The 72,089-nt window shown below is 30.6% G+C and overlaps 4 protein-coding genes across 4 annotated transcripts; 2 read left to right on the forward strand and 2 right to left on the reverse strand.

The window, feature by feature from the left end:
* Nucleotides 1-8,255: 8,255 nt before the first annotated feature.
* LOC124924342 (aspartic proteinase CDR1-like) lies at nt 8,256-9,551 on the reverse strand. Its single transcript, XM_047464398.1, has one exon. It carries the CDS (start codon nt 9,549-9,551, stop codon nt 8,256-8,258), a length of 1,296 nt encoding a protein of 431 aa, XP_047320354.1.
* A 12,334-nt stretch (nt 9,552-21,885) lies between these two features.
* Nucleotides 21,886-23,524, forward strand: LOC124924351. The gene is made up of 5 exons (XM_047464405.1): nt 21,886-22,047; nt 22,507-22,643; nt 22,734-22,874; nt 23,089-23,333; nt 23,445-23,524. Exons 1-5 carry the CDS (start codon nt 21,886-21,888, stop codon nt 23,522-23,524), a joined length of 765 nt encoding a protein of 254 aa, XP_047320361.1.
* A 16,413-nt stretch (nt 23,525-39,937) lies between these two features.
* Nucleotides 39,938-42,668, reverse strand: LOC124924356 (LRR receptor-like serine/threonine-protein kinase FLS2). Its single transcript, XM_047464411.1, has one exon. The coding sequence runs from the start codon at nt 42,635-42,637 to the stop codon at nt 40,019-40,021; it is 2,619 nt and encodes an 872-aa protein (XP_047320367.1). The 5' UTR covers nt 42,638-42,668; the 3' UTR covers nt 39,938-40,018.
* Nucleotides 42,669-51,467: 8,799 nt separating this feature from the next.
* Nucleotides 51,468-52,241, forward strand: LOC124924367 (ATPase WRNIP1-like). Its single transcript, XM_047464416.1, has one exon. The coding sequence runs from the start codon at nt 51,468-51,470 to the stop codon at nt 52,239-52,241; it is 774 nt and encodes a 257-aa protein (XP_047320372.1).
* Nucleotides 52,242-72,089: the final 19,848 nt, after the last annotated feature.

Here is a 72,089-nt window from a genome sequence, read left to right on the forward strand (position 1 = left end):
CGACCCCCGGAATAATGCGCAGCCTTGTGACAAAAGACTTTAACCAAATTCCCTGATGTGATGCTTCAAAACATGCCACAAATTCAGCCTCCATAGTAGAGCTAGTAACAAGTGTTTGTTTGGCACTACGCCAAGAAATGGCTCCTCCAGGAAATGTATAAACGCAACCAGATGTAGATCTCCTATTATCTGGGCAACCCGCAAAATCGGAGTCAGAATACCCAACGATCTCCAAATGGTGGTCTGACCTCCTATATGTGAGCATATATTCCTTTGTTTTCTTTAGGTATCTCATCACCCTTTTAGATGCTTTCCAGTGATCCATTCCAGGATTATTGAGATATCTGCCTAACACACCAAGTATGAACGCAATATCCGGACGCGTACATACTTGTGCATACATAAGACTTCCAACTGCAGAAGCATATAAATTTTTTTGCATTTCCTGGATGTCTAAACTTGATTTTGGACATTGATTTAAACTGAATTTGTCTCCTTTGGCAACTGGGGTATTTCCTAGTTTGCAATTCTGCATGCCAAATCGTTCAAGCACTTTATCGATATAGCTCCTTTAAGATAACCCAAGAATATACTAAGATCTTTCACGGTATATTTGGATCCCTAATACAAAAGATGCTTCACCAAGATCTTACATTTCAAAGTTATTCGAAAGAAATTTCTTAGTTTTGTGCAAGAAGCTCATATCGTTTGTGGCAAGCAGAATGTCATCCACATACAAAACCAAAAAAATAAATTTACTCCCACTAAACTTTTGATAAACACAATCATCAACTACGTTCATTTCAAAACCGTATGAAAGAATTATTTGATGAAATTTGTGATACCACTGGCGAGACGCTTATTTTAGTCCATAGATAGATTTTCTTAATTTACAAACCATTTGTTTCGGGTCATCGACCTCAAAACTTTTAGGTTGTATCATATAGATTGTTTCATCAATGTCACCATTCAGAAACGCTGTCTTTACATCCATCTGATGAAGCTCCAAATCAAAATGTGCCACTAGAGCCATGCATGTCCTAAAAGAGTCTTTCGAAGAAACCGGAAAGAAAGTCTCTTTATAGTCAATTCCCTTTTTTTGAGTATAACCTTTAGCTACAAGACGTGCTTTATACCTCTCCACATTTCCCGCTTGGTTTTAAAAATCCATTTACAACCTATGGGTTTTGCACCTTCTAGCAATAGGACAAGTTCCCAAACCTTATTGTCTTGCATTGATTTATACTCATCACGCATTGCTTCGATTCATTTATCCAAATTAGGACCCTTCATGGCATGAAAAAAGTTGATAGGATCATCCTCAGTCATGCCACCATTGTCCTCATTTTCTTGAAGAAATGTCACATAATCATTCGGAATGGCATTTCTCCGTTCTTTAGTGGATCTACGTAATAACGTTGGCTCTTGAACAATATGTTCTTGAGTTTCTTGAGTTTCTTGAGTTTGTTCTTCAGCTACAACTTGGTGTTCCCGTTCAATTTGAATGGGTTCCTCAATTGTATCTTGAAACTATATGGGAGTCGGAATGACTAATCCTTCTTGAGGTGTTAGGTCAATCACTTTGGTGATTTCTTGATCCTCTAAAGAAAAGTCTAAAACTGTATTTCTCCCCCCAAACTCAACATTCTCAAAGAATGTGGCAGTACCCGTCTCAAAAATGTTTCTTGATGTGGGATCATAAAACTTATACCCCTTTGATCGTTCCGAGTAACCAATAAAGTGACTACTCACCATACGAGATGCTAGCTTTGGTTCATTTGGCATATAACGCCTTGCCTCAGTTGGACATCCCCACACCCTAAAATGATGTAAGATAGGTAACGCCTAGTCCAAAGTTCATAAGGTGTTTTGATTGTCGCCTTAATTGGTACTCGATTAAGAATGTAGACTGCAGTTTTCAATGCTTCCCCCCAAAAATATTTTGGCAAAGTAGTTTGACATATCATACTTCGAACCATATCTTTTAATGTGCGATTACGTCTCTCTGCAACACCATTCATGCTAGGAGAATCTAGCATGGTGTATTGAGGGAATATTCCACACTCTTTAAGGAAGTCAGCAAAAAAGGCCTGGACGTTGTTCACCCGATCTATCATTTCTACCGTAATATTCACCTCCACGGTCAGATCTGATGATCTTAATGCGTTTGTTGAGTTGATTTTCATCTTCAACCTTAAATTCTTTGAACATGTCCACTGCCTCAGATTTTTCCCTTATGAGGTAAAGATATCCATATCGAGAATAATCATCCGTGAATGATACAAAGTATTGTTGACCATTCCACGAAGGTGTGGAAAATGGCCCACAAATGTCTGTATGTATCAACTTTAAGATTTCTGTAGCTCGATAAGCACCTGTCCTCTTCACTTTGGTCTGTTTACCTTTAATGCAGTTAACACAAACCTCAATATCTGAAAAAACTATGGAATCAAGGATTCCATCCTTAATGAGTCTTTTAACTCGATTTTTCGAAATATGACCTAAACGTTTGTGCCATAATAAACTTGAATTATTTAATTTTCGCTTAGTACCTCTCGTTTGCACATTTAGGGTTTCATGATATGAAGTTAAAGTGTCAACCATATATAAATTGTCATTCAACATAAAAGTACCAAAACCAACCAAATTTGAATTCAAAGACAATGTAACTTCATTGTTTCCAAACGAACAATAATAACCGAATTTGTCCAAATAAGAAATATAAACCAAATTCCGTCTAAATGACGGTATAATAAAAGTGTCATTTAATTCAAGAAAATTCCCAGTACTTACCAATTCCCCATTTTCAAAGTAAATGCGTCTTTCAGCATCAATTGGGTTTTGGTGGCTTAGACAACCATGCATTGAAACACTGATGTTAGTAGTTGAACCAGAGTCTAACCACCAAGTGTTTCGAGGCACTGGAGTTAGATTAACTTCAGAACAAACCAAAGTAAGAACAGTACCTTCCTTCACACACCAATTATGATAGCTGGCATAATCCTTCTTTTCATGTCCAGTCTTCTTGCAAAAGAAGCAAGATTTCTCCATAGGACGAGCCTGAGGAGCTGAGACTAGAGCCTTAGCAGTCTTAATCTTCACGGCCTTAAACTTTCATTTATTGCCGCCAACATATTTCGAGGTTTCAATCATATGTACCTCCTCAGTCCTTTTGTGCTTCATTCTTTCTTCCTCTTCAACATAGTGAGAAATGAGTTCATTAAGAGTCCATTTCTCCTTTTGACAGTTATAACTAACTTTGAACTGATCGTATTGAGCAGGAAGTGAGAGCAGAACCAATAGGACTAACATGTGCTTTGAAAGGTCTAACTTGAGTGCTTTTAGTTTTGAAGCGACATTAGACATATTAAGGATGTATTCCCATATGTTCCCCTTCCCGAGATACCTCATGGTAATGAGTGACTTAAGAAAAGTACTTATTTCTGCCTTATCGCTTTTAGTAAAGCATTTTTCTATCTCGATGAGAAATTCTTCAGCCTTGGTGATATCATCAGATATCGTACCCCGAAATATTTCTGGAATGCTTTTCTTTATGATCATCAGACTTAAACGATTAGACCTTTCTCACTTCTCAAACATCTGCCTTTGATCAGCAGTGCTTACATCCGTAAGAGGAGCGGGTTGGTCTATCCTTAATGCTAAGTCCAGATCCATACAGCCCAAATGAATCAAAATGGATTCTTTCCAGTTCTTAAAGTTGTCCCCCGATAAAATGAGGACTAGATAGTTAACAGATATCAAAGAACCAGATCCCGAAGTTAAAAAAAATATAAACACTCACATTATTACAAATATTTAAATAATAAACAAATTATGGTTAACCCCATCGCAAGATACCAAACACAGCATTAAAACAAAATCTTTGGATAATAATTTTAATTGTAAGCGGTACTCTTGTTGCAATAATAAAATCTTGAAAATAAATACTGTAAAACTAATAAATTTATCTTTAGATAAAAGTATAATCCACATGAAAACTTTATAACTGTCACAGATTTATTACCACGAATATGTTTATATTTCTGTCAAGTATTGATCAACCTTTGGGTTAATCAATAAACGCATAAAATAAAAAAAATATACAACCATCCTTAAGAATTTAAATAAAACAATTACGAAATAGAGGTCACTTTGGTGACATCTGAAGATGAAATTATTTTATTTAAATTGGAATAAATATTAAATTATTAATATTATTATCTAATTTAATAAAACAGATTCTAATAATTCATTTCTTAGTTGTTAATATTATTTAATATAATATAATTTTTTTTTATTAATATGATAATAAATAAATATTATATTATCAATTCCTTATTTATTTAATTTATCTTGTAATTTAATAGTAATGATAATAAAAATAAAATAATATATTTTATTTATTATTAATTAAAAAAATAAATAAATAAATAAATAAATAAATAAATCAATCCAGATTCAAATACGATCATTATAAAATTATCGATTCATAAATAGGATAGCTCTGATACCAACTGATAGAATGTTTATCATTATTCTAATCATGAATATAAATTATAATTATAACGCAGCGGAAGCGTACCTGAAGATGATTCCATTGTAGATCCGGATTGATCTGTTCTTGAAAGGAACGACTAGGTCTTCCAAGACTAAGTATTATCCGTTCTCCTCTGATATTGACAGGGGAAATCAAAGGACAAGAAAACAGAGGAGAGTTGAGAGAGAGAACCCTCTCCTGTTTCTTAAATAATACTTGTCTCAGGTACTTAACCCTAGTTTAAGCCCACAATATAAGAAGGCCCACCATATTATTAATACTTGTTTTGTCACGTCACCAAATAAACAAATACTAAACGAGTATCTACAATTATTCATTTCATAATCATTAAGCCCATGACTTTAATCTAATAATATGTTCTACATATATATTTAAATCCAAAATCCAACAAACACATCCATCAACCATAATTATTGGTCTATAACAGTTTATCTAACCACTCTTACATGCCTCAAAACACAGATACATTTATGAAATTTTGTTTCAGCTGTTGTTTCATCTTTGATGGTTTTAAGAATAAAAGAACCACTATTCCTTGATCGTAGTTTTTCCAAATAGTTCCATAACTCCCTAAAGTCTTTCTCGATGTTACATTCAACTTCGGCCAAAAACTATTTTTTGGCTTTATTCATCAAAGACAACTCACATCACAATTTAAATCCTCCCTATAAAATTGTTGAAGAGTTTTTGCAGAAATGTTTCTCTTGGTTAAAATTCTATTGCGAAATTTCATCGCAACATACTTTGCAGAAATCTTTTGTAGAAGCAAATGTTTATTGGAGGTGACGATTGCATGAGCTTAAGTTTGATAGGGTTTCATAGATGAAGTACTTAAGGCCTCCATTTCTTGAGACATTGTTTAGTCATGGTTGCTTAATTACTTGAGTCCAACAATGTCCTCAAGCTAGGATTGTGTTTGAAGGATCCTGACGACAGGTAGAAAGAAAATCCGATGATTTCGACAATCTTAATAGGAGTCTTTTCATTGTGTGGTTTAAAAGATATTTTTCTAGTAAAAAATAAGATGGTCATGAATCGATTGTTGCTTTGGATGTCTCATCTTTCATGAATGAGTGGTGAATCTTGTTTTTAGTATGGATGGCACTCTGAAACAATGTCAGATTTTGGGAAAAATAAAAATGAAGAATTTGAACAACTTAGATGCGAGAATGAAAGCAAGAAACTTTATTTATCACAATATATTGGAGATAAAAAGAAATTAGATAGAGGAAATTTTCTATCAAATATTAATTCGAACCTGCTCTTACCTTATGAAAAAAAGACTTTCCTTCTCTACTCTCTATTTTTTTCTTATTAATTATTTATCTCTCTTTTAGACTTATTATATTTTTAATATATATTTTTAATTTATTTAGTTTTTTTATAGATTAATAATAGAGAGGGTGAATAAATCAAAATAAAATATATAAATATATATGTTTTAAAATATATATTATATTTAATAAATAAATATATAATAAATAAAAAATAAAATATAAAAGAGAAAACAATTGAAGAAATTTTGAATAAATTAATTACAAATGTTAGAAAAAAAAGTATAATTTATTATGTTTTAGGCAATTATTTTGAATATAAAATTATATTATATTTTGTTTATAATTTGTTTTATATATATAAAGTTTGAGATGTTAATATGATTTCAAGCGAAAAAAAAACAATATTGAGGGATGATTAAGGATAATTTATATGACAAATTATTTAGGAGGTCCTCTAATTACTTTGATCGTTCATTTTTAGCTTTTAAATTATTTTTTAAAATAAATTGTTTTTTCAACTTTTCAAAAGATGTCATTCCGTGAACTTTTTAATTAAATATATCCGTGTAAGTCTAAAATATTATTTTTTTTATATATTATTTTTAATCATGTTTTTTATATTTATATATAATTATTAAATCACTTATATATATATATATATTTTATTAATTTTTATATTTATATATTTATATAGTTATTAAATCTCTTATATATATATATTATTTATTTATATATATTTATATATCTATACAACAAAGTTTAAAAATAATTTATATATATTATCTTTAATTATTATATATATATATATATATATTTATATAATATATATTTTAAAAAATAATATAAAGGTCAAAAATAATGGTAACCGTCTAATTATATACTCAATTACTTTTAAACCTTAAATTATTTTTAAAATATATATTATATATAAATTAATGAGTAAAGATAATGTATATAAATTATATATATATATATATTATATAAATTATTTTAAATTTTATTTTATATAGATATAAATAAAAACAAATAATATATATAATATATAAAAGATTTAATAATTATAAAAATTAATAATATATATATATATATATAATATTATATATAAGCGATTTAATTATTATATATATAAATATAAAAAATAAGATTAAAGATAATATATAAAAAAAATAATATTTTAAGCTTAAGCTATTATGTTTAACAAAAAAAAAAAAAAAAAAGTTGACAGAATGACTATTTGTGACCTTTATACAAGTTGAAAGGGTGTTTTGTTTTAAAAATTAGTTTGAGGGCTAAAAATGAGTGATTGAAGTAATTGGAGAGCCGCCCATATAATTTAACCTCATTTGTTTATATTATGTGGTTTCGATTTTCTAAAATTAATTAGATGGTTAGATGGTACATTTTAAACAATTATTAAATTTAAGGGTGCCATGTATGATAAAGTTGAAATGGAGCTGAAATTTAACAAATAAATGTTATTAAATTATTTATATATATATAATTAAAATATATTGTATATAATTATTTCATTTAAATTAACACCCTAATAAAATATTTTAGTTTTTAAGTAAATTAAAAAAAATATTGCTCAAACCCAAGTTAGGCGTTTCCAAACAGGACTTAAATTTATATTTCATTTGTATCTATATTTTATTGGTATTTTTTAATTTTTAATTACATACTAAATGAATGAATGAGCGATTGTTTTTAATTAAGGACAATACAATTAACTATTATATATTTTATTTTAAATTATAATTATTGTTGAAAATTTTTGAATTTTATAATAAGTAAAAATTAATAAATTATTGAGTGGAATAAGAAAAAAGTAATTTAAAAAATTTGCATTTAATTTTTTTCACTTTAATTATATATATTTTAAATTAAAACAAATGTATATATTCTTTTAAAATTATAAAATATTTATATATATATATATATATATATATATTAACAAATTTAATATATATAATAATAAATTTATATATGAAACATATATATATAATTTAAAAAATATATTAATAATTATAAAAACTATATATATTAATTTAATAATAAAATTTTAAAGAGATAAATTATGAAATGTAATTTTTAAAAATAAAGTTGAAGTGATAATAAATTTTAAATGTGTTTTTTAAGATATAATTCAAAGTTGAAGAGAAAAATTGTTTGTATAATGAATTTTTTCCTTATCATTACTCATGAAAAAAATAAAAAAAAATGACATGGGAATATAATGAGATCAATGTGTCTTGGATCATATATATTGAGATTTGAGACCAAAAATAAATTTCAACACACAATTTTATACTTAATTTCATAGAAATACATTATTAATAATAAAATCTCTATCTTCTTCAAGGATTGAAAATCTTATTATATGTGGATCATCTCAAATCATTTAATGAGTCTTAATTACTTTAAGAATTCTTTAAGCAATTCTCAGGATAGAAAAGTAGTTCATTATGATTCCTATCATACACAAATCGATGATTGAGTTGTTGATACAGGCCAATGATAGTAGTACTAGGATCGGGGACCAGAGCCAAACAAAAATACATATCGATCATAGGTCCAATTCGAAAGGAACTAAAGGCAGTCTCCTCGCTTAGGACCAAGTTGGCTTGTTTCCCACTGAAATGGAATGTAATGGTTGGAAATTTGATTTTGTCAAATGGTGTAAGGAAATTATTACTACTGTAACACAATTGATCTTGTTCAAATGGAAATGGTAATGTCAATTTGTTCACTCTAAATATTCCTGGGATTTTGGAGAAATATTGAATAACAGCATATTTCAATTTTTCATAGGCAGGCTGAATAATATGCGATACTGGTACCTTAAAATTTATAATGCATCCACCACCACCACCTTTATTCTTTACTAGAAACAAGTCATTGCTAATATTTAGCCGATGATTGTTAAGGCTGATCCCAACCATTTCCAAATGATACCCTAGATCTTTTTCGATTCTTTTTAATGGCGTTGAGTTGATTATATTTCCTTTATTTAATGGTATATCATTTCCAAATCTCAAATAAGTTTTGACCTCGGTATATTGACTTAAAATGGTTGGAAGGCAATAAGAAAATCTTCCTTTACTGACAGAATTAGTCTGTTCCACAAAAGATAGAGGACCCCAACCAAGACCCATGACTCCAGATAGAGATAAAGATACAGATGGTGAACCGTCAATTGCACGAATAATCATCTTTGGGCGCATCTTATTTTGAATACCACAGCCAAACAAGATGTTGTTTATGGTAAATGTTTGTTTTTTAAACAAAAAAGATTTAGAAGAACTGGAATTGAAACTAAAAGTTTCTCTTGCTGGATAGCCTATACTATATGTACCATCGTCATAGTTAATTGAATAGGTCGGTCCATCGTCAACATTATGACTTCCCGAGCTAGAATTACTGAATGGAAAAGGAATCACATTCAATATAGGGGGCTTAAAACACCTTGTGCAACCTTCACATTCCAACCAAAGAAGGTCACTACTGAGGTCCACCTTCAAATTGTACATCATGTATTTAGGTTTAGGATCATTAGGTAATTTGAAAGTGCCAATTGCAATCTTCACTTTATATGAATAACCATAGTTGGTGAACATACGAAGACTCATCCCATCTGCTGCTTTATTCCCAATACTTGCAACAAAAACCACCAATAAATGGAGACAGAGCAACCAAGGAACAATTATGCTCACCATGACAATTAGTAATTAGTGTTCTTGGAGGACTAATTGTATCTTATTATATTTCTTCCACTCCTAAAACATATATATTTGCCAATCCAACAACTCCCTTAAAGTGATAAATAATCACGTAATTTTTTTTTTTAATAATTTCAATAGTTACATATATCAAATTAATTTGTAAAATAAAATTAAACAAAATGAAAACAGAATCTAAATGTTAAATATTATAATAAATTTGTAAAATTATAATTGTAATAAAGAAAATTCAAGAATGTTTAAGCGTTGGAAAATAAAATTTAAAAATTTTCTAGTTATTCCAAATATATATCATTATGAGTGATAAATTAGAACAAATTAAACAAACAGCATAAATATTTAAGTGCAAATGATAACTAAAAATTTACATATAGAATAAAAAATGAAAAAATCAGTAAAAATAATGAAAAAATACATGTGAGAGTTTCCAACTAAATTATCAATTTTAATTATTTTTTTGTTAGAAAAAAATAATAACTTTAAAAAAACAACAAGTTACAAAATAATGAACAACAAAACAATTCAGAAATAACTCAGAGTATTATTCACATTATAAAAATGTAGAACTGAAATTTTGATAATTTTGACCAAGAGAACAAAAACATAATAAAATTTAAAGTGGTTAAAAAAAACTCTCCAATGTTAAAAAAATACATTAAAAAAAAGAAACATTTCTCTGAGTATTATTGGTTTTAAATTTGGTTCATTTATTCTCTCATTCTTTTTTATTTTTATTTTTTAATATAAATAATATTTAATCGGTCAACTAAAAACATTTAATATTTTATTTATACATTATTTAAATGATTTATTTTTTATAGAGGTCAATCTCAATCTTTTATACCGACTATTATTTTAATTTTTTATTCTCAAATATTTTTATATTTAAACAAATAATATTTTATGGTACAAATTTAAATATATCTAGATATATAAATTTAAAAAATTGTACGTAAATTAAATATGATAAACTAACAAATTTGTTCATGATTAATTTTAAATTATATATATATATATATATATATATATATTTTAAATTAAAATTTTATATAAATGAAAATAAAATAAAAATAAGTCTTCTCTAACTTATGATTTAACTAAAGTTTAAAAATAAAAAAAAACAAGTCAAAAGTTGGTGAATTTATTTCTCCTCAATCTACACTAGATTGTTAAGATCCGATTTTACATTAAATAGAAAAGATATTCCTATTTCTTTTGAATCAATTTATTTGTTTTTTATATGAGAAATTATTTAAAGGTGGAAACAAAATTATTAGCTAAATCAGCTAAGCTTATGAAATCCCTAATAATAAATTTATGTCTCATTAAGTTAAATCCATAAAATGACAATATCATTTTAAATTATTTCAATTGAAATTCTAAAAAATAAGTGAAAATAAGTTTTAAATATATACAAAATTTAAAATATTTAATATATTTCTTGACACTAATTTTTTCCATCCCAATTTATAAGTTTCTTACCTCCATTTGATGCCAATTGGAGTAACTTCGACTTGAAGTGACAATTATGGATGTTATACTATACGTTGTGTGTTAAAATAATTAGTCTAAATCTTTATCATTAGTTACGAAAATATACTTAAATTTGTAATGAAGAATTGTTCATTAAGTCGTTATTTTGATAGTCTATCTTTTGGATCTCCTAGTTTTGATTTGAATCTAAATCTGGATCGAAATGTTTGACATGGGTGAATTTTATGTCTTACAACCCTCTATCTATTGATAGCTCTTAGTGTTCTTGAGAGTGAAAAAAGATTACCTTTAGTTTGATGAGAGTAACATAATATAATATGTAGACTATTTATATGAGTATGAGACATAACCATAATATACCCATTTATTATTCGGTCTATGAACAAAATAGTAAATGATATTTCTCATTTTACACAAATATGTCCCCTTGTTTCTGCTTTGGAGTGCGACTAATCCACACAGGTTAAACACATAGCCCGCAAACACACTTAACCATTTAACTAAGAACAAAACTTGCCACATGATGGGCTCGAACCCAAGACCTCAAGGAGGTTGGAGATATACATCTCTTGTTGCCGCTAGACTAGAAGAGAGGATGTCCCAATATTTATTACATATGTCTAAATAAGCCTATAACCTTTATACTTTAATAGTTCACTTTAATTGTGTTTTAATCTTTATATGATAACAACTAATATACAATTACTAAATAATATATCACAAAATGTTGGAATTAATTACAACAATCTCTTATTTTGGTCATATAAATATTTTCTATAATCGTATATTATAACTTTAAGAGTTCAAAATATTATTATCATCTCCAAATACATCTATATTAATCTCGTTCATCAATTATATGAACATAGGATTAAAGCAATTTGTGTTACATTAATTCGTAACTAAACTCTCAATAGTCATATATGTCAATAAAGTCAAATGACATAGATCAAATATGAGTGTGTAGTGTTGATTAATATGTAGCACGATATTTAACATGTCTAATATCAACTAAACTTTTATGCTCGCTATGACATATGAGGCTCGATTTCCTTTTTTCATTTTACACCTGAACACCTCCTCCTTTATTCTTTACATAGATCAATCTGAATAAATTATAATCTTAATTTCTTTAAGACTAAATCTTTAATTTTTAACGTCCATATGAATTTCAAATTATATTTATACGAGCATCACAATAAAAACTCCCACTAAAACTATATATAATCTAAACATATAATACCCATATGAATAATATGTTTATAAAAGATCCTGGGTAACAAATATTTAAAAAAGGGATCCATAATTTAGAGTTTTTCCAAATATGCTTAATAAATAACTAAATATTCTAAATACTTTATTCTCCAAATAGTTTGACTTGGTCAAACTCATATTACTAAAGTAAAAGACTATAGATTATTATCACCTAATAACTTTAATGGTGTTTCTTCTATCCATAATTTGTAACACTGTGACAAAATTTTACAGTCATATTCTTTAATTGGATATCACAAAATACCTAATAAATTATACCATCATATTGAAATAATTTGAGTGTTTACTTAACCGTCTTACAAGAATTAATTTATTAAACTAGTAATTAAACTAAAATTACGTGGCACAAAGTTCTAACTATTTTGTTATCCACAAAATTTGATTCAAAACATTAAATGATCCATATCTGATTCGATTTTATATGATTTTATATGAGTATGTAATATTTTGCTATCACTCATTTGGTTGTTTTCTAGTGATCTAAACTAGGATCTTTTAAGTATTTGTCCAACATCGTAAATATATTTAATATCTTGATGCATACAATCTTTAGCATACATTAGACTCTCACTAAATAAATTTTTTGTATTTCTTTATTTTCAAGGCTAATCTTGAAATACTTATGAGGCTAAATTTGTCTTCAAATCTTTTAGAATATCCAACAGTTAACATCTAACAATTTTTTTTGTCTAATTTATTTTCTTTGGACCTTTAAGGCCAAACCTTAACTGGACAACCCTAAAAGAATTTACTAGTTATTTTAGTTGAAACTTTATTTCATATATATGTTATAGTTCTTAATACTTTTCTACAAATAAATTCATTATATGGTGAAACAAGATTTGAGAAATCAAATCAAATTCAACTTATTTTCAGTAGGAAAAAGTCGTTGTCTTAAATGTTTGTTATCAATTAAAGAGTATCCGAAATAGTTCCTTATTTCCTTATCATTAATTTGAATTTTCATTGTCCATGACAATATTTCTTTCACCATCAATTAATTTTTGAAAACTAACTCCACATTCAAATTAAGAGTATCTCAAATATTTCTTTATTTTCTCATCTTTAATTTGAATTGTTAATGTGTACGTCGATTTTTCTTTCACCATCAATTGACTTTTGACAACTATAACTCTATCGTACATCAACACACTTACTTTAGATAATACATAAGAGTTTAATATCAAATGTATATAAGTACCAAAGTTAAATTATTCTTAGAACAAAAAAAAATTGTATTATTTTATGCAACACTTTCTTTAGTAATTTTCTTTTAGGTGCAACATTTGTAATTTCTACAACTTATTATTTCCTATCTTACTAAGTGATCGCCATTTATGTTATTTTTGTTTTAATATTTTATTTCTTACAAACAATATAATGTGTGTTTATATAGAGACTAAGTCTTCCTTTACACAACTGTAATTCACAACAAATTAACTTAGGTGTGAATATGAAAATTTAAATTAGATGCATGAGAATACATTAGTGTAACTCTAATTTTAATGCATTTACTTTTGAAACAAAATAAACATATATTATGGTGTATTTATTATGATACCTTTATTCAAATAATATTCTTAGCAATTTTAACCCCTTTTAGACATAGTTCTTAAAAATAAACAAAATCTAAATGTGTCTTAATATTTTATCATATAAAATGAACTTAAGATGTTGACAAAATATCATATAAGTAGAATTGTTAACTTAATTATATAATAAAACAAATTAACAAACATACTCACATAAATTAAATAATCACATAAACTCAAAATAATGGTACACCTCATCATAAGATATAAAACACAACATTAATATTTAGTCTTTGGACATGAAATACTACCTTACAAATGATACTTATTCGTAGTAATCAAATATTAACAATAAGTCCTATCGAACAATTAACTACCTTTGGATAGTCAAATTATTCAAATGGCACACCGAATAATTGTTACACATTTATTACTACATGAGTATAATGTTATTTTGACCAATTATTTATCTTTCTTTGGAACGATTGAATAACCACGTTAATTACATACACATTACATTCTTAATTTATATAACATATTAATATACACAAGAGAGCCTACTTTGCTATAATATTGTTTCAATTATCTGATTTCATAAATTAATAACTTTTATACAAAATTTTAAATGTGTAACTCGACCAATATTATTAAACTTTCTTTGGGTCAATTAATAACCGCATTATTACAAATATAACCGTCTTAATCTTATAAAATAAATAGATTAGATAACTTAAATCAATATTTTTTTATGAATTAATATTTTTTTTGGGGAATTAAAGGAGAACTAGCATGACACCCCACAATCATTTTTTGGGAATTAAACGAGAATTAACATGACACCCCACAACCATTCTCCCTCGCTTGAACTGAAAACGCTTCTAGATGGAATCAAACCCGTGACATTTTGGTCATTTAATCTGACTCTTACCACTGAGCTACCTTAGTGGGGTAAATTAATAATTTTTATATTATTTAAATTTGTAATTCGACCAATTATTAACCTTCTTTTGAGCCGATTAACAACTATGTAATTATAAATTTAAATGGATCTAAAATTATACCAAATTTTGAAATGTTTTATTTACACTGAAAATCTAAATGTTGTTTAATTTATCAAAATCACGTGATTGAGATTTTAATAATCATTTCACAATTTTTTAATATCAATTAACACAATATATATACCTAAAACAAAATTATATATATATATATATATATATATATATATATATATATATATATATATATATATTACACACTTAATAATCTATCCAAATATAGTATATAAAATATTATATAATATATAAAATATTATATCTAATTAATTAATTAATTAGATATGAATATGAAAAACAAATTCTTAATTCTCAAAATGAGAAGCATATCAATTATAAGATTAATTAAAAATATAATATAAAATTATTGAGATTCTTTATTTATTTTTTAATTATAAATTAATAATAATAAAAGAAAAGAATTTTTTTAATTCAAGACTTTCTTTAATTTCTCAATTTAAAATTTTTATTTTATATATAATTGTTGAAATTCGAAATTTGAAATCCTAATTCTTAATTTTTTTTATTGCATATATATTAATTATTAATATAAATAATTAATACTTTAATTAAGTTATAAAAAAACTCAATGATTTTTTGTCCCCAATTAAATATGTATAATGATTTTTTTTCTTAACCATAAATACTTATGAATATCTATTATTCCATAATTATTATTCTGAAATAAGAATTCATATTATGAAAATTTTTTTCTTCACATCATCCTATATTCCTTAATTATATATTAATATATTAATTCCTTAATTATATATATATTTATATAATTAATGTCAAATAAGTAATTAATTGTCATTAAATTAAAATAAGAGTTACATATTAATAAATAATATAAGATAACGTCCACAAAATTAAAATCAATATGATCTAGATATTAAATTGCATAAACAATTTACAAAAATAAAACTTTTATTAGAATTGATCAAACAATTATGCGATTCATTGAACTCATTTGAATTCTTTAACGATTACTATTATAGAATATAGCAAGTAACCAATGAAACAGTATCTATAAATATCTACAAAATATTATGAACGATATTTAAAATTATTCTTTACCGATGATTGATAAGTAACGCCGGAAAAAGTCCTACAAAATAAATATGGACCAACTACATGTATAACCGAAATAGCGAGAAATTCATACAAATCACGAGAGGATACATGTAGAAGATCTCCATATGAAAAATCAAATCAAATCAAGTAATTTTGTATTGTAAAATAATTACAGTTATTTAAGTTTAATAAATATAAATATATATATAACATGCATTTATATATGAAATGAATGTTTTAGTTCCTTTATAATCCTTCATTTTTTATATATATACATATTGTCTGGTTGAGAGGTGTGATTAGTTTGAATATACATGTGAGAGTAAATAGTTAAAAATAAAATAAAAAATGCTATCATATATTTATTGTAATTTTTTTTCTTGATTTTTATATAATTAAAAAGGCTACATGCTAGTTTATATAAATATGAAAACATATATACTTCTTAATTAATTCTGAATAATATATACTCACATTTATAAACATAAAATATGGGGTAGCTTAGCAAGTTCACCAGTTAGGGTAACCCATTCCATCCTAAGGACAGGTTATTTAGTAAAAAATAATTAATTTTTTTAGTTAGACGTATTAATTTTTTTAACATATAAAAGTGTGTAACATAATACTTTAGAATAAAAAAATAATTTTTTTTATTTAGTTATGTTCAATATTCATCCAAACTATTTTTTTTTAGTTTTGTAAGTGTGTTTGTTATCACCCAATTCTCGGGAGGGCACTGATTATATATAACATAAATTTTTTATTTTCTATAAAAACTTTATACAATCTATTTTTTAGTCATTAATGTTTATCTCTTTAAAATAAACTATAAATTTCTTTAATTATAATTGTATATTAATATATTAATCTATTATTTTAGAAAAATAATCCTAATTAATAGTGAAATTATCCATTTCTTCGTCCATATATATATATTTAAATATATAATATAATAAATTCTTTACAAAATGTGTTCAATTTTCTTAATACTCATTAACTCTAAATATAGAAAATCAGAATTCATATTATTTAAGAATTTATATTCATATTCCTTTATATATATATATATATATAATATATATACATATATATATATAATATATATATATATTATTATTATTAAAATAATAATATAACATATTTCCTTAAAAAAATTTAATAGTACATCTTCCTTATACATCAACAAAACCTTAGTTAGATTTTCTCATGGGAGATTTCTTTCTTTAATTCTTTAACATTCCTTTATAATCTTATAAATTAAATTTTAATTACATAATTAAATTTTATCATAAGTTTCTTTTGAGTTAAAAAAAAGAGGGTATATAAACCACATTTGATCCTATTCTTAAAAATTTTCATAAACTTAATTCTTAATAGATCGATATTAAGAAGGCTCTGATACAATTGTTAGAATATTTATTATAACTCTTTAGTTCTATAATATTAATATTCAATGTTGATAAATTGAGATAAACTTTAGTTGCAGAAATATACTTGAATCTGCAATGATGAACCGTTCATTAAGTTGTCTTCTAATCTTCTATCTCTTGGATCTCTCAGTTCCAAATCTGGATCAAAATATTTGATATGGATGAGATTTAGATCTTCCAATCCTTTATTGATAGTCTTTAAGTGTTCTTGAGAGTGCATAAACATCTATCTTTAGTCTCTGATGAGAGTAATATAATAGGTATGCTATCTATATGGATTGAAGACCTAACCTTAATATACCCATTTACTATTTGACCCATTAACAAAATAGTAAATGGTATTTCTACTTCTACACAAATATTTCCCTATATTAATTATAGATATCTAAATAAGTTTATACTCTTTATACTTTAATAAATCACCTTAATTATATTTTAATCATATACAATTACTAAATAATATATTACTCAAATGCTGAAATTAATTCAAACATTGCGAGGTATCAAAAGAAATTTATTTGAGAGGGCTACAATGTTCAACGTGAATGAATTGTGTCAGTTAATTTAATGTGCATTGACTAAACTTGGATAGGACAATTAATAGAGATAATATAATACAATATTTTTAGGAGTGGGAATGTTTTGCTAGAAGCTAACTGCGATTAATGGGTTTAAACCTATAACTATTATAATTGGGTCATATGAGGTTACACACTTAGAGTTGACGAAATATATTAAGTAGGAATGATTTATAATTATTAGTATATATTATATATTATTAATAATTATAAATATTGTTTAATGTTTTATTGTTTTATTTATGAAATAAAACATAGTAAAATTAATTTCAGAAACCGCTAATTAGAAACATTGTTTTATTTATGAAATAAAACCATTATTAATGGTAATGTTAATTAAGGAAACGGATGACAGAATATCAAATATTGTCTTTTTGATATTCTGAACACTTATAATTTGCAAATCAGATGATTCCTTTGATTAAGTTAATCTCTCTTTTTAATCAACTAAAGAGAGAAATATTTCACCGTGATATTATACATTTTTCCCAAGAGACAATAAGATTGTTTTTACTGTTCTCTCGTTCTAGCAATCGAAGCTCATTTTAGCAATCGAAGACAATAAGATCTAAACAGACTCGTGTGGACCGACTAGAAGAGTAACACGTGGGGCTCTCATTTTTTCCATATTGCACGATCTACTGAGTTTATGCATGAATAACCTAATTAGATATTTAGATTATATTTTTTCCACAACATATATCTAATAGATAATCTACAATGGTATTAGAGCTAAGTTCCTTAAAATTATTGTATATATTAATTGTTAATTTTGATACAATAATTGATAATAAAGATATTGTGAAACTTATGGTTTGTTTGACAATCTTACATGACTAAATGTAAAAAATAAAATAATATATATATATATATATATATATATATATATATATATATTTGAGATTAAATCATGCGAACTTGTTTTGATAAAATAAATATGCTTTATTTTAATTTTCTTCTAAGAGTTAGGAAAAATAAAAGATTTTATATCTTTAAAATTAAAAAAAAAAATTGGTCTCATTATTTTATAATTCATAATTTTTTTATTGAATTATATATTATAATGATTTTAATAAAATTAAGTACCATTAAGGAGATCCATGAAATATTATTATTTGGTTTAAATTATTCAAAATGATAGTTCTTAATGAAATTTGGGGCAATGCCTTTCTGCATCATAACTCATGCAGTTTATGATTTTTTGATTTGATGGGTTTTGCAAAAGCGATGGTGTCCTTCCTCAACCTTATACTCATGAGGACGAATCTATACCCAACAAGAGACCAAAAGAAAGTTTTGGATCTTGAGGCATGGAGACGATTTTACATTGGATGTGGATCATCAACCAAGAATTATAAATGAATGTTTATAATTAGTAAATTATTACTTACCTTAAACACACAAGACCTAAGTTAGTGAAAAAGTACATTGGGTTTCTGTTTGTAATTGGATATTGGAATCATTTTATTCGTAAGTGACTATAATAATTTGAATAAAATGCGCAATCATATATGTTAAATTGTTTAATCATAAGTATTTGTATCTTCAAACATTGACGAATTTTCATATATTTTAGATAATAGAAAACGATAATTTTAAATTCTCTCTACGCTCAATTGTTGAGAAAAATAAGCTCAATGGAACGGACTTTCTTTATTGGGAAAAAATCTGAGAATCATTCTTACCTGAGGACGTCCTTTCTACCCCTATCCCGATAGTGATAGAAATCTCATTAGATGAGAAGAAGACAACGATATTGCGGTTAAAAATCGAAGCATTTCCTGTCACTTGCCTAATGATCGCTGCGATGGAGCCTGGATTGTAAAAGAGGTCTTTGAACTCTGATGTCCATACCATCATAACTAAACTTAAAACATTGTTTCAAAATCAAGAAAGGATAGAACGATATGAAACTCATAAGGCTATACTTGATAGTAAGCTTGTGAAGGGAAAATATGTGAGTCCTCATGTGATTAGTCTAACTAGGCTATTCAAGAGGATGGAAAATCTAAGGACCCAATATGACTAAGAGTTGACTATTGATATTGTTCTTAGATTCTTACATGATGATTTTGCACCATTCAGAATACAATATCATATAAATGGACTAAAACATGATCTGAATGAGCTCCATAATATACTGAAAAATATTGAAGGCAATATGATTGATGACAAGGGGAAGGAAATTCTGAATATCAACAATGGGAAGGGTTTTAAGAAAGTGTCTAAGAAAAAAAACAATTATCAAGGAAAAGAAAAAAAGTTGTCATACCCAAGGGTGTTGAGAAGCCAATAGTAGCTTCTAATCATGATTGTTTTTAATGCAAGGCCAAAGGACACTAGAAAAGAAAATGTCCCAAGTACCTGGATGATAAAAAGAATGGGACTATCCCCTGTTCTAGCTTAGAGGCAAAAAGAATAGTGTTCACATTATTTAAAATGTGCAGGGAATAAGAAATATAGAATAAGTGCAGAAAGGGGATATATACCTATATATTGCAAATGTAGTAAATGTTGTTGCGCTTACTATAGGAATTTATAGTCTATCTTTACCTTATGGATTAGTATTTGAACTGAATAATTGTTATTATGTCCCTTGTATTACTAAGAACCTTATTTCGGTTACTAGATAACATTATGATGGTTTTGAATTTTGCATTAAAAATGTGAGTATTTCTATTTTTAATAATGATATTTTCTATGCAAGTGCTCAGATAAATAATGAGATTTTCATTTTGGATCTCAAATCAGAATTATATAACACAAATAACAAAAGACAAAAATTAAGTAACTTGAGTGAAGCCTACCTATGGCATTGTCGATTGGGACAAATTAATGTGAATTGCATGAAGAAGCTCCACAAAGATGGACTTTTAAGAGATATAGATTATGAATCCATTGTTGCATGTAATCATGTTTGATGGAAAAAATAAAAAGGTCACCTTTCAAAAGATTGTTTGAAAGGGCTACTGTACTATTGGACGTTATACATACTAATGTATGTGGGCCAACGATCATAAAAGTTAGAGGTGGATATAAATACTTCATCATATTTATTGATGACATGAGTATATATGTGTACATTTATCTTATGTCACATAAATCGGAAAATTCAAAGAATTTTAAAATGAAGTAGAGACTCAATGTGGAAAGAAAATAAAAACACTTCAATCTGATCGTGGTGGTGAGTATTTGATCATTATTTGAAATATTGTGGTATTGTAACATAATTGTCAACCCCAGGAACACCACAATTGAATGGTGTGTCTGAAAGAAGAAATAAAACTTAGTTAGACATGTTTCGATCAATGTTGAGTTTTGTTAATCTTTCGATATCTTTTTAGGGATATGCCCTCACTACCGTTGTATTAACACTAAACATGAATCCATAAAACTATAGACAAAACTCCATATGAGATATGGACTGAAAGGTTCCAAATCTATCATTTTTGAAAATATGAGGATGTGAATCCTATGTAAAAAGCTTACAAACAGATAAACTTGCCTCAAAATCAAATAAATATTTCTTTATAGGATATCTAAAAGGATGTTTTGTATATTACTTCTACAATCCAACTTAACAAAAGGTTTTTGTTGCTAGGGATAATGTCCTTTTAGAAAGAGAGTTTCTTTCCAACAAGTCAAGTGAGATAAATAACCGTCTTGAAGTAGTTCAAGATGATGAAGAGCAACAAACTCAACAACAAGATGACTATGATAATATCAATGATGATATGATTACTTTTGATGGCCTAGGGCCTCAGGTCGTCCAAGAATGATAACAAGAGGAACCACAAATAAGAGTGGATCATATTTCGGATTCAGTTATTGAACAAATTGAACCCACTCGTAGATCGAAAAGGCCAAGAATTATGCCAAGAAGTTACTATGATTTTATCTTAAATGAAAGTCTTGATGTTCTTATACTAGAACATAATGAGCCTTCTACCTATAATCAAGCGATGATGGGTCCAGACTCCATAAAATGGCTTGAGGCCATGAGGTCTGAAATGGATTCGATGGTTGAAAATCAAGTATGTGACTTGATAGATTTACCAAATGGGGTAAAACCCATTGGGAGCAAATGGATCTTCAAACTAAAAAATGACCAAGATGGAAATATATCTATTCACAAGGCAAGATTAGTTGTCAAAGATTGTAGATAAATTCATGGTATAGGCTATGATTTGATATTTTCACTAGTTATAATTAGATCCATTAGGATAATCCTAGCTATTGGTGCATATTATGAATATGAGATATGGAAAATGGATGTTAAAACATCATTATTAATGTTTTTTTTGGAAGAAGATGTTTATATGACACAACCTAAAGGCTTTGAAGATTTGAATCATGTTGGGAATGTATGCAAGCTCAAGAAGTCTATTCATGGACTTAAGAAAGCATCTAGGAGTTGGAACTTTCGATTTGATGAATATATCAAAGAGTTTGAATTCATTACATGTGAAGGGGGTCCTTGTGTTTACAAGTAGTTCAGTGGGAGTAAAGTAACATTTTTAGTCTTGTATGTGGATGACATACTACTTATTGGGAATGAAAATCCGATGCTAAAGTCTGTCACAGAATGGTTGGAGAAACGCTTCTCAATGAAAGACTTAGGAAATGCCGAGTACATACATGAAATCAAGATCTATAGAGATATATATAAAAGACTACTTGGATTAAGTCAAAAATCTTATATTAATATGATTCTTAAAAGATTCAAGATGCAAGATTCTAAAAGGGGATTTTTATCCATTCAACATGGCATATATCATAGCAAGACACAATGTCCTAAAACACCTATTGAGCTTGATAAAATGACCAAAATCACATATGCTTCTGCTATTGGATCTATCATGTATGTCATGATATGTACTTGTTCAGATGTTGCATATGCTTTAAAGCATATGTAGAAGATACTAGTCAAGTCTTGGAAAAGCACACTAGAGTGAAGCTAAGAATATTCTAAAATACTTTAGAAGGATCAATGATGATTTCTTAGTGTATGGGGGAAATAAAAAATTAATCGTACAAGACTATACTGATGCAAACTTTCAGACATATTGGTATAGCTTTAAGTCTCAATTGGGTTATGTCTTCATCCTTAATGGAGGAGTTATTAGCTGTAAGAGATCCAAGAAGGATATAGTAGCAGATTCTACAATAGAGGTTGAGTACATTGCTGCTAGTGAAGTAACGAAGGAGGCCGTTTGGATAAGGAAGTTCCTAAATGAACTAAGCGTTGTTCATAACATTTTAAAGCCTATTGACATCTATTGTGACAATAATGGTGCCATAACCCAGACAAAGGAACCAAGTTCGAGCTCCAGATCTAGACACGTTATGAGAAAATATCACCTTATTTGACACATCATCAATATGGGTGATATTAGGATGTGTAAGGTACATACTGATAACAATATTGTAGATCCATTGAGAAATCATATGCCTAGGCCCAAACATGAAAGTCACACTAGGGCTAAGGGTCTCAAGCACATTGGAGAGTGACTTTAATTTTACTTTTGTATTACATTATGAATTTATGAGTGTTTGACTCTAATTTTATGCTTGACTACATGATTTTATGATATTTCATCCTTATTTATATATTATTCTTATCAATATTGAATAATATGTATAAATAATTCTTTATTAATAAATGAGATCACCTTAAGTGTTCTGGTGAATGAAACCTCATTAAGTGAAATGAAGTTTTTGAATTATTAAAAAGTCTATAGTTTGAAATCATCAAATGGGCATGGATGATTTTATATATTACTATATTGTAAGTTGAGTGATAGTGTTAGGTTTCATGGGCTATAGGGACATGGAGATGTCTAGTTATTTATATATATATATATATGTATGAATGATACATGTAAGACTAACCATCTTAAGACTTTTCAAAAGTTGTAGAGTTTTAAGTTAAATCATGATTAATAGATTTCTCATACATATGAGAATGTTGTGGTATTGCTTGATAATTGACATTCTTTGACAATATTAAACGCTTTCCGTAAAAGAAAGTTATAAAAGTCATAGTTGAGAGTGTCAAAAGTTGAGTGGGAGCCATAGTCATACAAGATTGGAGAAGTCCTGCTACTTCGTGTATACTATGATACATTGAACATGAATTAATTGAATCATTCGTTTAATTGACACTTTAAACTCAAAGCTCAATAAACATATTTAATAAAATATATGAATTTCACCGTATCATCAAATAAGACATTAAGAGACAAATGTATCTTATATTACACACTTGTTTAAGGACAAGTGAGAGATTAAAGAAATTGTGTCTTTTAATTAAATTTGCAATGACTAATTTGGATAGAATATTAACGGAAATAATTTAATCCAATTATTTTAGGAGTTGTAATATTTTGCTAAAAGTCAATTGCGATTAATGAGTTTAAACCTATAACAATTATAATTGCGTCTTATGAGGTCACACACTTGTAGTTGACGAAATAGATTAAGTGTGAATGATTTCTAATTATTAATAAATATTTGATATTATTAATAATTAGAAATATTATGTTATTTATGAAATAAAACAATCATTAAATTAATGGTAATGTTAATTACGGAAACAGAAGACAGAATATCAAATATTGTCAAAAAGGAAAAGCTTATAATTAGCAAATTAGATAATTCCTTTGAGTAAGCTAATCTTCCATTTCTCTTTTTCAACTAGAGAGAGAAATATTTCACATATCATACATTTTTCCAAGAGACTATAAGATTGTATTTGTTGTTCTCTCGTTCTAGCAATCAAAGACAACAAGATCTAAACGGACTCGTGTGGACCGACTAGAGGAGTAACACGCGGGGCTCTCAATTTTTTCATATTGTAAGATCTACCAAGTTCACGCATCAAAAGTATAATTATATCTTTAATCGATCGATTATGCATGAATATCCATATTAGATATTTAGATTTTTTTCCGCAACGTATATCTAATAGACAATCTACAGAAGGCACCTCCGAATAGGTATTGAAAGTCCGTCGTCTGAAAATATCTCCCAAAGCCAGCGTGTTTGTGTGAACTTGCCCAAACTTTAACTAAGTGTAACGAGTTATGGTCATTTATTTTAGAGGATTCTTGGCCATTGGGCTAGAGAGGATTGAGAGAACATTCGGGAGAACTCTAAGCTCCTAACAACGATTGAAGCATAAGTCGTCATTGTCATCGAAGTAAGCTTGCTAGAGAAGAAAAAACTTCAACCGATCGTTTGTTTTTGCGTAATGAAATCTTGAAGAGTCTTCTAAGGTCATTTACAAGTTTCTTAAAAAATCTCAAATTTTTAGAATCAATCTTAATATGAATTTGAGAATCGACCAGTCGTTTTTTTCTCTGGTTCGTTTGCGATTCTATTTACTAATAGCAGCTCAATTGACGTAATAATCATCATATACTTGATAGTTGATCGGTTGTAGAGCGTGTTTGACTGAATTGTGTTCATATTCAATCAATTGAAATTAAAATCGTAAATGCTAATAATAATCTACCTTCATTCTTGAATTAGGGCATATACATGATGATTTATCAATGAGGAAAGAGTATGACTTAATTAGTAATGACTGATAAATATTCTCAGCATCCCTGAGGTTCTGAGTTCAAGCCCTTCAGGCGGCAAGTTCTTCCCTTAGTACGACTATGTCTTTAACCCACCACGGTCCCATTTTTTAAATGATTTTAGTAGGATTACAGTATATATATGAATAAAATGAGATATATAATTGAATACAGTGAAATTGGATGATTATTATAAAATAGATTAACCTTACTTTCAAAATAGAATAATGTTCGGACTAGTTCCGTTTTAATTTCTAAAACTTTTACTTATGAGCCTATGTGGAAATACATTTTTTACTTGTTCTGACTTTTTTTATTATCATTTTGGTATCACTTGATTAAATTTAACGAACATATTTGAATTATTCATAGTAAATATCAAGTTGTCCACATATAAAAAACACAATTAAATATCATCACCTTTAGATTTGATATAGTTGCATGTATTGGAATTTTTAGGATCACTTGTATAATAAATAATTGTGAATATGTCATATTTAATATAAGCCAAAATAATGTGATCTAATGTGAAATTAAGTTTATGACTTATGGGTGTATTTGTCATGAATATAAAGTGAGGATACCTAAGTGACATTTCTAATTTTATGAAAGGGCTAAATTAGAAATTGTCAAACCATAATAACTAACTTATTGTTGGTTATATGTAATGGTAATGGTCCCCATTTGAAGTAACGTCAATTCTCCTTTGCGTCCCCATCAACAGAGAGAGAAACTTATTGACTTACTCATCAAATGGAAGAACTATTCCACATAAAGAAAGTTTAAAGAAAAAGAATCTAATGAAATAGAAGATTAAAGACTTTTTCTATTACAAGGAAATAGAAGATTCATGCGATTAATTAATGTACACTTCCGCTGCATTCAGATTTTAATTTTTCACATATTAAATTAGGATCTAATTAGGATAATTCTAACAATTGGTATCAGAGCCATCCTAATTTAATTATGTGAGAAAATTATATTAATTGGTGTAGATATATATGCATGCAATTCATAATAAAAATAAAAAGCATGTTATTAGGAATATATATATATATATATATATATATATATATATATATATATATATATTAATTTGGTATAAAGATATAATGATTTATCAATTTATGAATAATTAGATTCTCTGGATTGGTTTCGGTTAAGTTCCTAGATCTATGAATATTTAGATTTTTTTTAAGTTTCTTTTTAAAGAGGAACAGTTATATATTAATTAAGATTACATGATGTTATCATGAAGATTGTATAATGTTATCATGAAGATTGTATGATGTTATAATGAAGATTGATGCGAAGAGATATTTGAATTATCTCATAAGATTCCTCCTCTTTAGGGATATTTAGATTCTCAGGAATCATATATATATATATATATATATATATATATATATATATATATATATATATATATATATAATTTCATGTCTTCAGAATATATATATTGGTTTTGATAATTTCAATAAATTATGATGAATATATATATATATATATATTTGAAAATTTTGATCGGATATATATATTAATACATTAAGGGATATTTGAATTTTACGATAATTAAGATGATAAAATCCCTAAAAATGAATATTTGAATTTTCTCTCTATTTCGGAATATATGGATATATTGATTTTTGATAATATCGAATAATTGAGTAAAATATATATATATATATATATATATATATATATATATATATATATATATATATATATATATATATATATATATATATATATATATATATATATATAAAGATTTATGATATTATTTAATAATGTTTATTAAATTTATAGATAGTTCTCGTTTAGATTTTCTCGGAGAAATTCTCTGTTTTAAATTAACCGTTTTAAATTGACGGTTAATATTTGTTGTTAAGGGATTAAATAATATATAATATATATTATAAATCAAAAAATAATTAAGGAATAATGTTTAAGGTTATATATATATATATCAATATATAATAAAAATTTTAATTATATCTTTTATTTTAGGATTAAAAGATTAAGGTTAATGATTATTAATAAATTAATGAATAATTGAATTTGACCATAAAAATATTTAAAATTTGGTCAAATAAATTTTAAAGATTTATTATTTAATTTATTAATATGAGACATTACAAATTTCAAAATCAAGTAAGATATAATTTTATTTTTTTATAATAAAATAAATTACATGTTTGTTGGAAAATTATATATTATTGATTTGGGTTATATATAATAATATGACATTTAAATTTAAAATAATCATATTATTGTTCATTATTTGGATTGTATTAATTGATACAAATAATCACCAAAGTGACAATGTTTGTTGAAATTAATTCAAGACAATTTTGAATGGTAGTATTGTGTAATTCATGTGATTGTATTATTTGGCCCAAAGACTGATAATTAATTGGCAGAATTGCATTAATACTTGTGATGGTAAATATGTAATAATTATAAAGTCTTATTTATGTGAATAATTAATTCATCCAAAGATAGATTGATTATTTCACATGTCTTATTATTAATGTTTGATCATTACACCAAAATACTATTAGCAATTAATATTACTGTCCAAAGACTTGATATTAATGTTGCATTAAGTATTTTGAGATGGGATAAATCATTATTTGAATTTAGTTGTTACTTAAGTTTATAAATGTGAGCAACTATTTTTTTGAATATCCTAAATAATTAAAGGCTATAACTTTTATGATGTCAAGTTAAAGATTGTTTTTCTTTTAGACAAGACTCTAATATTTTTATTTTTGAGGATATTGAGTTTGAGGGGAGAAATGATTTTGTCTTTAAAAATGATTTAGATTAATAATTCATATTGTGGAAGATTTGATTTATATCTCAAGTGTTTTTTAACATTGATAAGGATTTTATTGATATTGATGATAATGTTTAAAAATGAAGAGTAACAAGACAATATTGATCAAATTCATTAAGTACAAACTCAACAACCTCAAATTAAGTGTCTTTATGACAATCTAGTTTAATTGATTTACTCTTTAAGGACAATTTATGGTACTCGTTGCATATTTTGATATGGAGTTTCACCATAATAATATAGTTAAGGGGTTTTTCAATAGAGACATTGAAAAACAATTTGGTGCAATGAGAAAACTTTGGGTCGAGAGACCAAATTAATATAGTTTGCAAATTAAAGAAATTCATCTATAGACTTAAAGAAGCGTCTCGTTAGTGATACCATAAATTCCACAAAATAACAATTCTCTCTTTTGGTTTTGAGGTGAATTTAATTGATTATTTGTGTATCACAAGTTTAGTGGGAGTAAACATCTATTTATGGATTTATATACGGGTGACATTTTGTTTGTCACAAATTTTGCTTGTCATTAAGTAGATAATATTTATGAGATATTTGAAAAGAACTAAGAATTAAATGCTCACATATAAGAAGTCGGATAGTCTTGAGATCATTGAGTATTCTGACTCCGATCTTACGGGATGCCAAAACAATATGAAATCTAATTCGGGTTATATTTTTTGCTAGCTGGTTTTGTCGTTTTTTTGAAGAAGTGTCAAACAAACACTTATGACGTCATCCACTATTGCAGTGAAATTTATGACATGTTACTAGGTATCAAATTAAGTGATTTTGACATCAAGTTTATTTTTTGAAAGAAATGATACAAAGGGGATAGATTTCTATAAAATATATATGTACAAACTCTATGGTTATGAACCTATTGGCAATAGGTTTATTATCATCTAATGTCTTTCATGAGGATATTGCTCGTATGAGTGTCGTAGAGATCAACGATCTCTAACTTCAGTGGGAGTTTGTAATTTTGACATCTTCTAGTTTAATTATTTTATAGATATTTATAAAGTTTTTATTCTGATCAGAAATTACGTATTATTCAGTTCATTACACTTTGTATAATTATGTTTAAAGTATGATCTCACTAAAGTAGAGTAGGACCAATTGAAAATTGACATGAAAAGATCATCTTGTATGGAATTTTCATTCCTCACATTCATGATATGATTTGTCAATTAATTGTATTGATTTATGTGATCATTGTTGGGTCTAGTTGTGCTTAAATACAACGACGAGCTCTTTGGTCCTATATTGATATATTTAATTGATAAAATTGTTTATACAACATATGATTGAGATGACATAAAACTTCAGGCGCATTATGGTTGATACATTTATTTTTGTACATACGTGACCCAGTGGGAGATTGTTGGAATTTTTAGGGTCACTTGTATAATAAATAATTGTGCATATGTCATATTTAATATAAGCCAAAATAATGTGATCTAATGTGAAATTAAGTTTATGACTTATGGGTGTATTTGTCATGAATATAAAGTGAGGATACCTAAGTGACATTTTTAATTTTATGAAGGGGCTAAATTAGAAATTGTCAAACCATAATAACTAACTTATTGTTGGTTATATGTAATGGTAATGGTCCCCATTTGAAGTAACGTCAATTCTCCTTTGCGTCCCCATCAACAGAGAGAGAAACTTATTGACTTACTCATCAAATGGAAAAACTATTCCACATAAAGAAAGTCTAAAGAAATAGAATCTAAAGAAATAGAAGATCAAAGACTTTTTTTATTACAGGGAAAAAGAAGATTCATGCGATTAATTAAGGTATGCTTCCGCTGCATTCAGATTTTAATTTCTCACACATTAAATTAGAATCTAATTAAGATAATTCTAACAACATACTCATATGTATTGAAAATATTAGTCAACTCAGCAGTCTAAGCTCTCGATGCTTGCTTTAGACCGTACAACGTGCTTTTTAGCTTTAATACTTTATGTTTATGATCTTCCATTTTATAGCCCAATAGTTTCTAAATGTAGACTTACTTCCTCATTCAAGAATGCCGACTTAACATGCATTTGGTAGATCTTCCATCTCCTTTGTCTGTTAAAGTAATTATTAGCCTAAAAGTTTCAAGACGAACAACAAGAGAAAATACCTCATTATAGTTTGACTATAGTCTTTTACTACGATTCTTTCTTTATATCTCACCACTTCTACTTTAAATTTTTTTTTTTTTGTACAACAATTTAACTCTAATTGCATTGTGTCCTTGTGGAAGTGTAGAAAGTTTTCATGTGTCGTTCTTCATGATTGACTTGATTTCTTCATCCATGACAAATTTCTACTTTTCGCTTTCTACCGCTTTTTAATAACTTAGAGGTTCACAATCACCAAAAAGATAAAATATAGTAATATCATTTAAATTTTTGGTTACCTCGTAAAGTTCTTCAATGCTTCACAACTGTTGTGTTCTCAAGTGAGCTTGCTTCGAAAAAACGTGGCATCAGTAAGATAGGTGGAGTTGACTCTTAAATCTCATCTATCATTGGATACTCTTAAGTAGGAAAATTGTACTCGTCTTCTTGAATATTCTAATCCCAAGTATCTTTTTCATCGAACTCCACAACACAACATATGTTGATTTTTCCATTATTTGGATTATAGTGCTTATAGACTACGAACATGAGGTCTTTTCTTTTATCACCAAACTTCTTTCTTTGTTTTGTCTCGCACATGAGCATAGGAAATGGTCCAAAGACTCTAAGATGAGACATCATGAGCTTTTTTTGCATTTCAAGCTTCTTGTGGTGTCTTCTTTTGCATACTTCTTGTTGGGGAGCGATTTATTAAATACACTGAGAAAGTCACAACCTCGGCCTAAAACTCCTTATGCATTTGTTTTCTCTTGAGCATGTATCGAGCCATGTTCAATATAGTTTGTAAAAATTAAAAATTACACACCAATTTTGAAATAAAACAATTATTTGATTTACTTTTGAGTAAATAAAAACAAAATTATTAACCATTGGTCAAAACCTAATTAAAACAATTAATTAGATTAATTATTATGATAATTAAAGCCTAATTAATTATTAAAAATGACAAAAAAAATAAAATTATTTAGGATAAATGTTGTACTCATTTTACACTAAAATTATTTTAGAAAAATCAATGATTCAGGTAAAAAAAATTAGGATGAGATTAGGTATCCATTTCATTGCCCAAAATTATTTATTTAACCCTAAAATATACAAAATAAAATAAAATAAATTGACAAAATATTTGTCATATATATTTTAATATTTTGTGTATTTAAACCAAAAGGGTGAAAGAAAAATCAATTTTAAACAAATTCTTAAGGATTTAATATATATATATATATATATATAATATTCTATGGCCAAAATTGTGAAATTCAGCTGCAGTAAGGACCAGAGTCATCGGATGAGGGCTGAATTATCATTCAACCCTCTCAGGCTGACCGCGTAGCCCGCTATAATGGAAGGAACGCGTGCCTACACCGCACCCGATCAACTAATGTGGATGTTAGCTCTGTCATCAAGAACGTGACAGAACAACCTAAACACGGACGAAAGGCTAACATACTACTCCGCATCTGCGTTCTTGTCCGAAACGACGTCTTTTTGACCGCCAATGTCGTCTTCATCGCGATGTTAAAAAGATAAGGATGATGAATCATCCTTTGATTTTTCAAAGTTGAAATACAGTCGATAGTCAACTAAATTGGCTGAATCAAAAGATGAAATGATCACCCTATTTCGGTGATCATTTATGCTACATCAATAGGGATGATTCATCCTATTTCGACAATTTGGTTCAAGAGCAGCCGAAACGCCATTAATGACTTTTGGTGATTGCATTCACTTGAATCCTCCACCGACTCAGGAATGTTATAAATAGTCTCCCTCAACACTTTCGAAGGAAAGAGATAACTTCTCAAGCCCTGAATCGAAAGAAATCAAAAATCCGTCATTGAAGCTCAAAGCTTTGGATTTTTCGAATTTTCGGTATAAGGCTTTAAAACTTGGATCCATGCATCCCAAAATCTTCCCTAAGGTCTAAGGACTATTCTCCAATTCTTGGTAAACTTTCAATCATCCTTTAATTATACTTATCGTTTAAAATTGAAATTTTTATACTTTAATTTTCATAAACTTGTATGATGTCTAGTTCTTGAATTTGATGATTAGAAATCGATATTATGATCATTTATGAGCTTTTTGTGAAAGGCATAACCAATCAATCGATTTTCAAAAGAACAAAACCCAAATTTAAATTTGTTTAAAAATGAGTTTGTTGTTCTTGGCTAATCCTTGAGGATTACAGCCCATAAAGCTTCCTAATATGATTGTAATGATGTTGGGTAACTATTTGGACCATGTTTGATCCATCCCAATCATGTTTGATCAAAATCAATATTTTCAAAATAATTGAAAATTTTGAGTCTTTGATTTGATTCTTGTTTTTATATCAATGAAGTATATGAGGTATACAAAAGCTTTTGGCTAGCTCATTTTACCTCAAAACATCTTTAAAACCAAAAACCAAATTTTTAACTACAAACTGTTTTAAATAAATTGATCATCATTCAGATCGATTGATACATTGGGATGATGATCTAATTATTCATAAATTGTGAAGCTACTTAAGCCCTTGGATTGAAAAATCTAAGCCCCATCAAAATTGTAAAAGCTGTAGTATTGGTGTTCTTGAGGACCGAGTGATCTAACCGAGGATCTTCAGTCCTGGACCATGAGGTCTGAATAAGAAATTTAACATAACACCTACATGTCCGACCGAGGCTTGTTAGCCATCACGGAAAGGTCCGACCGATATTATTTAGTTAGGATCGAGAGGCCTAATCGAAGATTTTTACATCTGATCGAGGGTTCATACCTAAAACCGAGAACTCTTGAACCTAGGACATATGAATTCCATCTAGGATCGAGAGGTCAAACTTAGGACCGAGGAACCTCGACCTCGACTGAGAATTCTTGAACATATGAACGATAAACTTGCCTAGAGCTAACCCATGACAAGTAGATTTTACACTCGATCGATGATTTCACCCAAGGACCGAGAGTCCTAGCACCTCGACCAAGGCTTCTTAGCATGGACCAATTGGTCCGACCGAGGTCTCGGACCCCGGTCGATGAAAACGAACCCAAGACCAAGGACACCGATACTAAGGCCTGTTAGGTTCCCTTTTCTAAATTCCAAAATTATTTTTGTAATTTTGAAACCTCAAACCATTTTCTAAAAATTAGAAAATGTTTTCAAAATATTTTTGGGATATTTCCACAAATTGTTTTTGATAAAGGCTTGTTTGAAATTTATGTTTAAACCATAATGCTTTAAAATGACTGATTTTTTTAGGTACTTTCCTCCCTAAGTTATCAGTAGTAACTTGTACCAACATTAAAATAATTGTTTTTATAATTCTTTAAATAACGCATAAACCATGCATGCTTAGGACCTGAAAAATAATCGGTAAAAAATGTTATATAACCGATTTTCAAAAGCCAAATTTATAAGTAGAGACCGTTTTAAAAATGTCTACGGAGGATGAAGCGTGAAATCCCTTTCCCGGGTATCCAAAACGAAACTCTAGCTAAATACGTTTGTACACGTATGCTATTTTTATTGATTTTAAAAAATCAATTGGCGACTCTATTTCAAATAAATAATCTTTTAAATTAATTATGTTTAATTAATTAAACAACATATTTATAAAAATCAAATTGTAATTTGATTATCACAAATCCCTAGATTATTTAAAATTGAATCCCAAATTAATTATTTTTTAATTAATTTCAAAAGCTCAATAAATTTTTATTTTAAAAAAAGAATTCTTGCACGTAAACCGATTTTGAAATTTCTCAAACCTCAAACTATTTACCGAAATTTTTCCAGAGGTTACATAGTTCAATTCATTTTCTCAAACAATTTTTCCAAAAATCTCCAAGGAGATAAAAACGGAGAGTGAGAGATGGAAACTAATGGAATGAATCTTGAAAGACCTTCATGTATTTATTCAGTTGTTTCATTAATTATGATTATTAAAAATAATAATAATAATCACAAGATTGAGAAAAATTCGAAACAATCATTATTACATTTGACCAGAAATTCAATTATTTAACTTGAGTATATATATATATATATATATATATATATATATATATATATATATATATATATATATATAAACATTTGATTATATTTTATTGAATAAAATCAATTTAATAAAAATATATTACAAACTTCTTTTGTATATCAAATATTATTTCTAACCATTAGAACTAATTCTCATTTTATTTATTATATTTATTTATCATAAATAATATATATAAATATTCAATAATACTTATAAAATCTATTAACAAATTTAAAATTCATTATCGTTTTACATTTCAACTCAATTCTTCTATTACGTGTGATTCATTATACCCCAAGAGTTTTTAGCTTATTATAATTAACAAATTATTTATAATTTAGTCACGAGGAGGATATTTTTAGCAAAACGTTCATGACTCCTAATGCTCTAGAAAGTTAATTGAGACTAGCTTTGATGAAGATGTCTGCTACTATTTATCGATGAATGTTTATCTCGTCGCAACTTATATCAAACTTATTTATTTTAGTATGGTTATTAGCTGTCAACTCCCACTAGACCGAAATATCACATTCAATCTAAGCCTTATTTTCTTGTCATCCCAAATTTACTACTCATTTAATATATTTTGAAGAGACCATCAATATCAAAAAGAATGCATGACCATTGACTATTAATTAGAGTTTTAACAAGAGACCTTTTAGTATATACACTCTTGTTTATGTTCCTAGAGTTATGACTCTCATATTGACTACTCACAATAACACCATATGTTTCACATATATTCAACCACCAACTCTTGAACGTTATTTTACATATCGGTCGTAACTAGTGTCAAAATATATTTATTAACCTATGATTTATATGAGCACCTCAAGTTTAGGGATAATTCACTATAGTCGCTACGAAATGCACCACTAACACATAATTATTAATTATTATGAGAGGTCTCGTGTGTGACACTTCGACGCATTGTTAACTCATTTATAACCACATGTATGTTCATTCAGATTATATTATATAACATCGGGTTATATGAACAATCGCTTGAACAAATCAAGTAATGCAACATACACTAATCTTTCCAGTTTAATGATGTCCTCTTTTATTAAACCTATGATTAAAGATTATTTAGATATGAAAGTTATGAAATATAATAAGAGATCTACTTTTATAATCTCTATCATAACTGTCTTTATACTAGTAAAATATCATGGACTTCTATTGATTCATATTAAGAAAACACTTTTCAAAATTTCTCTTAAATCCAAGCTTCGATTTTATTGTTACTAACATTGAAGATAATAATGATCGGAGTACTATACATATTTAGAAACTCATTGTCTCTCAACAAGCCTATGAGGAAAAATAAAAAGGAAAGAAATACAAAAAGGGGACATTCATGGAGCAATTACAAAAATTAAAACTAAAATAAAAATAATCATGAAAGCCAAAGAAGACGGTGTAGTGATCAAGCTCGTGAACAAGGATAAGGGTGAGGACAAGAAAGAAAAGAAATTTTAACAATAACTTCAACAATGGAGAATGAGGTCGATATTCACAAGCTACAAGAGGGCGTGAAAGTGGCAATTTGTGGCCAAGGTATGAAGAATCTAATGTCAAGTGCCAAGGTATGAAGAGTCTAATGTCAACATCATAAGAAAATCTTATAGAAGAAAAAGTCACACAATAAGAGACTATATTACTTTAACAATATAAATTCAAATTTTTAACTGACTAATCTATATATATATAATGATGCTTAATTTTTAAAGTGTCTGGATTGCCGGGTCGAGAGCTGTGGTTAATTTGGATATATGTGAGAGTAAATGGATACTTGAGTCGGATTGTGGGTTGACCCGCCCATAAAATTTTCACCGTAATATTTTTTCACGGTTTTTATATTATTACTCGTGCAAATGCACGGGATACATGCTAGTATTTTCTAATGTCAATAAACTACTAATGATGATGACGTCACCTAATTATAATTTTCATCATAATTTGTAGATATGGTGCATAAATGAAACATGAAGGAAAAGTTTCATATATTTTCTAATTATCAATAGACTAATAATGATGATGACGTTAACTAATTATAATTTTCTTCATGATGGAAAATATACATGCTTGGTCTAATGATAGGAAAGGTACTTAGTTATGCATCATATGTTGGATTATTCATGGCTGTTACAACTTTTACAAATAAGTGGAAGATCTGCATTAATAAGAAAACGACAGATGTGTAATGATGGGAAAAACAAAATATTTGTAATAATGAGGAAAATATAATATTTGTAATAAATTTCATTACATTAGAAAAGTAAGCGTTTTTTTATTTAGTATAAATAAAGTGTACATTGCTCTCATTAGATAAGAAGAAAAATAAGAGAGAGATAACAACTCTTGTAATTATTTTTTAAGATATATTAAAGATTTTATAGAAATTTCTCCAAATTTTGTGAGTGATTCTCATCCTGGGCCAACATTTGGTATCAGAGCATCAGGTGAATGCCAAAAATCATCCGGTGGGATCAAATGTCGAAGGGTGCAGGATCATCAAGGGCGCAACAAAACAATGGTATATTCCACTATCCACAGCTACCGCACACGAACTACATCAGTTGGGTGATTCATGTACAGGCTATGATGGAGAACCAAGGAGTGTGGGAGGCAGTCGATTTAGTAGAAGGCACAAAGATTGATGTCCGGATCGATAAGAAGGCGATGTCGCATCTTCTACAAACACTTCTAGAGGATCTTCTCATGCAAGTGGCAAATAAGAAGACGGCGAAGGAAGTGTGGGATTGTCTCAAAACAAGGTTCGTTGGCGCAGACCATGTGAAGAATGCACGATTGCCGACATTGAAGAATGAGTTTGATAGGATGCATATGAACGACAGTGAGTCGCTCGATTAATATGATGGTCGACTCACATCCATGTCGGTCAGGTACTCAAGCCTTGGAGAAACACTAAATGATGTTGCGATAATAAAGAAGCTCTTCGACACCGTGACAGAAAGGTTTATCAGTGTGGTAGCCGACATCGAGTAGTTTTACAACCTCGAGACGTCAACATTCGAGGAAGCTGTTGGAAGGCTGAAGGTCTTTCAGGAGCACACGCGCAAGAAAAACACAAGCTTTGGAGAAAACGAAGGACAAGTGCTACTCACTTAGGAGGAGTAGAAGGCACAGTTGAAAAATGATGAGAAAGACTCGTTGAACCAGTGGAAAAAGGATTACACATATAGTGGGACCCGTGGTCAAGGAGGTGGTACCCGAGGTAGAGGCCAAGGGAGAGGAGGCCGAAGAGCACCATCTCGGAAAGACCAAGAAAGTGGTTCAGGTGGTCGAGGAGCTCCTTGAGACAAGAGTCACATTCAGTATTTTAATTGCAACGAGATGGGACATTACTCCACACAATGTCGAGCAAAGAAGAACGAGGTAGCACACCTTACCTACGTAGACAATGTCGAACCAGCATTGCTTATGGCAATCTCAGAGGAGATTCCGCCAATCAATGTTATCATGAAATCACCAATGAATGAAATGAAGTTGACTCCAGAAATTCTAGAAGCTAAGAACGACGAGACATCAAGAGATGCTTGGTTCTTGGACAACGGCGCAAGAAATCACATGATTGGTGATAAAGAGAAGTTCTTTGAACTAGACGAGGCAATCGCCAGAAATGTGAAGTTCGGATATGGTTCCACGGTACAAATTTGTGAAAAAGGTTCTATCATGTTCGATTGCAAAAATGGCGACCAGTGGCTTCTCGAGGGAGTTTTTTTATTCCTTCTTTAAAAAGTAATCTAGTGAGTCTCGAGCAACTTACCGAGATAAGTCATAGGGTGGTGATGGACAAAGAAGAGCTTGAAGTCTTCTCTAAGAACCCTTCATGCCTTATCATGAAAGTGAGATGAACTCATAATCGACTATATCAAATTTTCTTAAAATTAGCAAAATCGGTTTGCCTTTTAGCTAATCTTGAAGATCCAAAGGGTGTCGAACCTTTCAAGAAGCAAATAATGGGGGAGTTTGAGATGAGTGATCTCGGATTGTCATCATACTACCTTGGAATCGAGATAGATCAGTTCGAAGGAGGTGTCTCGATCAATCAGACATTATATGCCAAAAGGTGTTGAACCAATTTGGAATGCTTGATTGTAACTCAACAAATGTATCAATGGAGAATAGGGCTCAACTCTATAAGTATCCTGAAGGACAACCGGTTGATGCAACTGAATATCGAAGAGTCATTGATTGTCTATGTTATCTCTTTCAAACAAGGCTAGATCTTTTTTATGATGTTGGTGTTGTTAGTAGATTCATGGAGAGGTCAACTGAGATACATCACAAGGCAGTGAAATAGGTGCTTCGATACCTTCAAGGAACTATACACTTAGGTCTAGTATTTCAAAATGGTGTGGTGGAGAGGCGTAATCGAACAATGATGACCATGGCTAGGTTGTTGCTCAAAAGCATGGCAGTCCAGAAAAAATATTGGGGGGAGGCAGTTCGTCATTCAGTCCAACTTCTCAATCGGGTTCCAACCAAAGTTGTTCGAGACAAAACCCCATTTGAGATGTGGACTGGAATGAAGTCGCACCTAGCGCACCTTCGTGTGTTTGGGTGTACAGCGCACACCAAGGTGACCACTTCCCATCTGAAAAAGTTAGACGACAATTTTGGTGTCGAAGAAGGAAGTAAGACACACAGGTTGCTCGAACGACAAAATGGAAAGATTCATGTGAGTCGTGATGTTGTGTTCGAAGAAGGTTGATCGGTGTTCGTGATCTCGAACCACGCCAGGACTAAGGGGGAGAATGTTGGATTATTCCTGGCTATGATAACTTTTACAAATAAGTGGAAGATTTGCATTAATAAGAAAACAATAGATTTGTAATGATGAGGAAAACAAAATATTTTCAATAATGAGGAAAATATAATATTTGTAATAAATTTTATTAAATTAGAAAATTAAGCGTTTTTTTATTTAGTATAAATAAAGTGTACGTTGCTCTCATTAGATAAGAAAAAATAAAATATAAGAGAAATAACAACTCTTATAATTGTTTTTTAATATATTAAAGATTTTATAAAAAAAAATTCTAAGTTTTGTGAGTGATTTCATGGGTCAACATCATATCCATATAGTATTAAGTAAATAATAACATGAGTTTGTTTAATTTAATTTTTGTGGAGAATTAATATATGGGACACACAGGGAATTAGATAGAAACTATGAGCTCAAAAAGTTACTTAATTCTACAAGAAGCATTTCAGCAGCAACCTCGTTCCAATTCACTACTCCCATGCATCATCATCATCACTTTGCCTGTTCCTAGTTAATCATTTTGTTCACAATAGGGATATTAGATAAAGATAATTAAAAGAAGAATATTAATAATGATAAGAACAAGTACAGTCTTACCTTGTACCAATAATTAGGTGCTAGCTAGATTCCGTTGTTGGACTTCTTCATCAATTTCAACCTCAAACGAGTGGCACTTGTCATGACGGCTTCAAGTTTGTCCTCTACAAATCCAAAATAAGCTCGTCTCCACGACTGCTTTATCACTAGAGGGCCGATAAATCCCCAAAACCCAACCGCGAATCCCAAAGCTGCGCTAACCAAGATCCATCTCAACTCGTCTTTGTCGTCATCCTCGTGATCATTAGCATCAACAACGACAGTAGTAATGGGAGTGTCTGATATTGTGCGGTTATCATCAGAGCATTTGGTTGTCAATGGAGCCCCACAAAGTCGTGGATTATTCATGTATATGGAGTAGGGATCAGACAATGTCTGCAACTGATTTCCCGTTGGTATTCTTCCCTCGAAATCGTTGTAGGACAAGTTAAGGTGGTCTAAGGAGGTCATGTAGGCTAGGCTAGGTGGGAGCGGACCAGAAAGGCGGTTGAATGAAAGGTCGAGAGTCTCGAGCATTTTTAAGCTTCCTATTTGGTCTGGTATCCTTCCAGTCAAGTGATTCATTGACAAATTTAGAGACCAAAGTCTTGTAAGATTGGTGATCGCTTTCGGAATGACTCCTGTTAGATTATTCGCCGATAGGTCTATTAGGTTCACAAGGTAAAGAGTATCTTTATATGCAAACTCTGATCCCTTTGTATTAACCTTCACATCCTCCTTTGGATACTTATCCAAAGTATCGTTTCCATCAGGGATGTAATCATCAGCTGTGAAGGAAGTGAAGTAACCCAAGCACAAAGGAATGGTGCCAGAAAGATGATTATGGGCCAGATCCAAGAAATGAAGCCTAGAAAGATTGCAAAGCTGTTTTGGGATATGGCCAATTAACAGATTTGATCTAAGCTTCAGAACTTTCAGCCTCGGTTTTGTGGTGTCTCTTATCCAAGACGGAATCTCTCCAGAGAACATGTTATCTGCAAGATTCAGCATTGACAATTGTGTGCAATTATGCAAAGAATGGGGAATCTCTCCACCAAGGTTGTTATTATTCAACATTAGATACCTTAAGAATCGAAGATTGCCCGTGGAACTCGGTATTTCTCCAACAAGTTTGTTATTACTCAACCATAGTTCATCTAATGAGCTCATATTTCCCATTGAGCTCGGTAGTTTCCCAACTAAGCTGTTATTATTCAACGATAGAGAACTTAATGATCTCATATTGCCCATCAAGCTAGGTATTTCTCCAACAAAGTTGTTATTATTCAACCATAGAAAATATAATGAGGTCATATTGCCCATCGAACACGGTATGCTGCCATGCAAATAGTTATTGGAAAGGTCATATACTGCCAAATTGGGCATCAGTTGGCCGATATTATGGGGTATAGTCCCATTCAACATATTGTTTCCCAAATTAAGCGAGTTTATATTTGAAGAAGAAAACTGAGGAAGAGGACCTTCCAAGTGGTTGTAGGACAAATCAACTCGAATGAGATATTTCGAAACAAATGTATTTGACACTCTTCCACTCAAACTGTTGTTACTCAAGTCCAAATATTGAAGACTTGAACTTAGATTTAGAAACCAATCTGGTATGGGACCTGAAAGCATTGCATCAAACATTATAAGATATTTGAGCTTGTGTTGATTCCTTAGCCATGTTGGAAATCCGGGTCCCACTCGACATGAACTAATTCGCAAGTGCTCGAGTTTAAAAGGAGGGATCCAATCAGGAGTGATGGAAAATACCAAATTAATATTAGTATATGAATATTGATGGATGTTCATCATTGTCAAGCTAGAGAGATTGTATAAATGTCGTTCAGTTATGACAGAGTTCAACGGATTACCGGAGAGTCTTAAAAGAGACAAACACGAGAGCTTTCCAAGACTTTCTGGAATTGATCCGTTGAGTTGATTCCATGAAATGTCAAATTGTACTAAGGATGTCAAGTTTCCAATAGATTTTGGAATATCTCCAACAAAATAGTTAAATGCCAAATCCAAAGTTTTCAAATTACTCAAATTTCCCAATGAATTCGGAAGAAACCCGCCCAAACTACAATAACTTAAGTCCAATATCTCCAACCTACTTGTATTACTTATTGTCTGAAACAAGTGGTCTGAAGAAGTCAAGTTAAGATCAATACCACTAAAATCAAGATGTTTTAAAGATGAGAGTTCAGAAAGCCAACTCATGTCATTCCCCACAAGATTGTTGAAATCTTGCTTATAACTTTCTTCAATGCTAATGCCAAGGACAAGATAAACCAAATTTGAGAGATTCCCAAGTTGTGGAGGAACAACTCCACCAAACGAGGAGCCAGAGAGATTAAGATATCTCAATCTCTCAAATGAGCCAATGAAGCTTGGGATTGATAATCCTTTAAAATTGTTCATACTAAGATCTAAGTATCTTAACTCTTTCAGATTTACAAGCGAGGAATTAAGTTTACCTGAAATTTCATCGTCATAATAAGAATCTTGGTTTCGGAGGTTAAGACTGATGACTCGACCAGTCTTGACATTGCATTCAACACGATTCCACTTGCAGCAGTCAACACTAACGTTCCATGAAGATAACATTCCAGAAGGATCAACCAAATCTTCTTTGAATGAGAGAAGAGCATTTCTCTCCATCTCTATGCAACCATCTCCGTTCACCAAGAATTGCAAAAACAATGACATAATAAGAAGCAGTTCCATGAAGGTTTTGTCAATAGTAGTCATATGTTTGATATTTCTTTACACTCCTCCCTTAGAGAATATGAGCAATTAATTGTTTTATAGTACTATCCTCCATCTTTTGGCTCCCATATTATATGCATAATCTTATTTGATAATATGATTTTGGCCTACTTTATGAAATATCACTATATTTGTTTGTTTAATAATGGAATAAATGTTTTACAAACTTTTTGGTTAATAGATATTTTGCTCTTTTTGTTGAATTATTTTTAGCCATGATCCAGCCTTTTGCAGGATGTAACCGTTTACATATAATACAATCAGTTAATTTGATCTTCTTTCTATTTAAAAAAAAAATAAACTATTTTAGTTGATTGAGGAATGTAATAATATCATTGCAAAAAATAAATTTACTAATGAATCAATATGAGGTCCAATAACAATACAAGTTAATAATTATTTAATAAAAAAGAAATTAAAGTTAGGTGTAACATCATTTTCATTTTCGTTGACTTACTTAATCAACTCAGTCAACTAATAAAACAAATAATCTCATGTTAATTATAATTGATCAATGGATGGTGTGGAAAATGAGATTAATGATTAGTGTGGAAAATGGTTGGACTTGAAGTTCAATGGTCGGTTTTAATTAGAATAGCAAGCTGGATAAATATATATTTTAATTATTTTATTACCATTTTCATACATCTTTTATTATTTTTTTTGTAATTTCCCTATATATATATATAATTCTTAGGAACAAATCAACAAGTCTAATATAACACAAAAATGATCCATATGTGGCAAATTAAGATTAGAGTTGATTACATGACCACATGATCAATATTAGGGGTTTTGAACTTTCATAATTGTTTGTTTTTTGGGATGGTGCAATGTTATAAGTTTTTCTTCATCGTATCCGGACAGTCAAAGACATGTTTGACGCGAGTTCTAATGGTTTTGCAATGAGAATCAGGTATATGTGAAGACTATATGTTGAAGAGTTAGCTTTATATGATAAAGTGTTGAACTTTGTGAGGCATAAAGTGGTGAGTTCTTCTTTGTGTGATATTTGCGTTGACAAAATATTGATAATTTTAAGTTTATTCATTGTTACTCTTTAATTGTGAAGAATGTTCCTTACAATCTCTTATGAGGGGAGTTGTGAACTTTAAGTTCCCATCGAAGATCTCGTTCTTTGGATGGAGTGTGACAAATGATAAATGCATGAAAATGGTGTATTATGGCAAATCGTTATAGAATGTGTCATAAAGAGGTGAAGTTGACGTCTCACTTGCTCTTACATTGTGATTGGAGTGATTGCAATTTAAAGTTTATTATGAAACATGAATGGTATACAGTGGTTTAAGCCGAAAATCATCGTTAGTTGTTGGGAAGTGTTGATAGAGATTGTGAGTTCGATTGGTCTGAGCCGTTGGGCCCCTATCTCGTCTATCTTCTGGTGGATCATTTAAAGGAACCGTAGAACATTCAATGATCGTTATCGATCGATGCGTTTAATTCATAATTCTATTATTATGACAATCATGGAGGTTCATTAGGTAAATCAGTTGAGGCAGTTCTCGTTAAAATTTGTTTTTTATTTGATCATTAGTGAATTATTTTGTGTTTTACTTTTTTTAATTTTTAATATTTTTGTCGTTGAGTTTAAACTAAACTCGTTTAAATCATTTTGGATGAACCATTCTTTTTAGAAATTTGTTTATTTTATGAAAGAAGGAAATGGAGATGTTAAATGCTGATGTGATTACAAGAATATTTTTATGATATACAGAGAGATTTGTCAACTTCCCCATACACCTATTAACCATTAATCAAAAAAAAAAAGAAAAACATTAATAAAACTTATAATTATTTAAAATTTAATAAGTGTATATATTTTTTACTAAATAAATTTTCAAATAAATCATTAAATTTCAAATATGTTAATTTAAGTTTTTTTTAATAAATATATATATTAATTTGAAAATTTTAAAATGTTTAGAGATTAATACAGAGATTTAAAAATTGACTGAATTTATAAAATATAACCATGTTCCAATTTTAAGTTGACCGACAAAGTTTAATCTTTCCATTATTTTTAATTTTATTAGTGCAAGTTATTAAAATTTTACACAAAATAGAGATAAATGAGGAATTTGTCAACTCTAATTATAAAATTATGTTATTATTGACATGATTAAAAAAAATAACTTAATTTTAAATTTTGTGAATTTTAAATTTGGACGTGGTAAATTTTTTAAATCCCCGTAACCTCCAAACTAGGGGTGTAAACGATTTGATTCTATCGATTTGATTTGATCAGTTTGTATACCGAAATGCACGACAAGTCATTGAATCCTAACCATCAATTTTGTTTTATTGATTTATTGGTCAGTTTAGTCATAATTATACAACAAATTTATTTTACAAAACATATACCAACTATATATGTATATTAGTTTTGAAAAAACAAATAACAACCATATATATATATATATATATATATATATATATATATATATATATATATATATATATATATATATATATTGTATAGTTCAATTATTCAAAACATAATTATTATAAAAAAAATATTTAGGTATCAACTTAAGTTATAAATAAATTATGTATATTTTTAAAATTTTAACTATGATGGTCGGGTTGACACTTTGACACCAGTAAATTTAGCAACCAATCCGTTTAGTTTGGTTATTTTATAAACAGTCAGTTATTCGATTTGGTCAGTTTAGACAGGTTTGGTTAGTTGTATCACTCAAAATCTTTCTCCAGTTGTTACACAAGACGAACACACAATCACGGTTCCGCCCTCAAGTTACTTTTAAAATCCATTTTTTCCTTCCAGTTAGTACATTAAACTCTATGCTAGCCAGCCTGATAATTGAAGCGAGGTAAGCTTGACCCGTCCCATCTTGAGAATGATCTAGTTCCGTTTTGAGAATGATCCCTTATCGGCACACCTTAGTCAGTTATTCTCGCATATTCATGCTAGTGATGATATAAATCGTGACCTTTTTCATAGCCGGTCCCAAGTTTTGGGGTGTTCGCCGTCGGTTGAAAAAATGTGAATATATATTTTTTTGTCATAGGTCTTGTTTAAAAATTTAATAAATAATTTGTTTTTAAGTGAGATTTAAACTTATAATCAATTTTTTTTTTTTTTTATTTTATCCTGAACCATTATGATATAACATTTTTGTTTATATATATATATATATATATATACAATAAATTTAATTAAATATCTTATGTTTCTATTAAATGGGCTGCCCAGTAGAGTGAGGTACTCTAGCCCGAAGGGTTGTTGGGCTTACCCAGGCCGTCACCAGTTTTCGTCGTTTCTTCCGTTTGTTTTTGCTTACACCCTACTCCAAATATTTAAAAACAATTCAGAATAATATATATATATATATAAATTTATTAAAAAAATAAAAAATAACATATTATAAATATTGTATTTAAATTAATTAATTTTATAAATTTAAATAGACTAATGAATTATTTGAAATTTATATTATAAAAAATATATAAAAAATGTATTGTATATTTTAAATAATTATAAAATTCATTAATGTCGTTGGTTGCCAAATGGTTGAAAATGTGTAGTAGATTAAAAAAATTATAAGAGGAGGGCACTAGATACATTAAAGAGAATAATATGTGGATAAAGACACGAATAAATTAATTTAAGGATCTTAAACTTTTTTAATCCCTACAAAATTTACAAGATCATGTATATATAACAAATTTTTAGAAGCATGGTTAATAAATATAAAAATACTCAATCTTATAACTTTGGTAGCCAATACATATCACCTTTAGCAATGAGTAAATAATTCCTCTATTCAACCTCATCTCATTGGTGATAAATAGTGACATGTTCATCATTCATCGTGACTCATTATCTGCCCGATGAGAAGAGGCTTGACGTTGGTCCAATGGTCGTTGTTGCGACTTGCGATCCTCCATCTCAAAGGCCTGATCGAATCTGGTGTCCTAGCTACAGAGCCACTATTGCTTACATAGTTGATCATTGTGTTATGATTTAAATAATTTACAAAATTAACTCCCTTTTGTAATATGATTTTCATCGATAAAGAAAGTATACAAAAATAAAAAGTCTATGTAAGAAGTTAATTTATACATTAAAATATTAAAAAAATAATACATTTAAAAGAGAGGTAAAGTTAACGCGTTGCATCATTTTAGTTGCTTTCTTAATCAACTCGTCAAACTGATAAAACAATCAAAGAGGTGTTGAAATATTGGTATGACAAATTTCAACACGCACTTAGTTTCAGCAAATAGAAAAAAAGCACCTACTTAAACTTATTATTATATATTTTTAATCTGGTATTTGCAACAGTTTTATTTTCACTGTTGTTGGTTATCATTTTTTAATGTTTTTTTTTCACAAATAAATAAATTAAAATTAAATCGAAACAAGTTAACTTTTTTTTAAAAAAACAAATATTTCTTGGAACATCACATTTTGCTGCGTCATAATATCTTGGATTAACTCATTTCATAACAATTGGTTGTAGCTTCTTCAAAACATATTATAGACAATGACTTCATTAAAATATATCATAAAAAGTAGCTTCATTAAAATAGTGTACACATACTATGAATCAAATCCACACAATATAACATCTTAGCTAGCTACAGTTTAGCATATTCAAACAAATAAAGACTCATAGCAGATTGAAACATTAGATAAAAAAAAATTCAGTTAGAATTTGGACAAGTTTTAATCCATTTAGCAATAACAGAGAGGAAATCCGTACCTAACAGAAGAAGGAAGGAGAAGAGAATCGTAAGAATTCGTCAAGAAGTGGAGTTCAGTGATTCAAATAGGAGCGGGATTGCTTCTGTCGCCTTGGATTCAACGCCGTCTGAACTCAACGAACACAACTCCGATCGGATTCAAATTTTCAAAGATTCCTTCAGACGATTTGAAAGCGGGTAGAATCGATTGCGGGTAGAATCAATTTGAGAAGATTCCTTTTCGATCTTCGTTCTTCCAGACGGGGCGACATTCCAGACGAAAGAAGAAAAGCGGGGTGGCGAAGAAGAAAGAAGTCGGAGAAGAAGAAAGAAAAGTTGGGATAGGGTTTAAAAAGGAAACCGCGATTGGTTTCAAAGCCAATCGCTGATATAACTTAAAAATGGTGATTGGTTTTTATTCGATTGCTGATATAACTTAAAAATGTCGATTGGTTTCTTTTCCAATCGCGGGTAATCTTAAAAACTCAAGTAGCGATTGGTTTTATAACCAATCGTTTTTCATTCAAGCTAGTAGCGATTGGTTAAAGAACCAATCGCCCTTACATGAGTAGTTGCGATTGGATTTAATTCCAATCGCTATTATGATCGCTATTATGAACAGTAGTAGTGATTTTTCTAAACACCCATCGCCATGTTTGCTAGCTATTTACCCTTTTTACTAGTGCTACTTAAACTTATTATTATATATTTTTAATCTAGTATTTGCAACAGTTTTATTTTCAATGTTGTTAGTTATCATTTTTTAATATTTTTTTTCACAAATAAATAAATTAAAATTAAATCAAAACGAGTTAACTTTTTTTTAACAAAAAAAATTATTTCTTTCAAATATGGTGTATAAATCAAACAACAGAAAATAATACATAACAAAATAAAACAAGACGATATTGGAGGCGTAGGCGACAAATGAATCAAAATCTGTCACTAATAATGACAGTGTACTACAACAAATTATACATCTGACGGCAATTAAAAAGATTTTTGTTTAAAAATGTCGACAGAGATATCACAGAGATGCTTAATCTTACCTCGCTGAAAGCAGGGTCGTCGTATCACATACGCTTAATCTTACCTCGCTGAAAGCAGGGTCGTCGTATATGGGTGTCAACGAGATTTAAATAAGCGTAAGTGAATTTAAAAGCGTCGTCAGAACTATATATTGTTTAATTAAATTTTAGCCCATTAATATTTCGATTTTTTGTTTTATTTATTTTTATTCGGTTTATATTTTTTCAGGTTTTCTTTTATGGTTTTTAAGCAATTATATTTTCATTTTTATAGTTATTTATTTAAATATTTTAATAATTATTTTCAATATCAAACAAAAACTCTAAATACAAAAAAAAAATACTAAATATTGAGATACAAATTTTTTTAATCCTAAATATGAAAACCATAAAAATATAATTAAATTTATTAATTAAAATAATAGTAAATATATCCTATGGTTGTGTCCATTCATTACATATACACCATTTATAGTTATAATTAATAATGAAAGTATTAATACTTTCATATTCTTTTACAAATCAGAAATAAAATAATAAGAATAAAATTAATTACCTTATTTTTCTTAATCCAATTAGATATCAACAAAATAATATAAAGATGTCCCAAAAAAGTTTTTTGGAGCGTTCTTGACAAAAAAAAAATAAAAATTACCTGCAATAAAAAATATAACTTATAATGTATATTAATATTTAATAGGAGCGTTCTTGACAAAAAAAAAAAAAAAATTACCTGCAATAAAAAATATAACTTATAATGTATATTAATATTTAATAAGACGAAACCTCCATTATTATATATATAAATATATAATAAACTAATTTAATCATTAATTTGATACTAAACATATATATTTTAACATAATAATTTATTTGAGTTCACACAATTGCCTAATAAAATTTTATGCACATAACTTTTAAAATAAGATAAAATCTTCTATGAAAGTTATTTTAGAATAGAAAAGAATAAGAATGCTAAAAGAAAAGTATAATTTGTAATTAATAAATTAATATTATATTCTTCTAGATGTTTGTTGAAAAAACTTGAACATGGTCATAAAAACACTTCTATTCATTAACAACTTAAAATCGATTTTGCAAGCAAACATTGTAGAATGGGAATAGGAACATACTTGTAAGACCATTTTCTATGTCGCCATCTTCATATCTTATACCCTATCTTTACATTATTTATTTATTAGATGTTTTGTTAGTATGCTTTAGGGCTGTCACATGGCTCTTTTACACACTAGTAGAATGGGAATAGGAACATACTTATACCCAACTAGTGATGATGCCCCTCCCACTTGAATTCTGGTTAGTTGAAGGTTTATGTAGTTTTTTAAATGTATGTGTTATTTAAAATACGTTAATTAATGGTTTTTGTGGATTTAAGATATGATTGTAGTTTGTGGATGATTGTTGTTTTGAATTGATAATTGTGGTTTTTGGTAATAATGATTGTGGTTTTTGGTTATCGATGATTGTTATATAGGTACAAATATGAAATAAATAAAAAACGATTATTGTTTAGTAATAGTTTTATGCATTGGAAAACCGTTACTATAAGTTTGTCTGTAACGGTTTAAAAAATAAGAAACCGTTACTGAAACGCATTCAACATCAGTAACGATTTCTGAAAATCGTTACTGATAGTCATTAGTAGACAACAATAATGATTTTAACTCGGCTAGAATTATTATTAATATGTAAGACCAAGACTCATACATAATGACATCCATTTATTAATACATTTATAATACTAATTATATTAATTAAAAATTATTTATTGATCACAAAATTTATGTTACATTATAAAATACTTGTTCTATTATTATACTAAAGTTCCTTGGCTAGACATAAATTTCTTTGATGAACCACTAGTTCCACGTCCAAGGTAATTGAAAATCGAAATTCGTGGTTCTATTATGTTTACTGGCCTTTTAGTGTTCCTTCACGGTTGTCTTAATTTGCAACTCACCTTCGACTCAAAATAATATGAAGCAAACGTGGATATTTCTTCTAGAATATAGGCATTGCATATGGACACTTCTATTTTGGCTTATTTATTCACTTTTTTCTTCACACTCCTTAGAAACCTAAATAGAAATTTGGAAAAGTATATTACTATTCAATAAATATTGTGGAAAAAATATAGTATAAAATTGGTACATACCTTTTGAAAGGATACATCCATTTGTATTGTACAGAACCTCATATTTTTTCTTAATATGGTAAATGTATCAAAAGATGCTCCATTGAATCAAAAAAGGAGGGTGGAAAAAGCTTCTCCAAGTTGCATAAAATTACCATAAATGAATGAAGTTTGCAAATTATCATGTTTTGTGTTTTCGTCAAAATAAATGAAGTCTTCTTAGCCTTGCGAGAAGTTGTATCAGGAACAACATTAGCTCCGGATGATTGTAAACAAGAAAAATATACTTCCTAGCATTAAGGTTGTCTTTCGTCTTTGCCTTCACATTCATAACCATATTTATGATGTTTTCAAACACGTTCTTTTCGATATGCATAAAATCCAAGTTGTGTCGAATTAGAAGTTTACCCCAATATGGAAATTCCTAGAAGATACCTCTCTTAGTCCACTTGTGATAATCACCGAATCCATGAGAATATTCATTGTGAGCTTCACTGGCAATCTTCAAATGTGAAGTTTCTATCCATATTTAATTGTCATCCTTTATTGAGCACGAATAGTTCTTTGGGAATAATGATAAATTTAAGACTGTGGTTGGAGCGATTTTTCAAATTTAGGACTCTCCTAATATTTTAGCATTTATAGAACTCTCTTTTCCTTATTTAATTATATTTGAAACTGCCACTAACGTCGTTAACTATTTAACATTAATTTGATTTTTTATTTATTTTTTTATTATTATATAACCTAAATATTTTATTTCTTTCTTTTCTTCATAAGACGCGTCCCAAATCAGCCTCCGTCGGAGCGAATGAGACCTCGAGTGATCGATGAAGTTGTGGGACAAGATCATTTTCTCTCCGAAAAATCATTTATTCGATCATCTGTAGACTGCAATCGTCTACCTTCTATCATCCTTTGGGGTCCTCCCGGTACTGGTAAGACCTCCATCGCCAGAGCCATAGTTAATTTATGCTCCTCATCCTACAAATTCGTTTCTTTATCTGTCGTAACCGCTGGAGTTAAGGACGTTAGGGACGTTGTAGAAGAAGCCAGAAAATTGAGAAAGATGAAGATAACCAAAAGAACTGTTTTGTTCATAGACGAAGTCCACAGGTTTAACAAATCTCAACAAGATTCCTTCTTACCAGTAATCGAAGATGGAACTATAGTTTTCATGGGAGCAACAACCGAAAACCCTTCCTTCCACTTGATAACTACATTGTTATCTCGATTCAAGGTCCTCACGCTTAATCCGTTGAAACCTAATCACATCTCATCGCTCATAAAGCGAGCTATAGCTGACAAAGATAAAGGCTTGTTCATCGGCCTAGTCAAAGGATTACCATCAATTGAAGTAGATGAAGACGCAATAGAGTTTCTATCATTAAACTACGACGGAGATGCTAGAGTCGCACTGAATGCCTTGGAGATTTCAACAACAATGGCATCTTCTCGTTCTACCGAATGCAGTTCCATATGCAGAATTGTTGTTGAAGATGCAAAAGAAGCGATGCAGAGTAAGCATCTAGCTTACGACAAATCTGGCGAAGAACACTACAATCTGATAATTTTCCTTCTGTAGACTGCATAACTCTTAATTTTCCTTCATGTATGATAAAATAAAGAAAGAAATAAAATATTTAGGTTATATAATAATAAAAAAATAAATAAAAAATCAAATTAATGTTAAATAGTTAACGACGTTAGTGGCAGTTTCAAATATAATTAAATAAGGAAAAATATAATTAAATAAGGAAATGAGAGTTCTATAAATGATAAAATATTAGGAGAGTCCTAAATTTGAAAAATCGCTCCAACCACAATCTTAAATTTATCATTATTCCCATAGTTCTTTCCACCCAGTTTTTTGTAATATGTTGCATGTCATGTCTATAAGGATGCTCCGATGGCAAGAATTATCCATGACAATCAAAGTATCAAACTTTCTTACCGTATTTGAATTAGAAGAATTTAGATTTTTTCATGTATATTGGACAACCATCGATTCCATGTGTAATCCAACCCGATAACATTTCATAAGCCATGAAATCACTAATAGTCCACAACAATATTGCCTTCATGATAAATGTGTCACCTCGAGAAGCATCATAAGTAGGAATACCTGCATTCCATAACATTCTCAACTCATCATCAACGATTGAAGGAAAAATATTGATATTTCTTTGAGAACTTTTTGGCCCCAGAATAATTAATGAAATAAACATATACGGTGACTTCATGCACATCCCTAGTGGTAGATTGTACGGTGTTAGAATAATTGACCAGCATGAATATGCTTTTCCATATTGTCCGAAATGAGAAAATTCACCTGAACATAGGCCTAGACAGACATTTCTATGTTCAAGTGCAAATTTTGGATGATGGTGATCAAACATCTTTTAAGCCTCTCCATCTGAAGGATGACACGTGATCTTGAGTTTGTTAACATGGCTCATATGAGTGGCTGTCACATTTGAGGCATACAACCTTTGCAATTTGGGAGCTAGTGGTAAATAAAATAGTTGTGTATGGAGTTTCGGTTTACGATCATCTTCTTTGTATCGAGATTGATGACAAAAGCTGTATAATTGTTTATCAGTATATTCCCCCAAAAAAGCATGCAACCATATCTACATACATCTATTCTAATCAAGAGCAAACATAAATCTAAAACCAATTTCTTCATGCTATAATAATAATTTGGCATGCAATTGTCTTTGGGTTATATTGATCTAATGAAGTCGAGATTTGATTGATAGTACGTTCAGACTAATTGTTCTCGGATTTCATGTTAAGATGTTTCACTGTTGCAGATAGTTTACTATCGCTATCATTACTAGGCCAGATCGGTTGGTGTGCCAGGTCCAATACTTTCCAAAACATTCTAATAAAATGTGTGTTAGAATTGGAAGAGGATGACGCTTCATTTCCAACATTTGATTGGTAACTAGAACCCATGTCATGTACTGATTTTTTATTTTTTCATTGTAAGCGAGCAAAGGTCTTTTACGTCGAAAGGTCTATACATTCGAGGTTTGACTGGATTCACCATTAGCAGACCACGTATGATAGTTTTTCATGAATCCATGCTTAATCAAATGACTAAGGCACAAATCCGACGTAATGTACTTTTGAATACGTCATTTTAAGCAAGGGTATCTTATTTTTCACCATCCATATAACCGAGTTGAGTTGTGGCTAATGAAATGAACACTTGCACTCCTTTTAAAATATCTACCATGCCTCCAGGATTTCTCCTATACATTCAATCACTGTTAGACCTCATTTGTAATTATGTATGTAATTTGCAATATATATTTTATGCACTTCTATTGAAATAATACCTATTAAAAGCAAGAAAATCATTGTTATCTATTATTATGAATTAAAAAATCTTCATTCACTAAAATTAATATGTTAGTTAGGGGTTTAGTAATTAGTTATCAAATAATAGTAATATAAACATAAGTCAATTAATGTATATCTATCTATATATATCTAATTATAATGAAAAATATGAATAAATAAAATAAGTGTTGGAGTTTATAGATATAAAGTATAAACATAGACATAATTACCTTGAAATGGTGATTAACTTGAAATGAAAAATCAATGTATTGATGTTCTTGATTTTGGTGACCAATGTATTAAGATTCTCTCAATTCTTGGGTTTATAAACATCATCCCATTTCACTTTCTTGCCTCCTCTTCCATGAGTTCCCCATATAAAATCTCTCATAAGCTTATCAAGAACTTTCATAACTATCTTAGGAATAACAAGTTGATGTGCCCAGAAACCAATGATGCCCATAATAACCTTTGTGAGTAGTTCAATTATGCCCGCGTATGATAGGCTCTTTGAGGCCCATCCATTCATTGATTTTTTTTACCGTCTCTATAAGCAATCTGCAATGGGTTATTCTGAGTTGTTTGAACGAGAGAGGAACTCCTAAATACCGAATAAGCTGCTCACCTTCTTTGATTCCAAGAACGTTAAAGATATTTCCCTTAGTCTCATCGTCGATACCTCCATAAAAAGCAAGGCTTTTATCTTCATTAATATAAAGATCAGTGATACTAGAGAATTGATTTAGAACTTCCTTAACAATATTCATGGAGTCTACAATATTTTCCTCCAAACAAAAAGAATGGTAGATAAATTACTTACTCTTCAGTATCTCCTTAAAGATAAAATTGAAGATTTCCATGATTAAAACAAATATATATGAGGATAAGGGGTCGCCTTGCCTAACGTTGTTTTTACTTTTAAAGAATCCTTCATGAAAACCATTCACACTTGCAATGAAATGGGTGAACGTCACACACTGCATAATCCACTTCACAAAAATATTAGGAAAGCCAAAAATAATCAAAAAAATCTTGAATAGCATCCCATGTAATGGAATCAAATTCTTTCCGAATGTCAACCTTAATAGAAATTTTAGATGTAATTTTCTTCCTACCATATCCTTTTAAAAGACCTTGCATAAGAAAAATATTACAAAAAATAGAACAACCATGAATGAATGATGACTGCCCATGACTAATAATGAAAGAGATAACGTTTTTAAACCTATTAGCAATGATTTTAGAAATTGTTTTGTAAATAACATTACAGCAAGAGATATGACGAAAATCTTGTATTCTTTTAAAAGTAAATCCTTTAGGAATTAGAGTAAGGATAGTCACATTCCATTGTTTTAACGTTCTCTTGTGCTGAAAAAACTCCAGCACACCATTCATCACATCTTTGCCAACAATGCTCTAGTTACTCTTAAAGAAAGCTACATAATTCCATCTGGCCCGAGACACTTATCCCCATTCATGTGGAAAACCGACTGTCTAATTTCCTCTTCCGTCATCCTTTTAACCAGCCTTTCACCTTCCTGAATTTCAACCTGATCCGTCTGAGATACTCAATGCTGCTGGAATTGTAGTTCCTAGTTCCAACAAGTTCCCTGTAGATATTGATGGCCTCGTCATGGACCTGTTGCTTCCCAATAGCCACTTCCCCATTGCCCTTTTCTAATCTAACTACCCGATTCCGCATATTCTTGGCCGAACATTTCAGGTAGAAAATTGTTGTGTTTTTGTCCCCTAATGATAGCTAGTTCGTCCTTAATTTTCCAAGCTTTCCTCGCAAGACCTGGGCGCTCTAAATTCAGCAAGCATAGTTTTCTCCTCGTCCACAAATTCATTTGGGTAATTTCTACTAAGCAATTGTTTTGAACCCTTTCATCTTTTCCCTAGCCTCAACAACCTTGATTGAGATGTTGTATCTTACACTATTAAACTTATGCAACTGAATTTTGAGCAATCTTATCTTCTTGCTAACTTGTAAGATAAATGTTCCATTAATATGAGTAGCCCAAACATCCTCCAAAATGGGTATGAATCTATTATCATCCATCCAAAAGTTAAAAAATTTAAAAGGCCTTTTGACCCTCTCCTTCTTCTTTTCGTTTAATTTGATTGGACAATAATCATATATTCCTGGATTTAAAACATGGATATGACTTTTGGAAAATTTAGCCACCCAAGCCTCATTAACCAAACCCTTATCAATCTGGCTTCCTCTCACTTGTTCAATACCCGAGATGAAGACCAAATGAAAGGATTTCCATAGTGGGTGGGTTCCATACCGCCAATACCCTTTATGCATTCATTGAAACCAATCATCCCTTGAGTTATTTCAGTATCCGAACTCCTCTCATGTCTGAACCTAGTTGTGTTAAAATCCCCAAGACAGTCCACGGTCTACTGTCATCAATGTTGTTCTTCAATAACTCCCAAAACTTCCTTTACATTTTGAATTATCCCCATAGACAACCCCAACATATAATTTGCCAAGAGTTCTCCTACATAAGACTCAACCATAATGACTTGTTCCCTATTTAGTATGTCTCTTACTTCAACTAACTCCTTATTCCAGCACACGTAAATTCTACATGTTCTAACATTAGAGTTATGCACAAATTCTCACTCATTCGCTAAATATAGGTTGTCAATTCTGTCAATATTTTTTAAATTGATTTTAGTTTCCAGAATTCTCATTACCGTAAATTTATGCTTCTCATTTTTCACTTCCCTACATTTTAGAGGGTCATTGAGCCCTCTATTGTTCCATGTGACAATGTTCATTAATGCTGAAATGCTGAAAGGTATTTGATTTCCAACTTTCCTTCGGGTACCTTCTTCGGCTTATTTTCTGCTTTTCCCTTTTCTTTGCTTTTGCTGATTTTGTACATCTGATTCAACACTAATCTTAGGTTTTGATTCTTTAGCAGTTGGAGATTGAAAATGATAAAGCCTGACTTATTAATCTCACTTGTTATAGTAGATGAAGAACTGAAATTTTGCACTTCATTCATCATTCTTTTTGTTGTGCGGAATGCAAGAAAGTGATAAACAATGAAGTGTGGAAAAAAACAGATGAGGAGAGATATTTTGTTGTCAAAGATAAAGATAAAACAGATTACCACTAATGAAAAAGAATTGCAGCTATCTAAAGTCAAAAAGAAAGAAAACGTAAAACACCTAACTTAATAAGCATAACTGTGGAATAAATGTGATGTAACTGAAATTATTAATTCATATACTGAAGGCAAAATGTTACAAATCTCCACCTTGCTTTAGTATCACCCAACAAGAAAAGCCTTATCAGGCTATTTCCAACTGTCAATATTTAGCAAATCCAAACAATGAGTGAATTTGCTAAGTGGGACCGGCTTCGTGAACATGTCAACAGATTATGATGTTGCTGATCTTCTTCACTTTGATTCTCCTCTCAGTACGAAGAAAATGATAACGAACATCAATATGTTTGGTTCTATCATGATGCACTTGATCTTTGGCTAAACAAATAGCACTTAAGCTATCACAAAAAACAATTGTCTGATCATGATGGATACCAAGGTCACTGATTAATCCTTTCAACCATATACCTTACTTGGTTGCTTCAGTTAGCGCCATATACTCAGCCTCGGTAGTGGACAACGTCACCGTTGACTGTAATGTTGCCTTCTAACTAACCACAGAGTCACCAAGGGTGTAAACATAACCAGTCATTGATCTTCTACCATCGATATCTGCAGCATAATCTGAGTCAGAATAACCAGTTACGAGACACTGGATATTACTCCCATAAATGAGACCAACATCGGATGTGCCTCTCAGATAGCGAAATATTCGCTTTACCGCTTGCCAGTGTTCCTTACCAGGTCGAGACATAAACCTGCTAACAACACTAACTGAATACACAATATCAGGTCTAGTGCATACCATGGCACCTGCTAACAACACTAACTAAATACACAATATCAGGTCTAGTGCATACCATGGCATACATTAAACTACCCACCGCACTAGCATACGGTACATTAGACATGTATAACTTCTCAGCTTCAGACTAGGGTGCGAATGCAGACAAATGATCAGTAACAGCTGCATGAGTATTGAGAGCCTTTGTTGTACTCATCCAAAAACGAGATAACATTTTCAAAATATAACTCTTCTGTGAAAGAAATAGCTTCTTTTGAACTCGATCTCTTACTATTTCCATGCCCAGAATTTTTCGTGCTCCAACTAGATCTTTCATATCAAACTCAGAATTGAGAAGATCTTTCAGCTTTTGAATCTCCGACATCTTCTTGTCTGCGATTCACATGTCGTCTACATATAGGAGTAAATAAATCAAAGAACCATCACCGATTTTGTTGTGATAGACACAACAATCATGTGCACTCCTATTGTAACCATGTTCAATCATAAAATTGTCAAACCGCTTATACCACTGTCGAGGAGACTGTTTAAGTTCATACAAAGACTTCTTCAGACTACAAACATGTGTTTCCTTATCAGGAACAAGAAATCCTTCAGGCTGACTCACCAGTATATCCTCTTCAATCTCACCATGTAAGAAAGTCGTTTTCACGTCTAATTGCTCGAATTCTAGATCCTGATGTGCTACTATAGTTAGTAGTACCCTGATAGAAGTGTGTCGGACTACAGGTGAGAATATCTAATTGTAGTCTACGCCTTCCTTTTGACTGAATCCCTTTGCAACTAATCGTGCTTTATATCTGGTCCCTTCAGCACTAGAGGTTCCATCTTTCCTTTTGAAAATCCATTTACACCCAATGACTCTTCTTCTCTTAGGTAAAGTAACCAGCTCCCATGTATTATTCTTGTGAAGTGATTCAATCTCCTCACACATGGCAGCAATCCATTGCGCAGAATCAGCACCATTAACAGCTTCATTGTAAGAAGATGGCTCGTTATGTATGACATCTTCAGCTACCTGAAGTGCATAACTTACCATTTCTTCAGTATCATTTATAGAGGGGCTGGTTGTCCTACTTCCAGAACCAGTTGAGATCTTTCTTCCCTCGATTGAATGAATTAACTTGTCAGGAGCTTTAATTTGCCTTCTAGGTCGTGTTGCAATGTCAGATTGACTTTCAGGTGCTCCAAATTGATAAACTTCCTCAGATGGCTTATCAGTATCGTGTGTCATGTCAGTTGTCCCTTGAACTGGAGCCACCTCAAGCTCCACTTGTTTCTCAGGATTATTATTTTCTCCAGAATGTGATGGCTTGATAGAGGAGTTAAGTATAAACTTCTCATTAAAGGTGACATCCCTGCTGAGTATTACTCTATCTTCAGAAGATGACCAGATTCTATATCCTTTGACTCCATCTCCATAGCCCATGAAAATACCCTTTTTTTCCCTTGGTTCCAACTTTCCTTCATTAACATGATAGTAAGATGTGCACCCAAAGAATTTCAAATGAGAATAATCAACGACGTTACCAGACCATACCTCGTAAGGGATTCTGCAATCAATCCCAGTGTGTGGTGCACGATTTATCAGATAGCAAGCCGTTAAGACAGCCTCGCTCCAATACTTTCTAGCCAATCCCGCATTAGAGAGCATGCTTCTAACTCTCTCTAACAATGTTTGATTCACCCTTTCTGCTACACCATTCTGCTGTGGTGTACCTTGGACAGTGTGATGTCTTGCAATCCCCATATCCCTGCAGAACTCATTAAACTCAGATGAACAGAATTCAAGCCCATTATCTGTTGGCAGCCTCTTAACCTTCTTTCTAGTTTGATTCTCCACCAGTGCCTTCCAATGTTTGAAGGTCTTAAATACCTCGCTCTTATGTCTCAAAAGATACAACCAGGTCATCCTTGAGTAATCATCTATGAATGTTACAAAATAGTTATAACCTCCTATACCTTCAACTTGAGCAGGACCCCAACAATTAGAGTGGATATAATCCAGTGTGCCCTTAGTTTTGTGAATTCCCTTACTGAACTTACGGCGATGCTTTTTCCCAAAAATGCAGTGTTCACACAACTCAAGGTTGGTAACCTTGTGGCCAGATAGAAAATCTCGTTTGGACAGAATTTGCATCCCCCTCTCCCCCATATGTCCAAGTCGCATTTGCCACAACTTGGTTACATCAGGGTGCCGATTCACAGATTTGGATGCGACCGCAGCGGAACCTGTCAGCGTCTTACCTTGTAGTATATACAAGGTATTCTGTTTGATATCTTTCAGTATTATTTTTGAACCTTTACTGATGCACAATGTTCCTTCTTCACCGCTAAACTTGAAACCTTTAGCATCTAAAATGCCTAAAGATATTAGGTTCTTCTTCAGTTGAGGAACATGCCGAACGCTAGTTAGGGTCCGTATCTTACCATCATCAGTCAGAATCTTGATAGTCCCAATACCCATTGTTCTACATATGGCATTATTTCCCATGACAACGTTTCCACCATCATAATCTTCATAGGTATCGAACCATTCTTTGTTCGAACTCATATGATATGAACACCCTGAATCCAACATCCACGTATCAATAGGGTGTAGAGAAGCATTAGCTACAAGGGCAACGTTCTCCTCCGAGTCAGTGTCTCTGTCTTTATGTGCTATCGCAGCCGTAGAATATTTGCCCCTTTTCTTAGGACAATTATTCTTCCAATGACCAGGTTCTTTATAGTAATTGTAGATGTCTTTAGCACTAGGGCCCTTAGCTTTGTATTTCTGATCCTTCTTTCCAGACCCTTTGTAGTTGATTGTACTGGCAATCAACCCAGATGTTTGACTGTCTACAATTTCACCGCTCGCCTTATGGCGCAGTTCTCTAGTATGAAGTACTGACCGAACTTCCTCTAGAGTTACAGAGTCTTTACCCACAACGAACGATTGAACAAAATTTTCAAACGAGTTGGGTAAAGATACCAACAGAATTAACGCAGCATCTTCATCTTCGATCTTAACATCTATATTTCTCAATTCAAGTAATATAGTGTTTATCTTATCAAGATGTTCACGAAGAGACTTACCTTCAAGCATACTAAGACTGAACAGAGGTTGTTTTAATAACAACTTGTTAGTTAGTGACTTTTTCATGTACAAAGCTTCTAACTTCGACCACAAACCGATTGCGGTATCTTCATCTGATACCTCAGTAATCACTTCATCAGCCAGACAGAGTAAAATTGTTGAGTGTGCCTTCTCTTCCAAGACCTCAAGCTCAGCAGTGATTTTACCAGAGGAAGACTCCTTTGCAGGACCTACAACTATCTTCGCATTTTCCTTCGATAATGGTGTCCAGACGCCTTGTTGTTTAAGCAAGGCTCGCATTTTGATCTGCCATAGATCAAAATTGTTTCGCCCTGTGAATTTTTCGATTTTCAGATTCATTGAAGACATTCTCTCGCCAGAAAGCCAGAAAACAAATAGTGATAATCTGATCGGATCTAACCCGCTCTGATACCAACTGTTGTGCGGAATGCAAGAAAGTGATAAACAATGAAGTGTGAAAAAAAAAACAGATGAAGAGAGATATTTTGTTGTCAAAGATAAAGATAAAACAGATTACCACTAATGAAAAAGAATTGCAGCTATATAAAGTCAGAAAGAAAGAAAACGTAAAACACCTAACTTAATAAGCATAACTGTGGAATAAATGTGATGTAACTGAAATTATTAATTCCTATACTAAAGGCAAAATGTTACACTTTTTGTTGTTCTTAATGTAATGGAGTTGAACATGTTCGTCATCTTCTGTAATTAGATCATTTGCATCCTCATCTTCCTTACATTCACAAGTTTTTTTCAAAATAAATATTTTATTTTAAATTTTTAAAAAGATTAATAATTTTAATATATAAAATATATTTATAATTAGTAAATTAATAATAACTAATAAGATATTATTGATTATATTAAAAAAACTCAAAATATTATTAAAATATATTTTAATATTATGAATTTATTCTACTAAATAAAAATAAATCCAGATATAATAAAAGTGTAAATATGAGAGAATTTTTAAGTTAATTTTGAAGAAATGTAAACTTAAGCATCTCAATCATTAAAAAAAATCTAAGAGAGGCTAAACTATCTTTTTATCATTTATTTTGCTCTTAAAAATAATAGTTTTATTTTTCCTAACTATAAGCACTCATTTTAACTCCGAGTTTATAATTTCTTACCATCTCGATACAACAAATTTGTTTTAAAATATTTATATATAGGTTAATTTCACTAAATTAATATCTCATAGTAATTAATATCAACGTCGTATCAGTAGGTTATCAACTTAATTAAATAAGGAGTCATTTTAAAATATATATTTTATAGATAAATTCTTAATATATATATATAATTTGAACTACTTATAATATTAATGGATTAGTTCAATTTCTTTTTATTAAAAATGGGCCAACCCCAAAATGAAGGCCATCCCACAATTAAAGCCCAATTCCCTGGCAAGTCCTTCTTAAATGTAATTGGTTTAAGTAGAATGATGCTAGAGATTCTATGATGTTGGTTATTTAATATTGTTTTTTAATGGATTTTTTACTTAAAAAATATTGTTTGATTAAAATAGTTTCTTTTAGTTTTTAATTATTTGATGGTAAAGCTATTAATTGATTTTGTAATTGGTACTTAAATGAATCTGGGTAAAATATTGTTTGATTAAAATAGTTTATTATAGTCAATTAATTGTATTTTTTTATTTTGAACTATCTTTCTAATTTTTATTTTTTTTGGTTTAAACGATTTTTATTTTTATTGCAGGAATTATTTATACAAAATATTTAAATTAATTTATTTTTTATTTAAATTTTATAAGAATAAAATAAGAATATTTATAAATTTATTTAATAGATAAATTGATATATAATTAAAAATATATATATAATAAAATATGTTTTAGATAAAAGTTTAAAAAATATTACATCAAAAAGATTTCGAAATGAATTTAGTGAGATAAATATAGGTAAATAAAATTAGAGGAATAAACCAAATTTAAGAAGTCAAGTGCTCAAAGCAAAAAAAAATATCTATGGACATTTGATAAATATATAGTTACATTTTTTTTTTCTAATCTTCATTATACCTTGATAAACACTTTTAAGTTTCTCACAAAAAAAGAAAATAGAGCAAAGACTCTCAGTTAAACCTTCTATTGCTCTTCCTCTAATCTATTTCTACTAAACACACAAATGATGAGAAAACTTTAAACAATAATCGATTTTCATTGACTCCCAAAACTAGGCATTGAAAGGTGATACATTCAAGATTGCGTGGAGTGAATTAGGCACTTAAGATGACAACAAAACTCTTAACTCAAATGTAAAAGACAAAAAGATTTCTTTTCTCTAACACCTCCGTGATTAAGAAGGGCTGCGTTCCAGAATTGAAATTTCTACCATCCGACAAAAGAGTTTCCGAATAGATTGTAAATCGCTTATTTGACTACTTATTATTTTTTTCAAAGAAATTTCATTCATTTTCATTCCATTCAATAGATGTTATTCGATCAGAAAAAACTGAATGGATATATAAACACAATGTTCGAAAAAAAGAAAATAACAATGAAAAATAAAAAACATAGAGAGTGACACATAAAAGAATGACAACAAGAAACCAAATAAAGGTGAGACTCACATCACAAAGATGATTCAAAAGGTTTAAAATACATATATATGAAATCACTGGTATACCACATTGTATCTCCACCAACATTTTGACAAGGAAATGTTGGAGGAGTCCAACAAGCAATAAAACATTTTTAATTTGTTATATTTAACAACTTTTTAAGATTAGAAATATTACAATAAAAATATGGATTAACATGGGAAGAATGTTTGAGTTACAAATGTAATAAATAATTATATAAATGCTATTTTTTTGAAAAACTGTTAAAAATAATTCATTAAAATTTTAAAAGTGCGAGAGGCAAAAATCAAAATTAGACAAACTCTAATTTTGATCAAATGATGACAATCAAACGGTTCTAAAGAACCTGATTAGTAGCAATCAAACATACCATACATAGATATTACAAACAAAGATTACAAACTTTATCAAATCCTAATTATCTCAATCAGTATTTTTATTTCCATGTCAATCTGATATTTCAACAGATTGTCTTCCTCTTCCCCTTGTCCTTCCTCTTCACATTTCATTTTCTCTTGTAATGAAAAATGGGTGAACTGAAAAGATTGATGAATACTGTTTATTCTCATTTTAATTTATTTTTTTATATGAACTCGTTCTGATTTGATAAAAATATTTATTCTTAAGAATTCTTGGGCTCTTCACCTTATTGTTCTCAATTTGAATTTCGAGACAATTGTCTTTATTTTCTTCAGCTTCAGCTTTGGAGTCCTCGGCAACTTTGGATTCCTCTATATATCAACCTTGAAATTGTCTTCTTCCTCTTGATTAGCTCGAGTATCTTCCTCTCTATTTTTATCAGCAACCACTTCAACTTGATTTGATTGCGATTCATCAACTATCTTTTAAACATGATTAGGTTGAGGTTCCACCTCCTTTTTTGTATTATTTTTTTCTTGTACAAAATTTTCTTTATCTTTTGTTTATTGATTTTTAACCACATTTTGCTCTTTGATAATAGACACCTCTATTTAATTTTCCTACATCTTTACTTTCAAGCCTTTATGAATTTTTGATCTTCTTTCTTAGTCAAATCACAATTTGGGTTTGCATATTGAAAGGTGTTGCAGAAAAAGCATATGCATGGTCTCCACTCATAAGTGATTTCCATGATAGTAGGTTTTCCTTTTCTTTCTACTACTGTCATACTGTTTGGCTATGTGCTTCTAAGATGCACCTCAATGTTAATTCTAGCAAATGATAGGTGCTCTCCTACTATAGTAATTGAGTCAATGTATAATGGTCTACCCAATAAACCTACAAAATGACTAAAAACTTCATAATTGTACATATATGTAGGTATATTCCAAAGCTGGAACCATATTTGTGCAATGCCATCTTTTATATAAACAAAATAATAATATGGTTGAATATGAAATAAAGTGTAAGTCATGTGAGTGTATTTATTATGAATACAAATGTGATGATATTTTAAGTGATATTTCTACTTTTATGAAGGACTAAATTAGAAATAAGAAATAATCAACTCAAAATTAACTAACACAATGTTAGTTATTTTATAATTGTATTGGTTCTCAATTTTGAAGTATTGTTAGTCTCCCTATCTTATAAAGAAATAGAAAATTTATAAAAACGAGTTCGGTTTCCATATTAAAATTTTAATTTCTCACAATTAAGATCTAATTTAGAAAATACTAACACTCTTTTAGATTAAAATTTTTGCAATAAAATACAATTCTTGTTATGCCCCTTTTCTTTGTCCTTTAAGTTAGATATATTTATTATGAACCAATGCGCTAAAATCACATTGGTCTTGTCTGACTTTTCAGACAGAATAATGCTGAATAAATTTTTTGGACAACACTTGATGTAGTGTCAAAAGTCTAGTTGCGATATATCATGTGTTTGCTTTCATTCACTAGTAAAAAATGGTTTTTAACAAGGGAAAAAACTCTCGGTGAAAGCCTAATTGTCGTCGGTGATGGTTTTCACTGAGGGTGAAAAATGTTCTCGAAATGTGTCGGTAATTCGACTGTTAGTGAAAGAAAAAATAGTATCACTGAGAGCATTTAGAGTCGTTAGAGATAATATTATTACCGAGAGCACTAATCACTCTCGGTGATAATTCAATTTTTTTACCGAAAGTAGAGTCAATGCTCTCAGTGATAATTTAGAATATTTTCTATGAGTTTTATGGTACATACTTGCAGTTTTCATCTATTCCCATGTCGTTAAGGCTTGTTGATTCAGCATCTTCTATTGCTGATTCAGTTGTTGAAACTACAACGAAAAGACGAAAAATCAGTACAGATGTTAACATGTTATATGACCTAGAAGTGGATAGAGAAGAAATCATACCTGAGCGGCCTGGATTTAATTGTAAGAAAGAGATTCATTAGGATAAAATCCACACAACCGCAAACGCCTAAGAACTTGCATAGAGTAGATTGAGGCGAGCCGACCATGGACAAAACCTAAATCCAAATAGAGAAAACATTCATTATCTAACAAATTTCAAATCCAAACTCAAATCTGAACAATACATGGAAATAATATCATCAAATCTCGTTCGCTCGCTCTTTATACATACCTTCTAAGTGTCCGACTTCTAAAAGCTTAGTCTGAACGGTTTTCCGAGTCCATCCGGTAAGATAATCCTCCTCGTCACTCTCAATCTCAAGCGAGGTCACAATCCATGAGATGAAAGGAATGTAAACTCCAGAGTCTACTACATCTTTAACATTGTTGATGATGAATTTACAATCCATGAGTATATCGTCGTCAATTAGGAACTCCAGCGAAAGCCAAAACTCTGCGTCGTCCAAGTCCTTTGCCATTCAAGGATTTGATGAGTGTTTATTGTTGGTTCAGTAAGGTATAATAATTACAGAGAGAAGAGAGTGTGGCGGAGTGATTTTGGGCAAAATAAGAATACTTTATGTATCTAATTGCTCTTGTTGATAATATTAAATGAATATCATCGAGAGATGTATCTAATTGCTATTCCTAATAATTTAGGAAAATTTTCGTACGACACACACGGATAAGGATAAAAATAAAATAAATTATAATAATATTTATTCAATGTTTAAAATTATTAAAATAAAAAATATAACGCTCTCTTTCACATTTTATTCACTTCGATAAAACAACTTATTTTCTCACATGTTTCATCACATATTTTTTCCGAATGAATCTCTTATTTTGTGACTTTACACTTTCACTTTGTCAATCAAATATTTGATTCATATTTTAAATAATTAACATTGTAACTTCACACTTAGATCAATTAAATATTTGATTCATATTTCTTTAACCACTTTCAAATGATACCGGTCTATTATCCCTTGACAAACCACATCTCAATCACATTTGGTTAAACGCTGTACTTGTTTTGTTAGGTTGCAAGTTCGAAACCTACAAATAACATTTTTAAATTTATTTTTAACCGTTTTAAGTTTATGGGCGGGTCAACCCACAATCCGACCCAAATATCCATTTATTCTCACATAAATATTCAAATTAACCACAGCTCACGACTCGGCAATCAGAACACTTTAAAAATTAAGCATCATTATATATATATATATAAATTAGTTAGTTAAAAATTTGAACTTTTATTGTTAAAATGTCTCGCGTTCATCAAATTTGGTGTTGAATCTTAAATATTGTTAGAGTTTGTGGCCCGAATTCTTGTTGGGTCAGCGGGCTTTGCCCGCACTATATGGACCTGTAGTCTTAATGAGTTTGCCCCCTTTTAATTTATATCATATTCTAGGGTTAGACAATATATAGAGATTGCGGCCGTCTTTTCTCTTTCGAACAGTTTTACGTTGTCCACCAAAATTCTGTACAATCTTCGTTATAGTGAAATCTTCTCTTCTGCCCGTGGTTTTTCACCCGTAAAGGGTTTTCCACGTAATCTTGGTGTTCGTTCTTCTTTATCGTTTTTTTATCCTTGTTTATTGTGGTTTAGATTCTAACAAATTGGTATCAGAGCCAAATTTGTTTGTTTTATTTTTTGGTCATGACCACGATGAAATACGACATTCCGCTGCTGGATCGTAACACCAGATTTGCGTTATGGCAAGTGAAGATGCGAGCTATTTTGGCACAGATGGATCTGGAAGATGCGCTATATGGCGCTGACAAGATGCCGTCTTCGTGGACTGATGAAGAGAAGCAACGAGCAGATCGTAAGGCTCTATCGCAGATTTATCTGCATCTGTCGAATCAAATTCTTCAAGACTGTTTGAAGGAAAAAACAGCTGCTGCACTCTGGCTAAGATTGGAGCAATTATGCATGACGAAAACGCTGACTAACAAGCTACACTTGAAGCAACGCTTGTATTCCCAACGTATGTCTGACGGTACGTCTTTAGAAAATCACTTAACTGTTTTTAAAGAAATAGTCTCTGATTTGGAATCTATGGAGGTTAAGTACGATGAAGAAGATTTAGGGCTCATATTATTGTGTTCACTACCTCCTTCGTATGCTAATTTTAGAGATACCATTCTCTATAGTCGTGAGACTTTGACTCTGGATGAGGTTTATGATGCACTCTTCTCGAAAGAGAAGATGCATAAACTTGTTGGTTCAGATAATATGGCTGAAGGCCTTGTTGCACGAGGCAGACAGCAGGAGAGGTATTCTAGCAGCAATAACCGTGGCAGGTCAAAATCCAAGAACAGAGATAAGACGTGTAGGTACTGCAAGAAGAAAGGTCATATTGTTGTTGAGTGTTATAAGTTACAGAATAAAAATAAGAGGGCTGGTGAGGATCATAAGAGCAATCAACCAGAGAAATATGGCGAAGCTGATGTTGCTGAAAAGTACAATGATGGAGAACTTCTTGTTACGTCTGATATTGATTCGAAACAGAGCGACGAATGGATTCTTGATTCTGGATGCACGTTTCATATGTGTCCTAATCGGGACTGGTTCTCTACATATGAAGTGGTCTCTAGAGGTACCGTTGTGATGGGTAATAATGCATCTTGCAGAATTGCTGGTATTGGTACGGTTAGAGTTAAGATGTTTGATGGCACTATTCGAACACTTGGTGATGTAAGGCACGTTCCTGACATGAAGAGAAATCTGATCTCATTGAGTATTCTTGATTCTAAAGGGTACAAATACACTGGTGAAGGTGGAGTTGTGAAGGTCAGTAAGGGGTCTCTTGTTGTGATGAAGGGACTCAAGAAAACTGCCAATTTATATGTTCTGCAAGGCTCTACGATTACAGGTGATGTTGTTGTTGCTAGTTCGTCTTTGTCTGATTCTGATGCAACAAGATTATGGCACATGCGTCTAGGTCACATGAGTGAGAATGGCATGGTCGAATTGAACAAGAGAGGGCTTCTTGATGTGCAGGGTATTACGAAGCTGAAGTTTTGTGAACACTGCGTTTTTGGTAAGCAGAAAAGAGTTAGGTTCTCGGCAGGTATTCATAATACGAAGGGGACACTAGACTACATTCATTCTGATTTGTGGGGGCCTTCTAGAGTACCATCTAAAGGTGGTGCGTTCTATATGTTGACTATTATAGATGATTTCTCCAGGAAGGTTTGGGCATTCTTTTTGAAACAAAAGAGTGACGTGTTTTCTACCTTTAAAGAGTGGAAGTTAATGATTGAGAAGCAGACAGGGAGGCAAGTGAAGCATCTCCGAACTGATAACGGTTTGGAGTTTTGTTCTAATGAGTTTAATACTTTATGTAGAACTGAAGGTATTGTGAGGCATCATACAGTTCGACATAATCCTCAACAGAATGGAGTTGCAGAGAGGATGAATAGGACTTTGATGGAGAAGGTGCGTTGTATGCGCCTTAATGCTGGGCTACCGATGTCGTTTTGGGCTGAGACCGCTGCGTATGCATGTCATCTCGTTAATCGCTCTCCTTCGACTGCTATTGATAAGAAAACTCCACAAGAGGTATGGACTGGTTCTCCTGCTAGTTATTCTGATTTAAAAATTTTCGGATGTCCTGCGTATGCTCATGTGGATAATGGGAAGTTAGAGCCTCGTTCGGTGAAGTGTGTGTTCATAGGGTTCAAGCAAGGTGTGAAGGGATACAAGTTATGGTGTCCTGAGACTAGTAAAGTCGTCATCAGTAGAGATGTTGTTTTTGATGAGACTAGCATGCTTCAGGGGTCTCCATCTTCAACTCCCTCCAATGGAAATCAACAGAAGTCAAGTATTGAGGTGGAGCTTGAGATTGGGTTGAAACCTACACCAGAGCAAACTCTAGAGCCTATTCCAGTTTTAATGGATGATGCTAGCTCCTCAGAAGCACCTCCACAATATTCAATTGCTAAAAATAGGCCTCGTAGAGAAATTAGACGCCCTCAGAGATATGCAGAGGCTGATTTAGTTGCGTATGCATTAAATGTGGCTGAAGAGATTGATTCAGAAGAAGAACCTGCGACATATTCAGAGGCGATTACCTGCGAAAACTCTGGTATGTGGATGATCGCTATGCAGGAAGAGATAGAATCGCTTCACAAGAACGCTACATGGGATCTAGTGAAGTTACCAAAGAGCAAGAAGGCTGTTCGCTGCAAATGGGTGTATAAGAGAAAGGAAGGTACGATGGGAGTTGAAGAAGCCAGGTATAAAGCCAGGCTTGTTGCAAAAGGATATAGTCAAACTCCAGGTGTTGATTTTACTGATGTATTTTCTCCAGTTGTGAAACATAGTTCTATTCGGGCTTTACTAGGTATTGTGGCATACCACGATCTTGAGCTTGAGCAGTTAGATGTAAAAACTGCATTCTTACACGGAGAACTTGAGGAAGACATCTACATGCAGCAACCAGAGGGATTCGTAGTCTTAGGAAAGGAGGACTATGTATGTCAGCTGAAAAAGTCTCTTTATGGTTTGAAACAGTCACCGAGGCAATGGTACAAGAGATTTGATACATTTATGACCACTCATGATTTCAGGAGGAGCAATTACGATAGTTGTGTCTACTTTAAAGTATGTGATGATGGGTCGTTCGTTTACCTGTTGTTGTATGTTGACGATATGTTAATTGCCGCTAAAGATCAGAGAGAGGTCAGAAAGGTGAAAGCACAGTTGAGTAGCGAGTTTGAGATGAAAGATTTAGGTGCAGCAAAGAAGATGCTTGGAATGGAGATTCTTAGAGATCGACCGGCTGGTAAATTATACATAAGTCAAAAGAGATACATCGAGAAAGTCCTTAGTAGGTTTAACATGCAAAGTGCCAAGCCGGTAAGTACTCCACTAGCTGCTCATTTTAGACTTTCGTCTTCTTTGTCACCACAGTCAGATAGTGATGATGATTATATGTCGCGAGTGCCATACTCTAGTGTCGTTGGCTCCCTTATGTATGCTATGGTTTGTTCACGACCTGACTTAGCATATGCAGTTAGTGTTGTTAGTAGATATATGGCAAACCCTGGTAAGGAACATTGGAAAGCAGTTCAGTGGATTCTCAGATACTTATGTGGTTCTACTGATGTTTGTTTACAGTTTGGGAAAAGTAGAGATGGAGTTGTCGGTTACGTTGATTCAGATTACGCTGGAGATCTTGATAAGAGAAGATCATTGTCTGGTTATATTTTTTGTGTTGGTGGTTGCGCTATTAGTTGGAAGGCTATGTTGCAGGCTACAGTTGCTTTGTCTACTACAGAGGCAGAGTACATGGCGATTACAGAAGCTTGCAAAGAAGCAATTTGGATGAAAGGCTTGTTTGGCGAACTTAGTAATGATTTGCAGATTTCTACAATATTTTGTGATAGCCAGAGTGCTATTTTTCTGACAAAGGATCAGATGTTTCACGAGAGGACTAAGCACATTGATGTACGATATCATTTTGTGCGTGATGTGATTGCTCGTGGTGATATTGTTGTGAGCAAGGTGAGTACACACAATAATCCTGCAGATATGATGACCAAGTCACTTCCTATTACCAAGTTTGAGCATTGCTTGAACCTGGTTGGTCTTCATTGCTGAGTTATGCCCTTAGGGGCTTTGGTGGAAGAGGTTTGATTTTGTGGTTATGCTATCAAAGATTGGAATTCGTTTCAAGGTGGAGATTGTTAGAGTTTGTGGCCCGAATTCTTGTTGGGTCAGCGGGCTTTGCCCGCACTATATGGACCTGTAGTCTTAATGAGTTTGCCCCCTTTTAATTTATATCATATTCTAGGGTTAGACAATATATAGAGATTGCGGCCGTCTTTTCTCTTTCGAACAGTTTTACGTTGTCCACCAAAATTCTGTACAATCTTCGTTATAGTGAAATCTTCTCTTCTGCCCGTGGTTTTTCACCCGTAAAGGGTTTTCCACGTAATCTTGGTGTTCGTTCTTCTTTATCGTTTTTTTATCCTTGTTTATTGTGGTTTAGATTCTAACAAATATAAAGTGTTGTTAGTCTAGTTGGTTAAAGTGTTCTACTTGTTTTGTTAGTTTGCAAGTTCGAAACCTACAAATAACATTTTTAAATTTATTTTTAACCG

The sequence above is a fragment of the Impatiens glandulifera genome, chromosome 1 (assembly GCF_907164915.1).
Source record: "Impatiens glandulifera chromosome 1, dImpGla2.1, whole genome shotgun sequence".
In the NCBI taxonomy this organism is placed as follows: Eukaryota; Viridiplantae; Streptophyta; class Magnoliopsida; order Ericales; family Balsaminaceae; genus Impatiens; species Impatiens glandulifera.

Coding starts and splice junctions, on each gene's coding strand:
- LOC124924356 (XM_047464411.1), bottom strand. CDS start 42,637: ATGGAGAGAAATGCTCTTCTCTCATTCAAAGAAGATTTGGTTGATCCT.
- LOC124924367 (XM_047464416.1), top strand. CDS start 51,468: ATGAGACCTCGAGTGATCGATGAAGTTGTGGGACAAGATCATTTTCTC.
- LOC124924351 (XM_047464405.1), top strand. CDS start 21,886: ATGCCAAGAAGTTACTATGATTTTATCTTAAATGAAAGTCTTGATGTT. Junction 22,048..22,506: donor ATTCGATGGTTGAAAATCAA/GTATGTGACTTG, acceptor GTTTACAAGTAG/TTCAGTGGGAGTAAAGTAAC. Junction 22,875..23,088: donor TCTGCTATTGGATCTATCAT/GTATGTCATGAT, acceptor ATATTGGTATAG/CTTTAAGTCTCAATTGGGTT.
- LOC124924342 (XM_047464398.1), bottom strand. CDS start 9,551: ATGGTGAGCATAATTGTTCCTTGGTTGCTCTGTCTCCATTTATTGGTG.